The sequence below is a fragment of the Ailuropoda melanoleuca genome, chromosome 2 (assembly GCF_002007445.2).
Source record: "Ailuropoda melanoleuca isolate Jingjing chromosome 2, ASM200744v2, whole genome shotgun sequence".
In the NCBI taxonomy this organism is placed as follows: Eukaryota; Metazoa; Chordata; class Mammalia; order Carnivora; family Ursidae; genus Ailuropoda; species Ailuropoda melanoleuca.
This window is the reverse complement of record NC_048219.1, coordinates 131623387-131692557: the sequence shown is the minus strand read 5'-3', so window position 1 is coordinate 131692557 and position 69171 is coordinate 131623387. Positions and strand designations below refer to the sequence as shown.

The 69171-nt window shown below is 42.0% G+C and overlaps 1 protein-coding gene and 2 long non-coding RNA genes across 5 annotated transcripts in view; 2 read left to right on the top strand and 1 right to left on the bottom strand.

The window, feature by feature from the left end:
- Nucleotides 1-26766: 26766 nt before the first annotated feature.
- Nucleotides 26767-37350, top strand: LOC100465681. Its single transcript, XR_002143830.2, has 3 exons — nt 26767-27019; nt 34688-34944; nt 35427-37350. It is a non-coding gene; the product is annotated as an uncharacterized LOC100465681 (long non-coding RNA).
- An 8758-nt stretch (nt 37351-46108) lies between these two features.
- LOC117801086 lies at nt 46109-57138 on the bottom strand. Its single transcript, XR_004623477.1, has 3 exons — nt 56970-57138; nt 49061-49314; nt 46109-46225 (listed from the first exon to the last, which is right to left on the bottom strand). It is a non-coding gene; the product is annotated as an uncharacterized LOC117801086 (long non-coding RNA).
- The window catches only part of DPP4 (dipeptidyl peptidase 4), a 78989-nt gene continuing 66176 nt past the window's right edge, over nt 56359-69171 (top strand). Inside the window, exons 1-2 of one of the 3 annotated variants that reach the window (XM_034654643.1) lie at nt 56359-56700; nt 57212-57299. In XM_034654643.1, the coding sequence (XP_034510534.1) occupies nt 56695-56700; nt 57212-57299 (94 nt within the window). In that variant the 5' untranslated portion in view covers nt 56359-56694. The remainder of the gene's footprint in view (nt 56701-57211; nt 57300-69171) is intronic. The other 2 variants (XM_011231867.3, XM_034654645.1) reach the window with 2 other exon arrangements.

The following is a 69171-nucleotide window of genomic DNA, read 5'->3' as shown; positions in this document are numbered from 1 at the left end:
TGAATGAGATGGAGGTTACATGGGTGTATACATTTATAGATCTGCGCATTTCACTGTATAGAAATTATGCCTTAATAAAGAAATTCAAATATGTAAAATCTATATGAATAAAACAAAATAAAATTATACTGAGATATTTCTAATTCAAAAGACTGACAATACATTCTGTTGACAAGGATGTGGGTACAGAGTCTTCAAAACACTGCAGATGAGATTGCAAAGTGTTATTAACCTTTATGAAGGAAAACTTTTCAATATACCAAAACTACTTCCGCATTTGTCTTTGACTCAAACAGCCCTGGTTCTAGAGATTTACCCTAAAGATACACACTCAAAAATCTAAAACTACGAATGAATAAGGTTATTGCTTTTGGATAGTGATTATTCGTTGTAAAAAATCAGAAAGAATCTGAATATCTACCTATTAGCTACTGGGTGATTGAATCAACATACAGACATGAAGTAGGGAACTATATAGCTATTATTAAAAAGAAAGAGTTTTGGGGCGCCTAGGTGGCTCAGTCGTTAAGCGTCTGCCTTCTGCTCAGAGTGTGATCCCGGCGTTCTGGGATCGAGCCCCACATCGGGCTCCTCTGCTGGGATGCTGATTCTTCCTCTCCCACTCCCCCTGCTTGTGTTCCCTCTCTCGTTGGCTGTCTCTCTCTCTGTGTCAAATGAATAAATAAAATCTTAAAAATAAAAAAAAAATAAAAAGAAAGAGTTTTAGTTCATTATGATAGGCTTATTTTTAGTAGTGTTATTAGTGTGATAATTCTGAAACTGTTAGGAATTGGGTTCTCCATGCATGAGAAAGGAGAAAAAACTATGGAATCAGAACCAGGCAGACTTGAATTGGAGGTGTTAGTACGTGTATGTGTGCATGAGTATATGTGTGTTTGTGCAATTAGATATAAGTGTACATGTATGTATGTGTTTGCTGAGAGTTCAGCTAAACTACGTAATACACTAGACCCTCCCTGGAGCGCATGCCCAGGTAGCCGCTGCAGAGTTATAAGTACATGTAAATCCGTGCTACGTGTACTCCAGAAGTTCTCTTGATAAACATTCTCCCCACTGCCCAGGCCCTTCCCCCTGTGCACCACCAAAATAAGGCCCCCATGGGGATCACCAAACCCTGCTCTTTTGGTTTGAATTGGTCATTCAGCAACCCCGGAACACTCCACCTCGAACGCTAACCGAGGCTGTGTCCCAGGTTTTCATGCTCTCTGTCTGCCTGCACCTGCCTTGATTCTCCTGAGGGATGTAAAGTACAAGACAAGCTGTGCCTGAAAATAAGGAAATGCTCAAAGGCTGATGGAAGAGGGGTATGAATGTGGCAAAATGTTACCAATCAGAGCACCTAGAAAGGGAAGAGTGTATGAGTGTTCATTACACTATTGTTTCAACTCTTGTAGGTTTAATGTTGTTTCTATGTAAAAGATTTTTAAAATATTTGTTTTATTAGTGAAGACTGCTGGGTCGTCACCATTACTCCAAAAAAATGATAAATATAAGGAAAGAAGCAGGGATTTGTTATACTTTTTCTGCACAGGTCATTCTTCGGAGTAACTAAATAGTTGGTGAAAGATTTTTTTATAGAATTCTAGTTAAAAAATTTAAAAAGAAATTATAGAATTAGAAAAATCGCCATTTTGCAGTCTTTAATAAAATAACAGATCCAGACAACAATCATCATCAAAAGATACTAAAATCATTAACTGAAAATATGATGAAAATATGATGTATAACGCATGGGTCAGGCTGACAACATCTGAACCCACTAATCCTGATGTGATGTAGTAGAAAGAACCACCCTGAATTAGTCTTAACTAAAAACTAAACCTGAATCTATGAAACCTCTTAATCTAAATACCAGTTACTAAGGAATACGGGGGAAGCTGTGCATCAAAAGCAAAATGTGAAACATTCTATAGGACAAATTATTCGGTGTCTCTATCAGATAATTGTGTGTTTTTTTTTTTAAAAAGGTAGAGATCTGTTACAAAATTTTAAAAAGACCTACCTAATAAAGGCATGTGTCCCCCAAGATAAAACAATCAAATGCAGTTGTGGTCCTCCTTTGGATCTTGATTCAAATGATAGAAATACATTTTGATAAAATTGGGAAAATTTAAAAATAATTTGGGTGTTAAATAATGTTAAGGAATAGTTGTTAATATGGGGGAAGTGATAATGGCAATATGTGTGTGTATGTATATAAAATATATATATAATTTTGATATACACATCGAGACCTTATGGGTGAATAAGATGGGATTTGATCAAATTACTCTAGCCTTTCCTCACTGAAAACAAATGAGCAAAAACAGGGAGAAGGATAGATACCACAACACTGGCAAAATATTGATCATTCTTGAGGTTGTGTGACAAGTGTATAGGAGTTTCTTACGCCATTTTTTTTTACTTTTCTTGTGTTTGAAAATTCTTATAATAAAAAGAAGAAGAAACATAAAAGAGATTTGGCTAGGGAGGTAGTAATGGATCTGGGATCTACTGGCAGATCTGAAACACAGTCTAAAGGGAGAACTAATAGAAGTAATTGAATGTGGGAGATAAGCAGTAGCATCTTTGTAAATGTTTGAGGACCTGTTCTCTAGGGGACTGGGTTGGAGGTTGGGGGAAGACCCTCAATTGGTAGTTATTGCCAATATTCATGGTATGAGCACTTCCCCCATGACCAATCTCACAATGAACACGAATTTGGGAAGAAATGTGCACTATAGCCTCTCCCCAGTATGCAAACGCACAGCACACCATCATTCCACAGCACAGGGAAACGTGATGAATCGAGCGTCACTGCGAAGTTTCTGTCTTCAGCAATTGGGCAATGCTGCATAGACACTATGTTAGGTGAGTGACAGCTATTGTAATTTTGTCATTAAAACTAAATACACAGGGGAATGAAAGAACCCCGACTTCAGAGAAGTGGGTTGCCTCCGGTTGGGAGTCAAGAGGAGAAGAAGGGGACGTTGGACTAGTGCTTCGATTTCTATGGTGTTTGGAAGTTTATGTTTTAAGATGGGTGGTGAGTTAATGGGTGTTCATTTAATTGTTCTTTATATCTTTTTGAATTTCTTAAATGTCTTAAATTTATTCATAATAAATTATAAATGAAATGAAGATAAGAAAAGAGAATGAGAATGAAAAGCTGGTGTGTTCCAAATTCCCAATAAAATACTTATGAAGACAAAGTGGTGATAATAATGATTTATTATTTATTATTATTATTATTATTTTGTAGCCATGGCTGGTGATTCTGGTTACGTTTCTACCAACTCAGCTCCTCTTGTCACCTCACCAACTCTCATTGTGTTCATTTACTCCTGCTCAATTATTCCAGAATGTTCTGAGAGATGGAAAGTGTTTAGGAGGATGCTAGGCCACAAGTGTTTTAGAGCAGTCTCTGTGACCCTCACATTTTAGCCCCTTTCTTCTTTTTAGTTCTAGTTTCTCTTATCATTCTCTTCAAGACTCCCTTCGGCCATCTTACTGCTCTGGATGTCTTCTGCTTTGGACACAGATGCCTATGTCCCCTTCACCTAAGCATTCTCCTCTCTTTTCTCCTTTTATCTGGACTTAACTGTTAATCTCATAAAGCAATTTTAAAGATTGGAGGGAAGTTGCAGTTTGGAAGGACATTTTAGTTGAAAAATGAGAAGTTTGACTTGAGAAACTGAGAATGAACAGAAAGGAGAAGATAAGCCACGTACAATGGAAGTGGCATGGCTAGAAGGTGGCATGGAGCTTGTGTCCTAGAGTTCTGGTTCGGCCACTAGATGGTATCATCCACTGAAGAGTAAATACTGGATGAGAAGCAGGTTTTAAGGGCTGGAGGGAAAATGGTAGGTTTGGGTTAGGACATAGGAAAGATATCCAGTTGCTTCTGCACCCATCCCTACTCCAGAAGAACCCACTAAAACTTGTCCCGCAAAGGAAGGACGGAGCAGATCAAATTATAGGGCATTAAGAAGAGACAAGAAAATGAGGAATACAGATAACAAACATAGACCACTGTGGTCTCTCAAGTTCTGCCCAAAAGAAAAGCAATAGAAGCAGATGTAAGGCTTCTGCAGAAGGACATAGGAGCAGGGTGGTTGGAAGAGGAATGGGGTTGATGCTATATTTACCTATAATGTTCTAGATAAAATTGAGAAGATTTATTAATTGTTCAGGTGGGGGACAAAAGGGGGAGGGAGGGAGATGATTCATAGGAGCAAGAGGTGGTTGTCAGTTGATTGAATATTTGTTGGTCGCTTTGTTAAGATGAGATGACTTGAGAACAAATTGGTATCTCCTCCCAGCCATGGCAGACCACGTGCAAAGCAGAGTGGGGAAAGGCTGTCACTGAGATGGACTTGCGCTTTCTTCTCTTCCCCAGGGAGGGAGCCAGAGGAGGAAAAGACCACAAGATTGACGGCCTCAGTCCTTACCAAGCATGTCAAGTCACACAAGTAACAAAAAGCAGCTAAGGAACAACACAGTTTCAGAAACTTCAGAAGGCAGAATATGAGCTTCAACCAGAATCTTGCTGGAAAGTAATTCTGAAGTTTTGCTCTTTAGAAATGATATTTCCCCCAGGGAAATTACAGGATCCTGCCAAGACAGAGAGAGTTCTTGCTTTTTCCCCAATGTTTTTGAGTGATCCCTCTCACTTTTCCAACAATTATAATTTCATTTTTGATGTTTGAAATCATTTCCATCTGACATCTGGAACAAATACATGGCATTTCGAGGAAACTAGCTTCTTTTTTCCCCCCAAGAAACTTGTATTTATAGTAACACATCTTCCTTGAAAATTCATGGTGCTTCAGATTCTTAACAACTGTATACCCCAGCTAGAGAAACGGGGCATAAACAGCGGCAGGTGAACGAGGTAGAGTAGAAAGAAGACGGGCTTTGAGATCAAGCAGAGTGGGGCTGACACGTCAGCTCTATCAGAGACTAGCCATACTGTTTTGCTTCTCCAAGCCCCAGTAGCATAAGGATAATGATCCCTACCTCATGGTTTTGTTGTGGTATGTAAGTGAGATAGCATCTTCCAGGCTCACGGAGCAGTTCCTGGCACATAGAACACTTTCGATAAATGGATTCTTCTATTACATAAATTATTTTTAAAACCAATTATGAGTAGTTAGTGTTACCAATAGTCTAGTAAATACACACTGGTGTTGTTGTGGCTTTGATGATGGGGACATAAGACTTTATCATCGTTATAAATCCAAAAATGGTCTGTTAAATAAAGCCACGAAGTTCAAGACGAGCACAGATATTTTCATGAATAAGCCTCTAGTGGTTCCTGCGACAAATCACAACAAACTTAGCTGCCTAAAACAACACAAATGTATTACCTTGCCATTCTGCAGGTCAGAAACCCAAAAAGAGTTTTAATGGGCTGAAATGAAATGTGTTGGCAGGGTCACCCTCTCTCTAGGGCACTGGGAAAGAATTTGTCCTCTGCATTTTCCAACTTCTTAGAGGCGGCCTGCATTCCTCCGCTTGTGGCCTCTTCCCCTATTTTCCCAGTGTGCCTCTCCAGTCTCAGTTCCCAGCCTCAAATCCCTTTTCTCTCTCACCCTAATCCCCCCATCTCCCGCCAAGGACACTAGCGACAACATTGGGTCCACCTGGCTAGCCCAAGAGAATCTCCGCATCTCAAAATCTTTAACTTAACCACATCTGCAAAGCCCCTTTTTTTTCCACATAAGGTAACATCCTCATATGTTCTGGGGACCCCGTTGTGGGCATTTCTGAGGCACTGTACCTAATCCGGCAAGAAACCCAAGACATAGTACACAGATATGAGAGGTAGAAAGTATCAGTTTTACAGTAAAAGTCTTGAGATTTATTGTGGGACATCATCTATGCCAGAAACAAAAATGAAATGCTATAATTTAAGCAATAAATATGCTACCTGGGTAAGATAAGAAGAAAATATTGCTGTTTATTGGTGGCTGGTTAGGACTTGAGTGGAAATGCTATTACCAGTGTTATATAGTGAGCTATGGAATCGACTCCAAAGAGAAACATTTTAAATTACAAAAATTATTGTAGAGGGGGAAAAAAAGTCTTCTGAAAAATAAAGGAATTGCAACACTGTAGCGTGGGGTGGGGGAGGGGAATAGCATAGTCTTAATAATTAATTGCAAGAGTGTGGAGCGTGGGCCAGAGATAATTAGCGGGAGAGGTTGATCTTGTCCTTTCCATAGTCACAGAGAGCTGTAAAAAGAGGAAATGGGCCAAACTGCAGCGAGAAGCTGGGTTTTTAAAAAAGGAAGTTCTTGACCATGAAGATCAGACAACCAAGGGAAGCTGTGTAATCTCCATCCTTAAAGAGCTTTAAAAATAGTATAAACAGCCATCTGCACAAGATGATTTATGCATTGACCTTCAGGAGGCGGGCCCAGATCATCTCATGAAGTCCCTTCCAAGTGTGGGATTCTATGATTTAATCAGTATGTGATTTTTCTCAGCTCCACATTTTGTGAGATAACCAGCAGATGGAAGCCACAAATTCCCCAACATCATACCAAAATCATGGTTCCTCACACTGGTAGGGCCCGGTCAAGCTTGCCAAATTGGCATCGGTTGTAAAAATCATTGAAGGACCCACCTCAAACATTTATTTATCTCCTTGTGGGTGTCTGGACCACCCATGTCCACAAAATACAGATAATCCTTATCCTGATTCATGTGCATTTAGCTTTGATTTAGCATAGGAGAAAGTTGCACGCGTTAGAAATATTTGTCTGGTTTTGAAATCCCAGGCAGTACCTCTCAAAAATGTTATTAGAAATTTCCAGACCCTAGTCTAAGTAGAAATGAGGCCAATTGGGCATTTTGTTTTGAGAAGATTTACAGCTCACTTGGGCCTTTGAGCTTCTCACTTAGATGACAGATACAGTTCTCCGTGTACATTCATTTGTTCACTGAACAAATATTTGAGTGCTGACTGCATTCGAGATTATGTACAAAGCATCGGGATGCAACCGTGAGTCAGACTCTGCCCTTCTCTCATGCAGCTTAGAGTCAACTGGGAAAGACAAACAAATAAACAGGGCATTTTGACGCAGAGCAGTAAAAGCTGCAGTCAAGTGAGGGACACGATGCTAACTTCAAGGAGCAACCAACCCAGCTCTGGGGGACCCTAGAGGATTTCCGGAGGGAGTGATGCTTAAGATCGGGTCTCAAGGATGAATGGACGCTGCCGGGGAGGGAGGGTGGTAGAAAGAGTATTTCATGGGGAGGGAACGGCCTGGTTGAGAGGCTGGTGGAAGGCATGGTATGGGAAATGACAGTCTGCGAGTACAGAGGGAGCGTGCGTGCACAGCAGGCAGAGAAGGGTGAAAGGTGGGTAGGAGGGAGAAGAGACCATGGAACAGTTAGCAATGAGAATTGAGAGATCATCAGAGGCCTCGTAGGCTTGCTGAAGAATTTGGGCTTCGTGTGAGGATAGCGGGCGACCACTGAAAGATAGGATCAGGTTTGTCCTTTCAAAGGATATAGTAGTCCAATTTTGAATTCAAGGGAAAGGAAAACATTTGCGTTTGTTTCAGCAAGAGGAGGAGTTTATCAGGAGGATATTAAAAATATAAAGAATCAGAGTAAGACCTGAACGTCCAAGCTGAATGAAGGGCGGCGATACGTGTTGGAAGCTACGGAGCCAGGCATGGGCACATCGTGGGGCCTCATCCATCTTCCATTGCTACTCCTTTGTGCTTCAGCCCTTCCTTGCTCTTTCTGTTGCTCCAGTTATATTCATGGTCACCAAAAGCTTCTGCATTTTAAGCTCTCAGTCCTGACAACTCCGAAACAGACTCGGTTCAGTTCTCTCGGTCCTAAATCCAAAATGCCAGTGGAAGGGACGTCTAGGTCCTGCTTCAGTCTAGGAGCTCGTTTCTGGACTGAAGAGCCGTGCCAGGGAGCAGAGGTACCTAACAGTAGGCCAGCCGTGCGGCAGCAACTCGGATGGGGAAGGACGGCTCCTTCCCCAAAATGGAAGGGCTGCTTTGCAGATTTTTCTGTGTGTCCTTGCTGCAGCTCAAATTGATGGAAAGCCTGGAAGCAGAGCCACTGTGGAGATGGTTGTATGTGTGGGGCTTATACCTGGGCCCAGCGAGGAGAGGTGAAGCCTCCATTAGGCCATTACTTCTCCAAATTTGCCACATGCCCAGGGCAAGCTCTGGACCTCCATTAGGTTCCACAATCCAGAGAACAGGTTTCTGGGAATGTGTTCTTATTCAAAACTGTAACTACTGGCAAGTTCTATCTCATATATGAATTTCCAATCAGCATGCTTTTACTCAAATTGTTCTTTTGTTTCAACGTGTTACTAAAAAAAGTATGACAGGTTGGCACGCTTGTTTATGTGAATGTCTGCAACGGTAATTTCTTACATGTTAATTTGGGATCATTATATAGGCTACCATTTATAATATTCTCTGAAACAACAAAATCATCTTATCAGTATTGATAAAATCTTCCTTAAATTTGTGAAGTGTGAGGTATAAATCTTTTTATTAATGAATAATTTACCTCCCTCGAGTCCCCATCCTTTTTACATTTTGGCCCGCAGATACTACATTAAGCAATTTGTATGCAGTTACCCATTTCACCACTAGATGGCACCATACATCTTTCCTTCTAATTTTATCACAAACTAGCTTTTTCAAAAATGGGATTTGCTTTTTTGTTTTTATTATTTTGTAAAGAGTTAATGGTATTTTTGCACCGTTTATTGAATAGCCATCAGTGTCACTACTTATTTGTGGTACTACCTTTAATCATATACTAAATTTCTATAAATGCTACACTGTGTTTCCAGGTAGTTTTATCATTTTATCTGTCAATCCTTAAGACAAACCATGCTGTTTTAATTATTTTAGTTTTACAATACACTTTAACATCATCTATCACCATCATTTCTCCTCAATTGTGTCTTCAATTTCAAAATCTTTCTTACCCCTTAATTTATCCATATGAAATTTAGGGTCATTTTATCATCTTAAAAATATCCACTGGCACTTTTATTGAAATTGTCAATAAATTTAAGAATAAATTTTCCAGTTAATTTGGGGGGAAGTTACATCTTCACAATATTCATTTCCTTCAGTAGGATTAATGCATTTGAACCAGTGACGTGGGCAAGAACACATGCAGAATTCTTGGCATGTGCATGAGTGTGTGTGCGCACATGCACAGAATAAATAAGCACATAGAGAAGGACAGTCAAATATGCCTTGTAAAAGAGCAAAAATTGGGAGAACTTCTCATGTCCAACTACAGCCGAATGGCTAAATAAAATACAATTTCAACAGGATTATAAAATATAATTTTCAACAGGATTTTATTTTATTCAAATAAAATATAATTTCAACAGGAGCTCCACAACATGTAATGATTTCAAATGATTAACAAATGAGAAAATGCTCATAATAAAAGGTCAAGTAGATTTAGTATATGTAAATATATACACAACATGATAACAGTTTTGTTTAAAAATAGAGACAGAAGGAAATAGGTAATGTGCTAACTCATTCTCACTAGGAGCAGCATTACAACTAATTCATGTTTTCTTAACAATTTTTAGAAGTTTCTATATTTTCTACAGTGAACATGTATTGCTTTCATAATCAGAGAAGCAAAACTTCTAAACCTTTAAAACAAACAAGCTTCATGAAGATTGCAAAGATAAAACATTCTCTTAGATAGGTATACCTATGCATATAGTTAGTGCTTAATTTTTTAGAAAAATTATTTATTATATAAATACTTTTGTAATATTCAAAACCAAAAAGTCTCCCATAGCTCAAAAAGTGCCTTTCTGATACTTTTTCTACATATGTATCCTGCTATTCCCTCAGAATGATGCTGTGACCTATCTCAAGTTGTAAGTCACAGTCTCCAGGAACCTTATTGTGTTAAGACCCTCCATCTTGACTTCTTCTGTACATGTCTAACCTCTCAAATTTTCCTGAGACCAAGTCTTCATCTTCCAGTAAGTAATAAAAATCAGTGGGTCTCAAACTTTTTGGTCTCGGGCCTTTTATCCTCTTAAAACTTATTGACTACCCCAAAGACCTTTATTAATTTAGGTTATACTTATTAATATTTAGTAACATTACATATTAATATTTATTAATACTCATTAATGTTTATTAATATTAAAATATTAGTATTAATATTTAAAATTAAAACAGACATTACTAAATATCTATTTAATTCATTTAAAATAAAAGGATAAGGAGGGACTGACCAAAATGGATTTCTGAACTCCCTTCCTTCCATGGGCACAGAGAATGTACAGTTACCTACAGAGAAGTTACCCCCGAAGGAAATCCAGAAAGTAGCTGAGCAACTCTTACACATCAGGTGAACAAGAAAATCCCTACACTGAAACAGATAGAAATGTCTGAGATACACCCTTGCTGTTAGCCCACCCTTGGTACAGTGCATACATACAATCAGGAGGGTACACCCAACTCTTAGCTTCTCCCTGAGGAGTGAAAGGTTTATACCCCATGTTGAGTGCTCCAACTTTTAGACTCCCGGTTGAGAGATAGGTCTCTAAACACCTAGTTCTGAAAGCCAATGAGGTTTGCATCCATGAGACTCTCAAAAGTACAGCAAACAAAGTAACAGTTGTTAAGAGGAGTGCAAGCATTCACTGCAGCTATCTCCATAGGGCTCAGCACAGAGGGAGCAAGGAAAACTGCCCATCTCCCAGTCTTTCCCTAAATGGGTCCATCTGTAAACTTTGAAAGCTGTGGATCAGTCTTCTAATTTAATATACATTTAAGGGCCGACTGTGTTCTTCTCCAGAGGATGCCCACTCTCACCACTTTTATTCAACATAGTACTGGAAGTCCTAGCCAGAGCAATTATGCAAGAAAAAGAAATAAAAGTCATCCAAAATGGATAGGAAGAAGTAAAATTGTCTCTATTTGCAGATGACATGATATTATATATAGAAAATCCTAAAGACTCCACCAAAAAAAAAAAAAAAACCTGTTAGAACTAGTAAGGAAATTCAGTAAAATTGCAATATACAGAAATCAATATATGAAAATTGGTCACTTTTCTATACACTAACAACAAACCCCCAGAAAGAGAAATTAAGACAACAACCCCATTTACAATAGCATCAAAAGGAATAGGATACTTAGGAATAAATCTAACCAAGGAGGTAAAAATGTATACACTAAAGCTATAAGATACTGATGAAAGAGATCGAAGAAAACACAAACAAATGGAGGAAAGATACATTGTGCTTGTGGACTGAAAGAATTGATAGTGTTAAAATGTCTATACTATCCAAAGTAATCCATGGACTTAATGCAATACCATAAAATGACAATGGTATTTTTCACAGATATTTAAGAAAATCAATCCTACATTTCATATAAAACCCCAAAAGACCTTGAATAGTTAAAGCGATCTTGAGAAAGAACAAAGCTGGAGGTATCATGCTTCCTGATCTCAACGTGTATTACAAAGCTATTGTAAGCAAAACGGTAGGATATTGACAACAGCAGATACATAGGTCAATGGAACAGAATAGAGAGCCCAGAAATAAACCCATGCATATATGGCCAATTAATTTTTGAAAAAGGAGTCAAGAATATAAAATAGAGAAAGAATTTTCTCTTCAATAAATGGTGTTGGGAAAACTGTATTGTCACATGCCAAGAGTGAAACTGGGCCCTTATCTTGTACTATACACCAAAATCAACTCAAAATGGATTAAAAACTTTAATGTAAGACCTGAAACAGTAAAATTCCTAGAAGAAAACTCAAAATGCTCTTTGACATCAGTCTTGGCAATGATTTTTTTGGATTTGATACCACAAGCAAAGGTAACTTAAACAAAAATAAAGTGGAGCGGCTACATCAAACTAAAAGGCTTCTGCTCAGAAGGAGGAACCATCAACAAAATGAAAAAAAGCAGTCTATGGAATGGGAAAAAATATTTGCAAGCCACATATCCAATAAGGGGTTAATATCTGAAAAATACAGGAAACTCATACAATCTAACAGCAAAAAAACAAATACCCAGTTAAAAATTGGGCAAAGGAACTGAATAGACATTTTTCCAAAGAAGACATACAACGGCCAACAGGTACATGAAGAGATGCTAAATATCATTAATCATCAGGGAAATGCAAATCAAAATCACAATGAGATATCACCTCACACCTGTTAGGATGGCTATTAAATAGAAAAGAGATCACAAATGTTGGCAAGGGTGTGGAGGAACAGGAACCCCTTTACGCTGTTCATGGGAATGTGAACTACCATGGAAAATACTATGGAGGTTCCCCTAAAAATTATAAGTGGAATTTCCATGTGATCCACAAATTCCACTTCAGGTTATATGTCCAAAGTAAACAAAACCATACCTCAAAGAGGTATCCATAGTCCCATGCTCATTCAAGCTTTGATCACAATAGCTAAGTTATGGATACAATCTAAGTGTCCATCAAGGGATGAATGGATCAAGAATATCTATAAATGCTATTCAGACTTTTAAAAAAGGAATTTCTGTCATTTGCAACATGGATGAACCTGGAGAACATCATGCTAAGTGAAATAAGCCAGACACAGAAAGACTAATACTGCATACTATCACTTTTATGTGGAATTAAAAAATTTTAAGAAAGGTCAAATTCTTAGAAATGGATAGAGAAGTGGTTGCCAGGTGCTGGGGAGTGGGCAAAACAGGGAGAGACTGGTAAACGGAGTTTCAGTTATAACATGAATAAGGTCTGATTATCTAATGTATATATAATATGGCGACTACAGCTGACAGCACTGGGTTGGATAATTGAAATTTGCTAGGGGAAGAGAACTTAAATATTCTAACACACACAAAAAGTCATATGTGTGGTTGTGTATATGTTAATTAACTTCATGCAGTGCATACAGATACCAAATCATAAGTTGTAGACTTACCATTTTGTCATTTACGCCTCAACAAAGCTGAAAAAGAAAGATTTTGTCTGACACTTCGGCCTTACTTGAGGTTCTTCGGGGAAGGATGCACTCCCAATCTCATTGGGGCTGTTGGCAGAACTCAGTTTCTTGCTGTGGTAGGACTGAGGAATTTGGTTCCCTGAGGCTGCCTGTAGTTCTTTGCCACATAGGGTTCCCCAACATGGCTACTTACCTCCTCAGAGCCAGGAAAAGATATAGCAAGCAACTCCAGGAAATTGAGCACTACATTCTTTTGTAAGAGAATTACTAATCACATATATCCCATCACATTTGCCATATTCTATTGGGCAGTGTCTTCAGATGTGTATATGGAAGGGATTGGCTATAGAAAACCTCAGGTAATTTGTCTGATACAATGAGAAAAAGCCTTCCTGAGGAGGAAGTATTTTAGCTGAGACCTCAAATGAGAAGGAACCAGCTGTGTGAAGATGGGGAATGGAGGTGAGGAGCATTCTGGGAAAAAGGAACAGAAAGTGGGAAATGTAGCTTTACCCATAGACAGAAAATATTAACATACCATTATTAACTTGTGTCTTATTTATTTCTGTGTCTGTTTTCACCATCATCCAGTGAACGGTATAAATTATGTCAGATTCTTCCACATCTATTACATAGTAGACACTCAGTAAATTTAATAAATGGGTGGATTTGAAAACAAACAAACAAACCCATTACAAGTCAACATAAATAACATTTTTTATGGGGAAAATGGTATTTTCCAAAACAGAAAAAAGAAACAGCAAAAACTTGGCATTGTCTTACCATCTTTTTGAAAGCTCCTTAATTTCTAGCTTAATAGAAGACAGCTGGATTTTCATATCTGCTTCTGCACTCAATCTGTTGTGCTATCATATGTCACGTAGCCTCTGGAAAAAGCCACTGTACATTCACGAGACAAAAATCAAAAATGGGAAAATGACATCTTATTTTTATTATGCAAATAGTTGTGACCTGAAAAAGGTCTTGGGGAATTCCAGGGGACCCCAAGGCACATTTTGAGATTAATTACATAGCTGGCTTAAACTATTATCAATGACTAACTAATTATCATAAACTAATTATCATTACTCCACACTCTTTCTATTTTAATACTCATGTACTCAACTGAAACTGAAAAATAATGATAACGAGAATAAGAACACTAGCATAAAACAATGGTCCCTCATCATCCACTTGCCTCCATGGAACAACTGGGAGAACCATGTAAGCCACCGGTATGCCATTCTAGAGATTACTGGGTTTGTTGAAGTCATCTAACACCCCCACCTCACCACTGCCCCACCACTTGTTTACTCGTTATACAGTCTGCTTTCTGGCCAATAACTACCTTTCTTTCCAGCTCACTTCCTAAACCCCATTTCCAACAATCCCCAAACCCACAAACACCTCCAATCCACTGATCCTACATTTTCACTGGTTCTCCTTATATCCTCACACACTTCTCCCATTACCCAGCTTAAATTCCATGGTCACTTATAATCACTCCCTCAAATTTGTCCCCAACTTCTTTGCTTTGCTCTTCCTTCATCAAATTCCCTTGGATAAAACCCAATCCTGGTTAAATTCAACATTCTGCCTACTCTGTGCCTACACCCACACAGATGAACATATCTAGAGAAAAATCCACTGATGACATCAATGTAGATTCATGATCGCCAACATTATGTGGGTGATTAACCCTGTCCAGCAATTACATTGTATTTCCCTAGATCATTTACTCTTCTAAGTGACTGTGTCTTACTTTCTTTCTCTTCAAACTCCAACGCCTCCTCCATCCTCATTCTCAGATGATAATTCTGCCTCCTATGCAACTAAGAAAACGAATGCGATCAGAGGAGCCCCTCCACATCTACCCGCCCACCTGCACGTGTGCTCATGCTCTGCTTCCTTTCTTGCACTAAGGTTGAGTCATCCATATTCCTAAAGACCAACTCCTCCAACGGTGCCCTGGATCTCATCGCCTCGAACTTACTCAAGCCATTGCTCCAGAAACTTTCCCTAATTTATTCCCCTCTACTGGGTCTTGCCTATCAGAATACCGACATGCTTTCATTTCTGTGTTCATTGGTCAAAACTCTCCATCCTATATCTCTCTTAAGCTATTTCCCATTCTTCTCCTTCCCTTAACAACAACAAACTCCTTGAAAGAGCTGCCTATACCTGCTGCTTCAATTTAGCTCTTTTTGCTCTCTGTTGAACCTACTCTAATCAAACCCTTATTGCCATTACTTCTCCAAATTTGCTATCAAGCTCATTGGTAACTTACACATTGGTAAATCCAATGATCATTTTTCAGGCCTCATCTTCCTTGACTATTAGCATTTGACAGACTTGTATGATTCTTCCTTTTTACAACACTTTTTCAGCTGGCTTCCAGACCACTTTGCTTGCCTGGTTTTCCTCCATAGGATTGCTATGAGGACAGAAGGGAGTGTTGTTTGAACTGAATTGTACAAGCCTCTGTAGTCATTAGGAGATCTGGTTAGAGAGAATAATCAAATAGGGAAAGCTCAGGAGCCTCACCTGGATTTGAAGGCAGAAGAGTAACTGACCCTCTCATGATGCAATAGGAGGACACTCATGCTAGAAGGATGGTTCAGGTGGGCAGGTAGATATTGGCATTCAGGATATCAGGTCAACAGAGATCTAGGCAAACAGCCAACAGATGCAGTAATGAGAGGTAAGGGTAAAGATAAGGTAATAATTTTGGAAACCCCAACTCCAGCCTGGTAACCAGATTTACTGATAATAATACCGTTCATACCTTTACTACCTAATTCATACAAAGTGCTTTCATGGCTATTGTTCCTGCACATTATTTCTTTCATGGCTATTGTTATTTCTGAGCAATACAGCTATTTTTTATCCCAACTGTATGGAGGAAGAAACCAAGGTTAAACTGAGATTTCATACAGGTTAAAACAACTGCATAAAATTATACTAAGAGTTATTAACAGAGCTGAGACTAGAGTTCAGATCCAAGAAAACCAAGCAACAGTGCCAATGTGCCAGGAATCAGTGCCCTAAACACAGAAATTATGGGCTAGAGAGTCAGAAGCTTCCGAGGTTGTGGTCCAGCAAGACCAGGAAATCGACATCAGATCTTGAGACTGGGTGCCAGATATGGGTGGGTGTAGGGATGAGTTGGGAATAGGTAGCAATACTGACAAGCCAGCAGGAAGGGGAAATTCCCTATGCCAGAACTCAAGTACAAGCCGACAAAGTGGGCTGAGCACAGGTAAAAGGAGCAGGTGTGTTTACCTCACTAAGGGAGTGGGGTGGAGGTGTACAAAGCTGAGTCATTTCTAACGATCATCCCAGAGAATAAATAAACCCACGGTTCTCTGTGGAAGATCTCATGTTTATTTCCTGGAATCCTTTGGTGTCTGGCCTAAGGAGAAGCAAATATTTGGCATCTAGTCGGAGGGCCATTGGGTGCTACTAAGGGTTGAGCAAGGGATGGAAAGGGTGGAATTTTTCCCTATATTTAACTAGATCATCATCCAAAGGATTTTAAACAGTTCATGGAAAATGCATAATCCTTAAAAAGTGGAATAAGAGAATTGGCAAATTATTTTTCTGGCAGGCAATTTGTTACTTCTTAGAGCAGGGGTTTTGAAATTTCAGGTGTAACAGCGTATTGAACAAGTATGACCCATGATGAAATCACAGCACCCGTTTTTATGATCCATAACCACTACACGTGGGTTGGGTGGGATTAACTTGCCCTTGCCCTTGGACAAACATTCAGACATATCCTGTGACTTTTGCAGACACTCAGATATCTATGACAAAACAAGGATATCCTACAGTCACTTTAGTAACAAATAGACTTAAATCCACTAATTAGGATATCTTACATAATCTGAAACTGGATCTGATTTAACGCCAAACCTCCTGCCCCCTTGCCTGGGCTGCTTCTCTGTGGAAGGTTATTCACGATTTCTTCACCTTGTGCTTTTCCTCTTCTTTCCCGATGTTCTTTCTGCAGCTTACTAGCCAGTTTCTAGGTTGGAGCTAGAACCAGGACAAGAAAGAGAAACGGTAAGGGGATAGGCAATGTCCTTCATGAACTGGCTTTGCTTAAATGTTTTAAATGTTTACAAATGAGTCTTTCTTTTATGAACACTGCCGTAAGTGTCCTGTAGGGTCTTTCCTGGACCCCTCTATTGCAGTTCCCTTGTCCTGGACAGATGCATCCTATTATGGGTTGTCAAGGGTCAGGTAAACAACCATTCCTGTTCGTCAGGGTGTATCCCTGCTCTAGCATTGAAAGTCCCATGTCCTAGGAAACCCCTCCATTCTGGGTAAACCAGAAGAGTGGATCACCCTAGTCATGCTTCTATCACCCTTATTTAATCTGTTATCAACTCCAACTTCTGGCTTCTGGTCCTTCATCCCTCTAGGGCGCTATTAGACAAAGTCAATGATAAATTCACATTGACTCATTTAAGTGACCCTCAGGCCTAGTCCACAGAGAATATTCCTTTGCTCCTTTGGAATCTGGAGCTATAAACCCTACATCTTGACTGAATTCAAGTATTTGCAGCAGTCATCTCCAAAGCACAGGGGAAGAGGCTCCCTGCACCTCCCTTCCCCTTTCATGGAGAAAATCAAGTGTACCTTGGTCCCATTTGAATAGACTCCTTTCCATCACCTCCGAGAGGGTTTGGTAACACCCAACAGACTTCAAGGGATGTCCAGTGTGGTCTTCTCCTTGGAAAGATACATGTTCCTCGTGGGTGTGGTCAAGTCTGTTGTAATCCCTGTGATGTGAATGGTGAGCCCATAAATAACCCTTACTTGGAGGCACTTACCTTGTCTACTCTGTGAGGTAGGATAATAAAGACATTATTAATTAAGTCACCTTTTTAAAAAAAGAATAGGGGTGCCTGGGTGGCACAGCGGTTAAGCGTCTGCCTTTGGCTCAGGGCATGATCCCGGCGTTATGGGATCGAGCCCCACATCAGGCTCCTCCGCTATGAGCCTGCTTCTTCCTCTCCCACTCCCCCTGCTTGTGTTCCCTCTCTCGCTGGCTGTCTCTATCTCTGTCAAATAAATAAAATCTTAAAAAAAAATAAAATAAAATAAGAATAAAATACTTTAATAAAATAAATAAAATAAAACTTATCTGAGATAAAATAACAGTAATAAGTAATAAACTTTACTAAAATTAGATTAAAAAAATAAAGATACCACTTATGTTGCCATTGGCCTGTTAGGACTTGTTTCTTTCTTTTTTAACGAAGTATAGTTGACACACAGAGTTACATTAGTTACAGGTGTACAACACAGTGATTCAACAAATCTGTACGTTATGCTGTGCTCACAAGTATAGGTACCATCTGTCTCCATATAATGTTATTACAATACCATTGACTATATTCCCTAGTGCCTTTTATTCCTAAGACACTCATTTCATAACTGGAAGTCCATTCCCCTGTTTGGCTTTCTAAGATTTAAGCCGGGTACTAATCCTCTGAGAATCCCAACTGCAAGAAACACAGTTCAAAACACTCCAAATGAACCCATGGAGGTCTCCTCTTACTAAAGTTGGAGCAAAGGAGGTAATACCCACACCACACCCTAGGATGCAGTAACTTCTTTTTCCAAAGGTATCACTACAAAATTCTCTGTAGCAACTCTTGGAATTTGAAAGTGGTTGAGGGGATTCAAGTCATGGAATGTAAATGGTGCATATTATGAACTGGCTGTAGAGTATCAGATCAAGTCTATCTTGGTGTCTCAATCTCTAACTTTAATTTTAACACTTTTTTGCACAAGACTATAAACACACACACACACATACACACACACAAACCACCTCTACCAGTAGGTGGCAACTGCAGAAATACATGCAGAGAATTTGTAGCAGATTGTATTTTCCAAAAATTGCCAGAGCTATGTTTATGTTCCCACATACTCTCCCAGAACCTTGACATCTTTCCATCACACAGTGGAACCTATTCTTTCCTGTCCAATATGGGACACTCCAGGGACTTGCTTCTAACAAATACAATGTAGTAAAAGTCTGACTTCCTAGATTAGATCCAAAAGGGTAATATAGCTTCTAGCTAGTTTTCTCTTTCCTTCTCAACAACCCCCCCCCCAACTCCCCGCTCTGTTCTCTCTCTCAAGCAGGACTAGCTACGTAATTTGTGGGATGCAGTGCAAAATGAAAGGGAGAGGCCTTGTTCCAAAATTTAAAATTTCAAGACAATAGTGTCAGAACAATAAACTAAGCATGGGGTCCTTTTGAGTGTGGGGGGCTTAGTGTGATGGCAGAGATCACAAGCCAGGAAGCTAGCCCTGCTGAAGATGCTTACCCTTGAATGCCAGCCACCATATTGAGAGGAAGCCCAGGCTACATGGAAAAGCCACATGTAACTCTTCCAGTTGACAGCCCTAGGAAGACCCCCCAGCCAACAGCCAAATCAACCAGCAGACATGTGTGTGAGCAAGCATTCAGATCATTCCAGCACTCAGCTTTCTAGTCTTCTGGATGAGGCCCCAGACTTGTAGAAATAAACTGCTATCATTGTGCCCCGTTCAAACAGCCCATGTACATAATAAAAGGTTCCTTTATGCCATTATGTTTTGGAGTCATTTGTTACACAGCCATCATAACAATGAAAGTATGGGTTACAGACACAACTTACAACAGTCATGCAGCCCAGGCTTACCTGCCCACCACTTTACCCTCAGACACCAGTTTTCCTCCCCAGTGTTGCTGAAAAAGTTCCAATGCTCTCGGCTGCAACCGATGCAACCCCCTAGTGACAGAAACCCACCCCCCACTCCTCACCCCCGCACCCTAGTGCTGCCTGAAGCAGCCCCAGCCTTAGGCACCCTGGCCAGCATAAACCTGAACCACAGAAGGCTCTGGAGCTCCTTCCAGGGCTTCAGCCTCAGGACCTTTGAGACCGCAGCTCTGATACCACGGGCAACCCACTAGAGACACTGACCAATGAGGCCAACACCCCCCGCAAGCAGAATTCAGATTTAGAGTTACTCTTCCAGCAACGTTGTACATTAAATTTATCTGATGGAGTGGCCTCAGAAATTCTGCATCATTTACATCAGGATTTCTATGAAAATGAGGGTCTGAGACCCAAACCTCAAAGTTTTGAAACCCAACCTTCTCATTAGTTAAGAACCACAATCAAGTCTGTAATCACATACAATCCATTTGACTGAAATAGCTGCTAGAGGCCGATGGCTCTGTGATGCCTGCTGATTGGAGTGGCTTTGGGAGCCATATCCCTTGGAATTTAAAGCACTCAGCCCAAAGCAATTTAATATGCCATAGCAATCTAGAAAAGAAATACAAAAACAAAACTCTAAGCTAGAAGGTTAGACATTTTTTAGGTTTTACAAATTATGAAACCATGACCACTGAAAGAAACTCATCCATTATACAAAACGATGTTATGAGTTATTTTGAAAAATATAAGAATGTTCTCAAAGTAAATGGGGTTTTTTACTGTAGTAAATTTATTCCATCCAACAACTCACTAAATTATCTATCTGCTCTACTCTTGTTAGTTCCCAAATTTAGCTGTTCCTAAGCAAAGATGCTTTTTTTTTCTGACTCTTCCTTTCAGTCATATATGAATGCATGTACCATTTCAAAACCATGTAAACAACTAACTTATATAATACACACTTCTTAAAAACCTAAATTTTTTCCTGGGGCCCCTGGGTGGCTCAGTGAGTTGAGCATCCAACTCTCGGTTTGGGCTCAGGTCGTGATCTTGAGGTAGTGGCCCCCACGTTGGGCTTCGGGCTCAGCACGGAGCCTGCTTCAGAGTCCCTCTCCCTCTTCTTCTCCCTGCCTCTCTGTCCCTGCATGCACACATGCTCATGTGCCTGCTTGCTCTGTCTAAAATAAAAATTTGAAAAAAATTTTAAAAGATCTAAACATTCTCAGATCTTGAAAATATTTCTTACATTTATTTTTGGTATCCAGTTACCACCAGACTTAAATTCAGATATTTATCAAACTTGTTTTCCATACCCAAACTGCATTCTGACTATTTGGAACTCGGCAAGCATAACAAAAATTAAAGAAAAAAATCAAAATAAAATGGCATTGTATCCTTAAGGGATCACATTTAATTATTAAGAAACAAATCTGTGAAGTATTTTTTTTTTCTGTTTTCTTTTCTTTTTCCTGAACTACATCCAAATTAAACCAAACCTGATCATAAAGAAAGGTTATCAAAATACGCAGTTCAGGTTTCCTCCGGGACTGTTCATATCGCTATAGTACTACAAAGTTGTAATAGCAGTAAACTAGGAGGAAATGTGAATTCCTAGCTGAAAATCCAAAAACAGGATGTTAGAGAACAATGGAAAGCGGCCCTGCCTAGCAGTGGATGTACAGTGAGCGCAGTCGGCCAACCAAATTCTGTTCTGAAATAGGTGGGAACAATATCATTTTTAAGCACTTTGGAATGTTTTCACAGTATTTAACTCTGAGTAGACATTCAACGATAAGCTTGTTAAATAATATAGTTTATCTCGTTTGTCTCTCGTCAACAACCGTGCAAGATGGGTAAGACTATCTCCGTGACGCAGGGCACCTCCAGGGAGTATACAGCGCCTCTTTGCATGCAGGGCTCTTCCAATATCACACATCTGACGTTGCGCTCGGCCATTCAACTTCTCATTTGTTGGTTCTTTTACTCTTCAGCCAAACTTGTGGTTAATACGTTTGAAGAGTACCCAGTCCAGGGGGGATGGAGACCCATGATTCAGACACCATGTTATGGAGTAAGTGGTGCGACAGGGGTAAACTGTTTTGGGGTCAGGCAGGACTCACCAGAGGAGGTAATACTAAGTAGCATCCTAAAGTGGAGGTGATCTAATGAAACTGTCTTAATGCACATGGTCTAACTCAGCGCTTCACAAACTGTGCTTGAAGGAACACTAGTACTTGGCTGAATATCAATAGATATTCTGTGGATGACTGAATATCCCAATTACCAAGAGTTGTTCCGTGCTTTGACCCAGCATTTCATTCCCTGTAAATCATTTCAGCTGGTCCACTGCTTTACCAATGAGCCCGCTGAGTGTGAGCAGTCAGAATTAGTCTGACATAATCGGGCTCATTTAGGCAACAAGACCCTCGTGGTGGTCTCACAGCTGAATCTTCTGACCCGGTAGGGTGAAGGCACAGAACCCCAGAACAGAGAGGACAACTGTTAAACATGGCATCATACAGCACTTCTCAGCCTTCCTGTAGCTCATACTTTTCTTACTTGCTTAAGAAGACATTGGACATTCTTTGGATGAATTTAGTGGGTGTGATTTAAAAAAAAATTCATTTAAAAAACAAACTAGAAGTGATAATAAGCTGGATTGTTCAATATTTAAGCAAGAAGCCAAAATCAAGTTATCAAAGGAGCTTTTTGAAGTCTCACAAGGCAAAACATCTCTGCACCAGAGTGAGACCAAGTAGCTCGTACCATGGCTAGTCAGCCAGCACCCACATTTCCCGGGAGAACAGAGAAGAGAGCCAGGAGGTTGACTGTTTAAAGTGGGTAATCTGAGCAGCACAATGTTGAAAGCTGAAATTGGAATTAGGTTAGCCAGAAAAAATTCAAAGTGGGAAGGAGCCTCTCCACATCTCTTCGACTGTGCACAGCAAGCAGCCAGGCCTCAGTAACAACCTTGAGAAAAGCACGCCCCTTTGTGAGTTAGAAACTTGGCAGCAACCTAAGTAGTCCCACCTTTCTGTGTGTGTTTCATGTCATTTTTATGGAAGTCTCAAATGTGTGCTGGTAATCTCTACTGCAGTTCTCCTGCAGGATGTAACCTGCACTCCTGGAATACTTTGTAGGAGTTCTGAGGTTTGTTTCTGCTTGCCGTGGTTCGACGTGTTTGGGGCAAGACAGCGCGCATTCAGGGTGGAAGGGATGCCCTCTGCAACGTAGCCGGGCCCATCTCAGGGCTCTCGGCTTTAACATCAGAGGGGTTTTGATTTTCAGTAGCACAGGAGGGTCCTTAGCGTGGCTGATACTTCCCCCTGGTGCCCCCTGAACCCTGTGCAGCTTGGCGATGTTAGCGCCGGGGCTCCTGTGTGCTGCTGTTAGAGCAGCTGGGCAAACAGTTCACTCTGTGCCAGCCTCTTGGCATTAAATTTTTCCTATCTTAGCAGGGAATGGGGACTCTCTGATTGTGAAGGACCCAAACCTCGATGGCCAGGCCTGTAAAGTTGTCCCCACAGCACCTGGCTCAAGACACAGAAGACACACATATCTGTCCCTCAGCCAAGGTCCCAGTTCTTTCCACAGCTCGTGGGAGGGCTGCTGTCCTCTCTTATTCTGCCAAATTTCACATGATATATGTTTTGTACTTTGGTTACAGAAGGAGGGAGGGAGTGGCAGAAAAGAGGAACAGAGAAAACAGTGCTCTGCTTCTCATGTAAGAGCTCTAATTCTCTCTTTCCTGGAGGAAGTACAAACTGCATGAGAGTGTCCTCTTTCTCCTCTTTCTACATAGATTCCCCCTCCACCCTTATTTTCTTGGCTCTTCTGAGACCAGTCTTTTGCAATAAGAGGGCAAAGAAGAGGGTGAGGCAAAGAATGTGTGAAAACAATTCTAGTTCTTCTCATTTCGAGTTCCAGAAACCAGGTAAAACCATCCTTTCCTCCATATGCAACGTACCCACCTGAGCGCCTGCCACAGTCATGCTGGCTCCATGACACTTCCCCTGTCACCTCTCACCTGTCCTCTCCGTCCCATGATGGAAACACGAAGAAAGATGCAACACTACTTCCACAACCTTGTGGAGGCTTAATTCTTTTTTTTTTTTTTAATTTTGGAGTTTCAGAGCAAAACCGAATTGTACTTATTAAAAAACAAGGTTCCCAAACCAAATAATAAATAATTTTGAAAGGAAATTTTCTAATCAGCCATTTAGGATATTTGGCTTTACTCCATTTTACAAATACCAAATTGGTCTTCACTGATCTAGTCCAGGGAGAAATGAGACTGAAAAAAAACACAAAATAACAAAATTAAAAGTCACTCTTTTTTTAGCATTGTAATTGTAAGGAAATTTCACAATTACATACATACGTGTGTATATGAGAGTAATCTTGTATGTTTATATACTCGTCTAACGAATGTTTTCCAATCATCTACAATACTAAGCATGCCAGCTCTTGCCGGGTGCTGAAGATATCAGAGTTAATACAACAGTGCTTTGATTACCTATCACTATATAACAAACAACCCCAAAGCTTTATGCCTTAACATTATAAGCAGGTAGTGGTGACAACTGTGTAATAATGTGAATGTACTTAATGTCAGTGAACTGTATACTTACAAATGGTCAAAATGATAAATTTTATGTTATACAAAAAAGTTGAAAAAGTAACGCTATAATTCATTATGTTCTATCATAGTTCAGTGGGTTGACTGGGCTCAGCTGGGCAGTCCTCACTCAGGGTCACTCATGTAATTACAATCAGATGGTGGCTGGGGCTGGAGTCGTTTGAAGGCTTGACTGGTCAGGACATCCAGTTGGCTTGTTTCACAACTGGGATGGCTGGAACAACTGGGGCTTGCTGGCCCTCCCTCCCTCGCAACCTCCCTCCTGCTCTCTCTGTCAATCTCATTCTCCCTCTGTCTCTCTCACCATGTAGTCTCTGCACAAAGCCAAATTACTCTTCCTTAGAGCCAGGCGGGCCACAGCAGTCACACTTATGAATTCCTCCAGAGCACAAAGAGACCAAGGCAGACATTGCAAGGCTCTCCATGGCCTAGCTTCAGAAGTCATCAGCTTCACTTCCACTGAATTCTATCGGCTACACAAGAAAAGCCTAGATTCACTGTGGGAAAAAATTACCCAAGGCATGAATGCAGGGAGGTGTGATTTGGTGGGGCGGCCATCTTTAGCAACCAGCCAAGATAAGCAAGCATGGTCCCTAACCGCAAGGAGCTAATACTAACTAAATAAACACTGAACTAAGAATTTTAAGCCCTGAGTACTAATTTTGGCTTTGCCATGTGGTTGTCAAAGTCATTCAAACTTTAACAATGAAACAACAGAAAACAATCCCTACTGAAATGGATTTTTAATGGCGTACAGAACTAGGTCCTATGCAGCAATAACAATAATGCTGAGGTTCTTAAGAGAGAAGTGCTTTTGACCATGATATTTGTGTGATGCCATTTGACCTGGTTTCCAAGCTTCCAAAAAAGAGAATAAAAAACAAATCATGCTTCCAAAGAGTATTTGTGGATATTGCTCACTTGGAAAGCAGAACACATAAAGAGTGTATATTTGTAGACTATTCCTAATTTTGCTTAAAACACACATGTACACACATACACATATAAACTCGCAGAGATAAGACTAGAGAGAATCCCATGAACATGTTTTTTTAGAGATTTTTAATTTTGAAGTTTATCATGTAATTTATTTATTTATTTTAAAGATTTTATTTATATATATATATAGAGAGAGAGAGAATGCGTGTGCGTGAGTTAGCATGGGAAGGGCCAGAAGGAGAGGGAGAAGCAGACTCCCTGCTGAGCAGAGAGCCGGACTTGGGGTTCGATCCTAGGACCACAGGATCATGACCTGAGCCGAGGCAGACACTTGACCTACTGAGCCATCCAGGGGCCCCTCCTGTGAACATGTTTAAGATGGTTAGGATGTAAGTGTTTGTTTTTTCTTTCTTTATACTTTTCTAAATTTCCGCAATGAACATCTATTGCTTTCTAAAACAAAAACTATGTTATAATATAGTATATTTATAACTAACATCCTGAAGAGAAAGGAAAGTGAACAATTAGTTTTTATGCTTATATCTGGAACCTGGGCTTCCCAAAATAACCATCCGAAGATGGCAAATTAGCACTGAATCTTAATATGATACTTGGTAAAAGTGAAGCAAAGACTTCAGGGTCTGGGGTGAGGTTCACAGGACTTCAACATTAACAACTTTATATAAGAGGAGTCAGGCAACAGAGAATTTCCTAAATCTCCTATGAGCAGAAAACACTTCTTGACATAGGAAAGAGTCTGAGGTCCCTGGGTTCTGTCCTTGAACGCTGAGGTTCTTAAGAGAGAAGTGCTTTTGACCATGCTATTTGTGTGATGCCATTTGACCTGGTTTCCAAGCTTCCAAAAAAGAGAATAAGAATTTTTTAAAAAGGTGAAATGTTAAATATAATTAAATATGTATGTATGTCTCCACAGTGTATGAAGCCTTCCATCAAGGCCATCCATTGGGGAATCCAATACATTGGAATGACGGTGGGAAGAAAGTCCTTTCTTATCTCACAGGAAGGTTATAGTGTTATATGGAAGGGAGCAGGAAGACGTTTCAGCGGGAGGACCCCATGAGTGGTAAGCGGAAATGAGACCTTAGTGGTGATACAGTGGCTAGCTGAGCACGAAGCCATAACTCCCATGGCTCGGCCTCAAATCTATGTCACAGACAATGAAATATAGTGCAGAAACCAAGGTTTTATTTAAAAGTAACTCAAGTTCTTCATTTCTCAAGGACTGTTAAAAATACTGAAGAACATAGTTTACAATACCACCCTAAAATTTTCTTTCTCCTCTATGGGTTGTCTGCTAGTCATCTGCCCCAATGTCCATTTTCCTTCTCTTCCTTAGACGTAGAACCTGGGATTTTACTGGACCCCTCGAATAAAATAGAAACCTCTCCCAGATGCTGCTACATGACTAAATTCTGGGCAACGAGTTTAAGTGCAAGCGTTGAAGGCAGCTCCTGAAAAATCTCCTCAGAGGGTGTCAGCAGGCCTTGTCTCTTCCTTCCTCCTTTATGCTGGCAACAGTACAGATGATCTGACTGGAACGGAAACTCCTATTTTGCACCATGGGAGAGCATGCTAAAGACAATGGAACGAGAGAAGAGAAAGACCCTGAGTCCTTGATGTTCATGGAACTCCCATGATGGTGATGAATTACCTACATTCGGACTTTTTAAAATGATTAAGGAAGAGGAACAATCTTCTGTCCTAGGTAAGCTACTATTCTTCAGAGAATTTTCTGTTGCTTGCAGCTAACTGTAATCTTAACTGATTCAAAGTCAAATCCCTTAGATTTCATATTTCTAAATGCACCTTTTCTAAAATTCCCTAGAAAAACTGTTCCCTACTTGCCGTCTCCAGGATCCCAGTCCCAAGAGGCTTTTCTCTCCTTTCCCATGAAAGAACATCTCACCTCCTCAGCGACTGGGCCCTTCCTTCTGCTCATTTATCCTCCTGACTCTGAGGCTCCAGCCACCTGTCCTCATTCTCAAATCCTGCACCCCATACCACCACACGACTGGTGGCAATGGCAGGGCCTCTTTGGAAGTTGAGGGGAAGAAAATAAGCAAGCAGAGGCTAATCTTTCTTTCTTTCTTTCTTTCTTTCTTTCTTTCTTTCTTTCTTTCTTTCTTATATGATCTTTCTTATGAGGAAGGGGACAGGGAGTTGTGGGGAGATTCACACATCAGTAACTTTAACTGTATCACACAACTTTTGGGGAAGTGAAATAATTAAGGGAAAATTTCAATGTTGAAAAGATGCCTTTTCACATGTGCAAATAGCTTTATAGAAAATGTGTATTTTTCTTATGATTATTTCTTATATTGAACAAAAAAATTGCAAAGAGAAAAATTACACAGCTCTTTGAGATGATAATATTTGAGGAAGGACAATTCTGGAGCAGCATTTTAATTATTTTCACTCTCACACTTACATGGCATTTAAACGCATCACTTCATTTCACCTTCTGAACAACCCTGAAGGGTAAATACTATTACCGTCCTCTATACATAGGAGAAAGCGGAGGCTCAGAGAGGTCAAATGCCTTGTTCAAGTTCACATAATATGTCAAGCTGTATCACTGTTCTCAAATATTGCGTGTCCCACACCATGGTGAGACTAGACCCTGTCGCATCTTTGACAGCAGGCTTGGCAATGTGACTTGCTTGGGCCAATGAAATGTGAGTGGAGGTCCAACATGGGTTCCAAACACAGGCTTTAAGACTGATTCTTCTACCTTCTTTTCCTTGCCATGAGACCTGCCTACCTGGGTCGAAGCTGGGTCATTGGAAAACTATGTAGAGTTGAGCCACAGCTGGAGGACACTTTATCTGACCAAGAAATACCACCGTGTTTATTTATTCCTGTCACAGAATTTAGACTAAGGGGACTGATGCATGGAATCAGTGACTGGAAAGCCTGCGCCTGAAAGCCCAGCGCACCCCAGGCAGCATTGGCTTGGTACTCCCTGGCATTTCCGCACCATCTAAACAGCTTTTGGGAGCGGCAGCAACTCTCCACTCCCTACTGCATCCTCTGTCTCTCATGGTGGGAGTTTCTTCAATATACTCGAATCAGGCAATCTACTACCGTAGTCCCGTATGGATGTTTCTCAAAGGGTCTGCCATCAGGCCATTCTAGTACAGTTCAACACACAGCCTTGCTCTTGATTGGCATCCCGTGCCCCTGGGGCCCAGCTGCCGCAGGCCTCAGCTGGACAGTGGCTTTTCTGCCCACCAGAGGACTCTCACTCTGACTGTCACCAAACCCCGGCTTCTGACTTCACAGATGGCCAAATGCGCTAGGAGAGTTTCCCCAGACACTTCCCTCCTTCCCCTCTTCGCCTGTTCGAACCCCTCCACTTTGTAAGAGAAAAAAAACTTTGAAATTAGGGGTGTCACTGTAGTTCTAAGCCAGAAGGCTTTTAACAAGCCACCAGAAACAGGCTACTTGTATCTCAGCTGCATTAAAAAAAGGAGATCAACAGTGATCTGGTCAAGGTCCAAGCAGGACGGCAACCATCAGAGAGAAAGCTAGTAGGTAGGCCAGAGCTGTACCAGGACACCAGCAGTGACTGCCATGGCTGCCAAGGAGACCCAGAGTTCCCCAGATTTCACGACAAGATTAGGAATCAACTTGGACACTATATGACAGGAACGTGGATGTCCCAGAAATCCACTGGGTGGAACACAATTTGCTCATCCTCTCTAAGGCTGGTGTGGCCTGAGAAATTTGCATAATACTCTGATTGTGTTTGTCATAGCAGGTGCTTTTTTTGCCAAAAGTATTTTTCCACCACCAGCAAATACATGGGTACAATGACTTGTGATGACTTGAAACTGTGTGAGTTTTCCCATATCTTGTGATCAATAGTAGCATTGTTAGTTGTTTTAAGAGAATAATGGGGAAGTTTTAAACATCTACCAGGAAACAAAACTATACCGGTTATAGTCCTTTTTAAGGAAAATTACTTATCCTTCGGGTTGTTTTTTTTTTTTTGAGCCAATATGGTTTTAGTAACCATGTTTAAAGTTTATTTAAAATCTCATTTCCTCTAAGGCTTATAATGAACTGAGTGGAAAAAATCTCTTTACCACAGGGCAGATGACTCGAGGAAATGTGAGGAAGTGTGGAGATACATTTCTGATGTATTTTGTGGGCAAGAATACCTTCTCCAGAAAAGGTATTTGTAGACTCACTAAGTACCTGTGCACCTAAGCGGAAGGCCCAGCGTTTTATTTGCCACAGTCCTACTTCAGAAGGACGGTGAAGCTTGAGAGAAAATGAGGAAGAACAGAAATCAGAACAGGGGATTACCCAAAGATTCAAAGGAGGAACCTTCAAATATGCTTTGCCAGATAGGTTTGACTCACAGTACAGAAGTGATGCCAAGGTCAATTAAGGCTGTATTTTACTGAATTTAGAACAAACCAAATGTGTCTTGTAAATGGATCCACTTCTATGTGCAAATATTCTGGGAAAGTCCTATGTATGTGTGTGTGTGTGTGTGTGTGTGTGTGTGTGTGTGTGTTTCCCAAAAGCTAAGAGGAAAGGGGATTTTCCTCACTCTGGTGAAGCTAACGGAAGAGATCTGTTTCTAGGGGCCATAAATCCCACTGGCAACAGCTGTTCCAACTGGACAGAGGGGGAGCTCAAAAGGAAGAATGGGAACAGCTGTTATAACTGATACTATGCCCCTCACCTCTCCCCGCAGATTCCTTTTACTAACTGTTCTTCAAGTCTTCTTTTTCACTTGTTTACATGACATCTGTATTTTAATACTCTTTCCCCACACCTCCTCATGGCCACTCCCTCGTCTCCCTGAGGTCTTGCCCAAAGGCCACCTTCTCATTGAGCCTTCTCTGCCCCCCATCTAAGAGTGCAGCACTTTCCTCTCTAAACCAACATCCCCTAGTCTCCCTTTCCACTTTTCTTGGTAGCACTATTTTATTCTTTTAAAGTGTAATATATCATGCATACAAAAGAATATATATATTTGTAAATTACAAATCACACTAATAGACTAAATACCCACGGAGTTTACCACAACATAAGAATTTAAAACATTTTAAACACACCGTTGTCTTCCTCGTCATATTCCTGATATGTGCACTAGAAGAATGTCCTTAGTAGTATGCATAATTTTAACACAAAACTGAAAACAGCACAAATACCCATCAAAGAATGGATAAATGAACTCTGATATATTCACCCAGTAGAACATTCCTCAGTGGAAATCAATGAACTACAGTTATACACAACTGGGTGTAGATAAATCTTAGAAACATAATGAATAGAATAATTAAGTCCCAGAAGACCAAACAGAATATAATACCGTTTACATAAGGCTCTAAAACAAGCAAAAACAGTGTTAGTAGCATGAATCTTAACAACTGTTAACACACTGAGACATACTCATCATCTTTATCTCAGCTTACTACTCAGATAGGACCCTTCCACTTCAACGTATGTGTAAAACAATGTCTTCTAAATTCACGCCAGTTTTAAACAATCTTAATTCCCCAAATACAAAACTATATTTAACCTTCCAAGTTGGAAAATAGGAGTCAATCGTGACATCTTTTGCTTCTTGCCCACCATATAAAACTGATCACTCAGTCAGGTAACTTCACCTCTTACATCTGGCCCCAATCTCCTCCCAGTTTCCCATCTCCCACCTCCTTAGATCAGCTCTTCAACTTTGAATTCTAGATATTTGACAGTTTCCTAACCCACTCCCCCATTTCAGTCTATTCACAGTTTTTCCGTGAGTTGTCCGGAAGATTAATTTTTTTCATTTTTATTTCAATAAATTTCAACTTAATTTAATACGAGCATAGCCATGGCCTGAAACCTGTAGGGTACAAGAGGTGGGGTCCTCATCTTTCTTTGGACATCTCCACTACTTGGGTGAGAACGAGCGGGTGGGGGAATTGGGTCCTACTTAAAGGGTGCTGTCATGGTTTTCACTTGACCATCCTAATTATCCACTCCTCCAACATGGCAGCAGTCCAGTCATTGCTTCTTTTGGGGGGCACAGTGTATGTTCATGTCAGCGCACACTGTGTTCTTGAGGGAGGGCTCATCTCACCATTTAGTTCTGGGTGTAGGAAATCTGATCCAGCTCAATGTATCCCAATCTCTTCATTCAGTTAGATTCTCAAGCCAGCTCAAACTGGCCAATCATTAAATTTTCTGAAATTTTGTGAGCTGCTTATTAATCCATTGGTAGCCTGAAATCAGCCCTGGTGGGAGAATTCAAACAAATTGGCAAAAACTACAAATCAGTTCCAGTTTTTTCTTATGAAAAGCCAGTTGTTAAACATTTACTAGTATTTACTAGAATGTCCACAGCTTTCTTCTCTCCCCAGTAATCTACTCCACTGACCCTTGCTGCTGGAACCTCTTCATCCCAGTCCTCTTGGGCAGGGGACCGACAAAATGGTTGAAGCCTGGTACTGCACGCTGTTCAGGTCACTCAGAGGAAAACCATTAATCTCTCTTCAAATCTCTGCTCTTTCTGCTCAAACTAGGACAGTAGCAGTCTGAGTAAGCAACTGCCTAAGCAGGCATACAGTTCAGGAAAGACATACCCATCTTCCCCTCTTGGAGTATTCACAATGTCTGGAAGCAATTCTGTTGGAGTCTCCTTCCCATTGGAGAGGGAGAAGGACTAACATCTCATATAAACAGTACTCCCTGATGATTTTCCTGGGGCAGCAGCCCTCAAACTTTCTACCTTAGGACTCTTTTATCTTCTTAAAAAATATTTAGGATCCCAAAGAGCTTTTTTGTGGGTTATGTCTATTGAAGTGACTGTATTAGAAATTAAAATGAAGGAATTTTTAAAACATATAAATACAGAAACATACATTCTCTTAGCTACTAGAGTGATGACATCATGTCATTTCATGTAGCCTCTAGAAATCTCCACTGTATATTCGTGAAAGAATAAGAATGGAAAAGGCAAATAATGTCTTAATATAGCTATAAATGTTTTGGCTCTTGACCCTCCCATGAAAAGTCTCAAGGACCTTTAGAGTTCCCCCTCCACTGTTGGGAGACAATTCTCCATGAGCCTCTCATGTTTCTGCATGCCTCACTAGCACAGACACCCACTACTTTTGATCACTACCTTTTCAAAGATGTTTGTGTTGTGAACAACTTTGGAAAACTAAAGACATCGTCTCCCTCCCAGTGTTTGCTCAGAGAAAAGGGCAAGTTTATTGCTGTCAAATATAATAAGGATAATGTCTCTTTATGGAATGTATATTGCTCTAGACTGTGTATTTATGAATTATGCAACTATAACCACAATCTAATTTTAGAACATCTGCATCAACCCACAAAGAATTAGCATTACCCTCTATTCTTCCTCATTCCTCTTCAGTCCTGAATAAGATTTTTAAATGATTATCTCTTCACATCTTTAGAATTTGACATCAACAAAAACTTCCCTCACTTAAGTAGATGATAAGAAATTTAAAATCATTTATTAGCAACTAATAAAGTCTTCCCAACAGCTGAAATTATAAAAAAATCTAAAAGGCATTTTTTTCTTTAACAAAGCTATTAATATTTCCTATGCAAATGTGAATGGATTTCTAAATACTATTGAACTTTTTCATTTTATGTTAATTATCTATTGCTTAGTAACAAATTACCCCCAAAATTTGGTAGCTTACAACAATAATAAAATGTATAATCTCACATGTCTGCAGATCAGGAATTTAGGGATGGCTTGGCTGGGCATTTCTGCCTCAGGTCTTCCATGAGGTTGTGGTCAAGTTGTGAGTAGAGGTTACAATCATCTGAAGACTTGACTAGGGATGGAAGATCTGCTTCCCAGGTGGCTCACTGATATAGCTGGTAGGTTGAAAAACCTCCCCAAAAGATGTCTGTGTCCTAATACCCAGGATCTGTGAATATATTACTTTACATGGCAAAAAAGGACTTGGCAGATATGCTTTGGTTAAGAATCTTAACATGGGGAGATAATGCTGGATTTTCCACGTGGTCCCAATGTAATCACAGAGTCCATATAAGATGGAGTTAAAAGTATAGGATGAATAGTAGAGGGGCACCTGGCTGGCTCAGTTGGTAGAGCATGCAGCTCTTGATCTCAGGTTGTGAGTTTGTGAGTTCGAGCCCCACGTTGGTATAGAGATTATCTAAAAATTTTTTTTTTAATTTTTAAAAAAAGGATAAATGGTAGAAGATGTGAAAACAGAAGCAAGAGGTTGGAGTGATACAAGAAAGGACACATGAGCCAAGGAATGTGGGTGGTCTTGAGAAGCCAAAGGAAACAGATTTTCCCCTTTGCACCTCAGGAAAGAGCCAGTCCTGCCAACACCTTGACTTTAGTCCAGAGAGACTGATTTGGGATTTATGACCTCTGTAACTATAAGATAATAAATTTGTATTGTTTTAAGCCACTACATTTGTAGTAATTTGTTATAGTAGCAATAGGAATAGTAGTAGTTGGGAAGTTGAGGCTGGCTATTCACAGAAGGCCTCATTTTCTTGCCACAGGGACATCTCCATAGAGCTTCTTAAATGCCTTCATGACATGGTAACTTGTTTCCCCCAGAGCAAGTGATACAAGAAAGAACAAAGTGGAAGTCACAATGTCTTTCACCATCTAGCCTCAAATATCACACTCGATCATTTCTACAGTATCTTATTGGTTACACAGGTGAGCCCTATCCAAGATGGGAGAGGACTATGTGGGGCATGAATTTGAGAAAGCAGGAGTCATTAGGGTTCACTTTGGAAGCTGACTAGCACACACAAGTATTTTAGATGGTGATGAAACTCTAATTTAGAGAACACATACATGCCTTAAAAGAGCAGTCACCTTTGTCTAGTTTCTATGCCACTGAAGAGTACATCAGCCAGCAATGACCGGACGACCAATACAGGTAAAGACAGATGTTGGGGCCCTTAGCTCACAGAAAACATAGCCTGATTTCTCTGACATCCCTCCTTCTCCCTCAATACAGGCCTTGGGTTGGGGCAATGTTCCTTGGACACCTGAAATATAAATTCATCCAGCAGCTCCACAGACCCTGTCATAGTGTGGGTCTCCAAAAGCAGAGCCTGAAACAAAGGCTTGCCTGCTCATAGTTTATTTGGGGAGTGAGTCCAGGTTAAAACCTGGAAGAGTGAAGCAAAAAATGAGGGAAAATCAATAAAAAGATGGGCTTACAAATTAGCCTCCATTATTGGCAACTGAAGTTCATTCCCATAGGACCTTCTGGGGACCCTTTTCAAATGCATTCAGAATGATACCAGGTGATGAACATGGCAAGCTTGATCCATCAGTTCCCACCCCTTGGTCAAAAACTGCTCCATGGGCATTCATTTTCCACACCTCCAGGTTGTGCATGTGGAGGTGTGGAACCCAAAGCCATGGCAGCTGAGAGTCCCTGGGGCCATAAGCCAGAGGCATGCTGAAGAGTCGCAAGGAAGGTGCTATCGGGTTGCACCTAGGGGAAGCTGGTAAGTCTGTGTGGAAACTGGTCACCACAACAGACAGTGAAGAAGTGGATGGAGAGGATTTGGAGTACTCCCCTAGCAGTGTTCCGTATTTGCTCTTTGCCTGGGATAGAAGTCTGCATCTGGCCAGGGAAGTAGGTAAGTACATGCCCGGATGGCAAAGAGCCACCTTGGCCATTTTTAACACGCAATATGGTGGTGGAGTAACACATGCTATATGTTTCTTCCTGGGGACCTTACGGAACTCTGTCTTCCATGGGAAAGGAGAAAGGGAAGTCTTTTTGCCATTTCCCAAGTCCCAACTGGTGTACCTAGTTCCAAATGCCTAACAAGAAGCCCTCTAAAATGGGAGAGCCTTACCATCCCATTTGTCCTCAAGTTTGGAACCTAATTACCAATTTTAGAGCCCAAGGGAAAAAAAAATCTCAATCATTATTCTATTAGTAAGCATATTCTAGGTCATCCAGATGACCACCATGTAAACAAACACACAAACAAACAAGGGTGCCTTTTTCGTGTTCGTTGTCTGCATTTGTGTTTAGTAAGGTCAATTATCATAGCCTGTGGCAGTTTTTTAAAAAGTAGCTTAAAAAAACCTCTTTGACATTCTTCTCATCAAGACCTCAAGACATGGGGTCCGTGCTCCCTCCCGCTGAATAGGAGTGGACTTGTGGCTCACTGTAACCGATAGAATACGCTGGAAATGACCTTGTGTGCCTTCTGAAGCAAGTTCAGAGAACGTGAGGCAAGTTCTACTTTGTGAGCTGGGACACTCGGGAGCTGGGAGCTGCCATGTCAGCAGCCAGCCTACCCTGAGGATCCCAAGCTGTGCGAAAGCTGACACTGCCTGCAAAGGCATTGGTTGAAACTCCAGCTGACCACGCAGCGTCAACTACCAGAGAGAAGAGCCCTTGAGTCTTCTCCGCTGAGCCCCGGCGATCACGCGGGTAAGACAAGCCATTCCCCACTGTGCTCAGTCTGAATTCCTGACTCACAAAATCCAGAAAGCATCATAAAGCGGCTGTTTAAGCAGCTAAGTTTTGAGGGAGACTTAACGTATTAAATGAAGGTCAAGTAACCGCGCAGCACGTTGTGTAGATGAGAGACGTACCGCCGTTTGAGCAGCAAAAAGAAGCGGAGGAGTGGACTCGTCATAAAGCACGAGGCGTTATAGGCCTCTGGAACTCTTTCACGACTAATGAAATTCGTGCTTTTTGTGAATCTGTTTCAGCAAAATATGATCCTTCACATTCAGTTAATGTGAATTTGAATTTTAGAACTCATATGGTTTTGTTTTTATGTATTATGTAAGTTAATTTTGGTTCTCCGGTTGTTTAAAAAACTATAAACAAAAGAAGGTGATATATAACTAGTTGAAGCTGATACATATAGGATGCATATTACAATAAGAGTAATTTAGGTCAACCCTGAAAAAGTCCTTAAAAATCATTTCCATTAAAAGGGTGCATGCAATAATCAGATTCGGGAAACACTACTTTGTAGTGTTATCAGCTACCTTCTGCTTAAAAACCCACCAAAATACTCTACTGCCTGTTGCCTTTGAATTAAGTCCAAGCACCTCTGTAAGAAAACACAAGGCCCTTCACGATCTCCCTCAGATCTTCCTTCCCTTCATCCATTTGCCCTGTGTTCCAGCCACCCTGAACTTCTCCCCCATCTCCTCAGAAACTCCTACCCTTCCTTAAAGACTCAGTTCAACTGCCACTTCCTCCGTGAAGTCTTTACGGATTCATAGGATTCCGTCCGCTGTGCTCTCACCATGTTTCCGTCCAGGCCTGGCGGAAAACAAGGGGCACATTTGAAAACATTACCTGAAAGCAGCTGTGACTTTTGGTCGCACATGCAGGCAGCCCATTGTGGAAGGAGCAGCAGATTTATACCTGACCTCGTGTTTATCCCTTCCTCTGATGTGCTGCCAGGGTCCTGTTGGCTGAACCCAACCAGAAGCCAAAGGGCAAAGAAACCCACTGACACAGTCGTCCGTACAGATCAGCCTTCCCAGGGAAAAGCAAGGTGGAGAAGGATGGAGGGAGGCTGTGGGATGAGAGGGGAGCAAACCATATCCAAGCTCTTTATTTATACGTGAATGACAGACATTCTATCGCAACCACCTATTTTCATGAGTGCCTTCCCCCTGGACTCTGACCCTGCCACCATTACCTCCACAGTCTCTGCCCTTGGAAAAGGGCGTGGACAGAGGAGTCTCTTAGGAAGCGGTTTTTGAATTAATGAATTGATAAGGGAATGGCATAGATGAGAACAGCAAGAGCATAACTGGTGCTCTTGAATGGTTTTCAATTTTTATTTTTAAATGCTGTCTCTACAGTTGTTTTATTTCTGTCTTTTGGAATACACCCTCCCCCTTTTTTTCTGTAATAGAGTTCTTGTGGGGTTTTTTTTTTCCCTAAGCAAAGCAGCTATTTGTATTGTATTTTCGTTTATTTGAATCTTGTTACTGTGATTTTAGCTCTTCAAGCCAGTTAGGATTATATCTTATAATAAAGCTCATTTTAATCTGTTTTATTTGTGTGTATACGATTGTAGAGCAATTTAATTTATAAAAGAGGACACATTTATGGCACATGGTTTAAAATTTTCCCTTCAGTTTTGTACTGATTTCCTAAATTTCTTTACACTATTTGTATGGATCCTGTCAATCAAATTTTATTCTGTATAAGAGATTAATAGAGGAATGCTACATTAGAAGCCTTCCAGTTTCCTTGAATGATTTTTAGTATTCTGTAACACTTTTTTGTAATTAAGATTTAAATACCCAATCCCTCAAGACTTGCCATACAGAGAGCTGTCAATCAGAGAATTGGCAGGCTGTATGAACCGCATGATGAAGTCTTTATCCCTACTCTCTGATGCCTTCAAGACCAGCTTTTGCGAGCTGATCCTTCATTTCACATGTCTTAGAACTCACTCACACTTCTTATGCTTGGAAATGTAACACACAAAGTGACAACGTAATCCACAGCTAATAAGTTAGCGGCTATAAAAATGAACATTCACATAAACTTGCCAAGCATGAAGGCTGGAGGTGTTACACCGTACTCGTGTATACATGTTTGCCAGGGCAATAGTACATATGCCTTTGGAGATGCTTCTAAGTTATGCAGAGAAGCCGACAATAATTCTTGAACTTTGTTGTCAGGATCCAGTTTCATTTAAGAGCCAAAGCAACAGCATCAAAACACTTGGCCGTGATCAGCCACCATCCAGCCGGCGAAGAACACATGTAAAACTAGCCTTTGCGTTGCGAATTTTGTGGAAGGAAGACTATGTCAGCTCACTTCATTGTGTCCTAGTCTAGGATCTATGCTTTCGCTGAAAAAACAATAGTAATGAAGGAGTTCTTGGATCTCTTTTCTGCTTATCTTTTAACTCGTTACAGAGTCAAGTAAAATAAATAATTGCCATTATTCTGTAGAGAAAAATTTTCATCTGGAATTTATATCATTATTACCAAGTGTAAACACATCGTTCCCATGTTTTAAAATTTACATTCAAAATTTAAAATTGTAAGTTTATTCCGTTACAATTAATACTTACAGTAGTGCACAATGAAATCTAACAGTGGCCTAAAATTTGAACCTCATACCATAAAACAGAGTTCTGCTCATTGAAATCTCATTTTAAATTTACTTATCCTGGGGGCACCTGAGTGGCCCAGATGGTTAAGTGTCTGCCTTCAGCTCAGATCATGATCATGATCCTGCCGTCCTGGGATTGAGCCCTTCATCCAGCTCCCTGCTCCGTTAGGAGCCTGCTTCTCCTTCTCCCTCTGCCTGCCGCCCCCCTGCTTGTGAGTTCTCTCTCTTCTCTCTCTCTCTCTCTCTGACAACAAATAAATTAAATCTCTAAAAAAAATCTACTTATCTTATACGATAAGATAAGGTATTTGATATACAATGCTTTAAACATTTATAAATTCTTGATACATGCATCTGTTTTTAATGTACCATATTTGTGAATATTGTTTTTAATAAATTAATAAACTCTCTTAATGTTTTCCCAATATGATTTTTTAAAATTGTGTGAGCTCGTGATCACATATGTGAGGGGAGAGCACCTGGAGTCCACTGGAAAGGTGAGCAGAGATTTGTGTTAAGTGGAAACAGAGTTGCATGTCAGTAGAGGAAGGAGGCCAATGTTACCACATGCCTGTTAGAGCACATTTAATGGATCTTATTTTGAAACTTACGAGAATCCCACAAGGTAGACATCTTTTATCCCTGTACTGATTCACACACTAAATCTCAGGTTGGATAAATCACCATAATTCACAGGGTTGGGAAATCGGAGGCTGTGAAATAAATCCAGATCTAATTAAAAGGTCTGTTCTTTTTATTATCCCACATAGTCTTCCAATGTGCAGAAAGTAAAGCAGACTACAAGCTCTTCAAAGATAGGAGCTCTGCCCAAAGCGCCATTGTGTGTATGTCTGCCTGTCTATCTGTATTCATTCATTCAACAAGCATATGTTCAGGGTCTGCTTTGAGCCAGGCTCAGTGCTAGGCCCCGAGAATACAATGGTGAACAAGACAAACAAGAGGCCCTGTCCTCGAGGAGCTTACAAACTATAGAGGGTTTCAGAAAAGCAGACACTTCAGTCATCTAGTGTGATCAGAGCTATGGGGAGAGGAAGGTGGAGATGCTCAGGGAATTCAGATTTTTGGGATCTGGGAAGGTGACTTGGAGGAAGCAGCCTCCAAGCAGAGACTTCACAAGCAAGCAGGGTTTGTTTGGGTGCAGGAAACCAGGGATGTTGCTGGAGAGAGAGGTCCTGAAGAGGGTACTGAATGTGCAAAGGCCTGGAATGAAGAACACGGACACACTGAGAAGGGGCAGGAATGGCAGGGAGGGGAGGAGATGTTACAAAGGAATTTATAGGCACTGTTCAAAGGATTGGAAACAATAGGACTACGTGTGCATTTGAAGACAATCTCTCGGAGCAGAGTCGAGACCCAATGGAGGGCGAGGAGCATAGAGGGCGCTAGGAGTTGGAAGACTGCTGGACGTGGTGGGGGCCTGCACTCCCAAGTGGTTCTGGGGACTGGGAAGTGGGAAGGCTGAGTCTGGAGACTGTTGTGAGAGAGGAAGAGCACACTGTGGACTGTTCACAAAGGTTTGTTAAGTTTCTGAAGAATACTGAGAGAAAGAGCACTAAAACAATTAATACAGGTCAAATCCCCTCACACAGAACTCCATGGGAAACTGCTATAATTTGAATGCTCCCCCTTAATGAAAATGGAGACTTCTATGAAATATTATGTAGTCATAAAAAATAATGAGATCTTTCTGTTTGCCACACATGGATGGACCTAGAGGATATAACAACTAGGTGAAAGAAGTCAACCAGAGAAGAACAAATAGCATATGATTTCACCCATAGATGGAATTTAAGAAACAAGACAAATGAACTAAGGGGAAAAAAAAGAGAGACAAAAAACCAGACTCTTTTTTTTTATTTTTAAAGATTTTATTTATTTATTTCACAGAGAGAGACAGCCAGCGAGAGAGAGGGAACACAAGCAGGGGGAGTGGGAAAGGAAGCAGCAGGCTCCCAGGGGAATAGCCCGATGCGAGGTTTGATCCCAGGACGCTGGGATCACGCCCTGAGCCAAAGGCAGACGCTTAATGACTGAGCCACCCAGGCGCCCCAAAAAACTACACTCTTAAATGTAGAGAGCAAACTAGTGGTTGCCAGAGGGGAGGTGGATAGGGGAAAATAGATTAAGATTAGAGTACGCTTACCCTGATAAGTGCTGAGAAATGTATAGAATTGTTGAATCACTATATTGTACATCTGAAATTGATATAACACTGTGTATGATTATACTTGAATAAAAAAATAAATTAAAATAAGTAGAGACTTCTTATGAGCTCTAAAGTATAACTATTCCTTTAAAAACCTTAAATTGCAGCATCCAGAGGGAAAAATCTCTGGTAATAAGGTACTTAAGCATTTGAAGGTATTTATCTCTAATGGGATTAGAGGTCTTCATCTAACTTCCTGGAATTGATAGGCGAGAAGGAATTCTTTCCCTCTAGTCAAGATGCAGTCATTCTATGATTTTGCATTTCCTTGCTAACCACAGAAAAAAATTTGCTCCATGATTAGTGAGCCTGTTCGTTTCCTCCTTGTGTTTACGCTGCACCACGCTATCAGATACTCATTAGCCTCTTTATTAAGACTGTCTATTAGATGAACACAAACTGAAAAAGAACATTAGCTCTTTTGCATAATTTAGAGTTGTGAATTATTACTGTATTCTGTATACTGGGACAAATATATGAAGGAGGGGGGTTACGTTTGGACGTAAGTCAGAATTTTTTCAACACCAAAATGTTTCATATATTTCTTGGAATTCTTATTTTAACAGTGAATTAAAATTTTTACTGATCATTTTTTATTAATTTTGTCTTAGCACTATTTATTCATACAGAGTAGTTAAAAAAATGTAAAGCAGTTCTAACTGAAATACATAGCCTTCAGTGAGATAAAGGGAGATTTCCTACATCCCTTCAACACGATTCACCTCTGACTCAAAGAACACAATAAAGAGTAATTTCATAAAATGTTATTGACATTAGTGTTGATAGTAAATTAATGTATTTTTTATAAATTATAAGACTGCTATTTAATTACAGGGTACAAAATAAAATACGGTCTTCTCTCATCAAATACTGGTTTATTATAGCAGGGAACATGGTATTATGTTTCTATTTTGCTGCTGTATTTAAAACAATATTTGAACTTAAGTTTTTCTTAATAACACTGTTACTATTCTAATATCAATCTTATATTTGACACAGTATAGGATGTACTGTTCTATGGGTAAACCTTAGACACATTGGGTTGAACTATATTAAATTGTCATACTGTCAATCACAAATAGTCAAGGATCAGCAATAGCACATGGTTCAAGTCTGACCTTTACATACCTGTTTTCTTATCCCTTTGCATTATCAGGAAGGGTCAGCAGTGGTCACCCAATCATTATGTGAATGCTTAAGAGAAAGAACATCTATATGGCATGTACTCCATTAACCACTAAAAGTACTTCACCCATACGTAAGCATTAACTTCCTACAGGGATGACTGGGTAGAAAAGAGGTCCAGAAAACTGATCCTCCATATGTTTGAGTTTGGTTCATGACTTCCACTAAAATAATAAAAGAGTCATTTGTTTTTTAGTAAATTCTGTGCTTGAATAAAACTTCAAAGGGAAATTGCTAAACATAAATGACCTACTTACTAAGCAACGCCTTTAAAGACAATAGGGAGGATAGTTACTGAAAATTGTCTAACAGCAATGCTTTCAATAGAGTATAGGAAAAAACAGAGGCTCTTCTTGGGAAAACAGGAAGATCCGTGGACTTTAATTGGAAAACCTGGTTTGTCTGGGCGGTTTGATTTCACTCCCCTCAAAAGTGAGAATGCCTTGGTCACTCCTCTTTCAAAGCAGCTGTCTGGCCTAGAGAGGACAGCAGGACATAAGGGGCAGAGATACAGACGTGGTGCATTCTTGAGCCTCTGCGATCCAGGAAGGAGCTTACAGCTGTCAGGTGGCAGTCTCTGGAGGGCCGAGGGCTGTCGTAGTTTGCCACCAGAGCTAGCATATCAGGAGTTGCACAAAATCATTGGGTAGAAAGAAACTCTAGCCACTTATACCTTTTATGAATTGTAGTTATCTAAAATTCTACATGTGTTTAGCAATACAAGTATCTTGAATTTTTGCATATGTTTTGTCCATATGTGCATTCTTAGTTCCTGAAAACGCTGAGAAAGAAAAAGGTTATAAATAGGAATGAGAAGATCTGGTCCCTGCCCACAAAGTGTGTGCATTCTTGGGCAGAAAAGATGAACCTACAAGAAAGAGTTAGAGATTACATCTCTGTTCACCATCGGCCTCCTGCCGCAGGGCATTCATTGGTCACTACAACATGCTTCCATGGCACCTGCCTTCCGAGGGCCCAAGCACTGCCTGCAGGACAAACTGCTGAAGAGGACACCTCACAGACCCTCCTAGCCAGTGACTCCAGCTGAGAAACCAATCCTGTCCCTTCTTCCTAATCATAAGCTCCTCTGTCTTCAGGACCTACCTTAACCTTTGTCATGGTGGGGCGATACCTCAGAAATCGTAGCAGGAAAATTAAAATAATGCTAGTGAAAACTTATTTTTTTTTAAGATTCATTTATTTATTTGTCAGAGAGAGAGAGAGCACAAGTAGGGGGAGCAACAGGCAGGTAGAGGGAGAAGCAGGCTCCCTGCTGAGCAAGGAGCAGGATGTGGAACTCGATCCCAAGACCCTGGGATCAAGACTGGAGCTGAAGGCAAACACTTAACCAAAGAGTCACTCAGGCATCCTGTGAAAAATAATTCTAATGACAAGTCCACTCCCATTTGTGGAGACTACCACGTGCTCTTTGGAAATGTTTTACTTATTTCCCCTCCCTCTTTAATCCTTAAATCCTACTTTTCAAGTGCTGCTCCAAAAAGACGATCAGGCAGAGCCTGGGTGGGCAACCCGCTCTCTCTACTGCACCAACGTGTGTCCGTCCAGTGTTAGCTGCCACATAACCCAGAGGCTGGAACAGAGAATGTTTGTTTGCACAAAATTCTGAACTGACCCCGCCCCCACCCTACTCAAAGTTTTCAAAGTTTCTAGAGAAATTCTGCAATGCATTTTAGTAAAAATCTATTGGGACTTTAAATCTATGGAAAAAGAAAACTGCCAAATATACTGACTACCCTTGAAACTCCATCATTACCCTTGGACCCTTTCCCCCTCTTCCTGGGTCATGTGCCTCTTGAGGATATTCTTTTATAAGGGTTTGCTGAAGCCCAGGCTGTCTAGAAAAGTTGTCCTCTCCTCTCTGCCTCAGCTCCTCAAAGGGCGGTTTGAGATTATTGCCTGTACATTCCTTTCTTCCTGGGAACATCTGTTCAACATCCTTCAGACTGAAACCTGTTCGTGCACGGACCTTCAGGGCTCTAGAATAGTGACCCACAGCTTTTTCCTCTCACAACTATTTTTAGCCTTGGAGATTTTTTAACATTTTAGTCATTTTCATGTCTCTGCTTATTCTCCTCATTTCTCCATGTTGTGTAATATTCCTTTGAGTTATCTTTTTCCAAGGAACTCAAAGAACTCGATGATTCAGCCCTCTGCCCACATACCCACATGAGGCAGGAGGCTCTCCTCCCTGCTTATCTGAGGCACAAAATCGTTTGGCTCCAGTTCAGCTCTGTTTTTCCAGCTGTCTAGCAGCAGCTGACCGGATTTTTTTATACACACTGAAAACTGACATGAAGCAAAGTGTGCTAGGGAGTGTAGGGTGGATGCAGGGTCTCAAAAAAGCACAGAGGCAAAATAGCATCTTAGAACTCAGAGAGGCAGTGAACCTACGCAGACAGACAAGCTTGACGATTTTATTATATGCCAGGTACCAGGCCAGCTGCTGGAAACAGAGTAAAACCCAGTCCTTGGCCCTTCCGAATGGAGGGACACAAATGAATTAGCATTTATTCATTCAGTGAGTCTGTAAACACATTACGAGCTGCTATTACATGCCAGAATTTATTCTAGGCCCTGAGAGTACATCAGTGAACAACATAGACAAAATCCTTGGAGATCACTGGATACAAAAATGCATAGTAGATAATGCTGGCTGTGTAATACCGGGAGGAATGTTTGCCTCTCCGTGTATCATCTGTAAAGTAGGGGCGTTAACAGTACTTACGGCAGAAGGTTGTTGGGAAGATTACGTGAGCTGATACAAGTAAAGAACTTAGAAGAACCTCTAATACGTAACATGGGGTCCATAGTCTTAGCTGTTATTACATGAGATAATGTGAAAATTAATTAAAGGAAGTCTTGTTTAGATCAGAGCTGGAAGGCTGGCGGGGGGAGCATGCACGACCTCCGCTCCTCATCACTGGCAGACGAAGAGGAAGAGACGTACCTTGCACTTCCGTTGACACTACTTTACCAGCCCAGCTGGAGGAAGAAGGGCTCCCATCACCCCCTCAACAGCCCAACCATCGAGAGACTGTGCGACTCAGCCAATGAAGGGCCACTATAGTTCGAACTCCCAGTTTACTCCAACAGATTTTTCTGTTTATTAAGCCCCTCGCAAGAGCCCCCTTTCCTCTATAAAAGTGTTTCTCTCCTTTGTTCTGAGGACTTGCCTATGGTTTTGCCATAGCTAGCGGTCTCCAATGGCAATTCTGTACTAGGCCCAAATAAACCCATTCTTGCTTGTAAAGTAACCGACAGGGTTTGGTGTGTGTGTGTATGTGTGTGTTTTTAAGATGAACAATACTTACATTACAGAGTGAGAGCGTTTTGTTAAAAGAAAGGAGGCATGAGGCTCCCTGAGAGCACAGAGGCAAAGCACCTCCCTCGGAGGGATGGTGAACAGAGCTTCTCAGAGGAGCTTGACACCCAGTCCAGAAGGTTGGCTAGGATTTTGCCAGATAAAAAATGAAAGCATTGTGTTTGAAGATTTGGAAGCAAAGGAGAGAGCAGCAATGCTTGGAAGTGCACCTAACTTAGCGTGGGTGGGGGAGGTTGGCAGAAGCGGTAAGAAGGAAGGTGAAGCAGAGATCAGAGCATGTAAAGGAACTCCGGCTTTATCCTTCAGCAGGAGAAGCCATTAACTGTAAACAGGAAAGTGACAGAGGCTGCACTGGAGTGAAAGCACACAAGGAGAAGCCAGTCAGAGGAGGGAGGCTGCTGCAGTACTAGGATGGGAAGAGAGGAAGGCCTGAACGTACCGGATGGTCTTGAGCTTAGAGCTCAAGTGGACAAATAAAAGAGATATTAAAGAGACTGATGTGTAAGGTCAGGCATGAGTAGACACCTGGGTTTCTGGCTTGGGCGATGTGGCAGGTGTTACCTCTCCCTGAGGTGGGGCCGGATGGAGAAGGATCAAACTTGGTGTTTGGGGGCCGTTGGGGAGTGAGCATGCGCGGTGCCAGCAGTAATGAATGATTCACTTACTGTTGGCTACATTGCCCCTGATAGGCTTCCGAGTGAGCCAGGTTGGGACATCCGGGAGCTCAGCATCCAGCAGAGAGAACCCAACTAAAGAGATAGGCGCAGAAATCATGAACATGGAAAGCTTCTGGGAGTAGCTGAAATTACTCATTTATTATCTCATTAAATCTCCACAACTCTGTGAAGTAGGTTAAGAAAAAGACCCATGGGCATATAATAATTGGATGGCAGACCCAGGCTTGTCTGACTTTCCAATCTTCACTCTTTCCTCTTCTCCACGCTGCCTTCTGGGTGGTAAGTCGAGTGGCTGGAAGAAGCAGTTGTTTCTGTGTTCATGGTTTTGGTACATTGCTGAGTTCACTCCAGATGAACCCTGCTGGAGTTTCTGGAAATACAAATAATAACAAAACATGTCTGCCACCGTCAAAGCAGGGTAAGAGAGACAGAAAGACAACAGTCCTTTTGACATCATAGGGTAGAGGCAGTGACAGAGGTAGGCAGAGGGTATATTTGCCACCACTTTTGAGAGTCAGGAAGGGGTTTGGCCTCAAAAGTCTCAATAAAAGTGTAGGTGCAATCATAGCTCCTCATCAGAATAAATGGAGTTTGAGACTGGAGAAACGGGTGGAGAGGTGGGGCCTCTGCCTGAGGGAACTTGTTTGGAGGAGAGATTACGCAAGGGGATATTTGGCATAGAAGGGACAATGAAAAGAGAAGATAGTAGGCGGTGGGAGGGAAATAGAAAGAAGGGCTCCTAGGGCACTGTCACACTCGAAACATCAGTTCCATAGCTCAACATTCACGTGGCCTCTGGGAATTCCAATATTCTTCCCCAGGCTCCCTGCAAAAAAATACTTTTGGGGGGTCAGTAAAGCCCAGTCATCTCTGGAATTTGGTCTTGGATTTTGCTAGCAAGCTTGGATGGATTAGCAATTGTAAACTCATTTGTAAACACTCTGATCTCCGTTTGGGGCCTGACTTGTTCACTGTGAGATTCCCAGTACACTGCCTGGCAAAGTAGCATTTCAATATTATGAACCTTGATTGAGTTAAAGCTAAATGTAAATAAACAGTTGTAGTCAGAATATCAAAAAGTTTTTCTAAAATATATATTGTAAATCTATATAATAGATTTACCATGTTGAAGTTTTTTGGTCTTGCTAGTAGAAGCCAGAGCCCTGAGTTGCCCATTGAGGAAACTCTGATGGCATTATTCATGGCCATCGTCTAGTTTCTATCCAAAAGACTTTGGGTGGTCTTTGCAATGTTACTCATAACCACGTGACCTGATTTAGAATCAATCTTCCTTTAAAAAGAATGCCACAGACCCAAAATGGAACCACATAAACCAAGTTACCAAACCAAGACTTAATATCTAATTGCAGTTCCAACGTCCTCCAGAAATACAGTCTTCATGGGACAGTCGGGAATTTTCTGATCAGCACCAATCAGGTAAACTGTCACATGGGCTCACCATCCCCGAAAGGGAAATGAGGTGATCCACTTCAAAAGATCCCCTGCCCTTCCCCCTAAGAGGTGGTTACCTCCCCTGGAATAATCCTCTTTTTCTTTTGTTAATAACTTCCTCGTTCCACCCTCCTTCTTCTAAAGACATTCCACTACGTACAACTTCTTGGAGCTTTCTTCTACCTGCTAGATGGGATGCTGCGGGATTGATGCATTGTTTAATAAAGCCAATTAGATCTTCCACTTTACTCAGTTGAATTTTGTTTTTAACACTTCTAATCAAATTCATAATCCATTGTTTCTTGTGAAATAGTTTATAGTTTGCCTGCCAACATATTAAGGGTAACACACTGCTGGATGTGAAGAAAAGTCTTAGCTAGAAAGAGATAAACATTTGGGTTTTTTGTTTTTGTTTTTGTTTTAAGAGAGAGAGAAACATTTGTAATGAAATCTTCAAGAAACAGTCACTTGAGCACTGAACCTTTTCCTAGGCACCATCAGAGTCAAAGTTAATATTTAAGTATCTAACAAACTCCGTAGTCATGTATTTTTCTATAGAAGACTCCTATTGAGTGACTTAGCTAAGTTTTCTAGCACTCGTCTCTACTTCCAAACATCTTTGAATATTATAGCTGCTACAGTCAAATGGCCACAAAATGTGGACATGTCGTTCAAATTATTAAGATACTGTGGCTGATAAAGGACTAGACAAATGATGTGATAACAGCCTTTGGGGTACTCAAAGAAAACAAAGACCAAGGAATAAGGTATGCTCGCTGCTGAAATTACTGCAACAGAAAATGAAAGAATTATTATTTATGGTGTCTTTTTAAACATGTAAGGTCTTCGATGGCTACACCTTCATTCCATATTATGGAAATAAACAAAGACCACCCAAATAAGAACAATCAAAGGTTGTTTTTTCAGAACCTAATATAGTGAGGGAGTCATCCACCATCACTTGGCATTTGGATTCAAAGGCAGGCAGGGGAGTGGGAGTGCTTTATGGGTTTAAAAAAAAATTCAGGGGGACTTCAGGTATGCTCTGATTGGAAATTATTGGCATGGGAAAACAGGAGGCAGGCTAGAAGTGTAATATCTTGCAAGATCGGATTGGGGAGCATAGTAATCTTTTTTTTTTTTTTTTTTTTTGTTTTTTTCCAAGTTAGAAACCTGACCACTCTGGGCAGGTTGCTGTAGAGACTAGGAGTCAGAATCCAATTGTCATATATGGTCTGGCCATTATCTGTGTGCATATGCAGCGTCTCAGCATTCAGATTTCAGAGATTAGCTTTCCCAGAAGGAGCTCAGTGTAGCTATCACATGCTGGAACCAGCGCTCTAAAGGAGGAATGACAGCCTGCGGATCCCTGGTAATTGCCACATTCGTGTCGGAACCGTGCATTAACTACACGGCAAGCACTCTCAATGAGGCGATATCAACACAAAAGAGTGGTTCTTGGGGCAAAAAAAATTATTTTGCTCTTATATATAAAGCACAGATATATAGAGAACATATAGTACATAAGGAAACATACAGTGTATTTGTGGTCTTTAAGTTTCATAGGGAGTTGGTTAGAAAAAAAAAATACCTAAGATAGTAAAACCAGTCTGGAGTGGGGAAGGGTGGAGAATTAAAAAAAAAAAAATCGAGAAACACGTTATAGAGCCTTTGTAAATACTTCTACCTAAAACTATTCTTTCCTGCCCACAGAGCCAAATAGCATCGACCATTCTTCTTAGACTACATTTACCTTGAAGTTTCCGGCTCTTCAAATTTTTTCCCAGTTGGTTTAGTTTCTGTTTGAAATATTACAACTCCTGTTCTTTCTTTTCTCAAAGCATGGGGAATACCACCAGAATAAACTCTCTGCATACACCCATAGCAAAGACTCCCGTGTGGTATCATCAAGAAGATCCAATTTTCCACGGAGTGTTCTTTTCCATGCCGTATCTCCTTTATGAAGAGCAGCGCAAGCAGCAGAAACCAGATGCCAGTCCAGAAAGTCTATGATGAGAGAATGAAATTGAACTCCACCATCTTGGCAAGAAAAAGGAGAGTCATAAATGAAGAATTTTAAACTGTAGGCTTACGCCGCTAAAATTACATGATAAATTGGGGCGCCTAGGTGGCTCAATTGGTTAAGCCTCCAGCTCTTGATTTCAGATGGGGTCATGATCTCGGGGTCCTGGGATCCAACCCCGTGCTGGGCCCCCTCTCAGCGGGGAGGCTACTTCTACCTCTGCCCCGTTCCCCGCTCACTCATGCACAGGAACTCTCTCTCAATAAATAAACAAAATCTTTAAAATAAATAAACAAAATTGCATAGTGAACTTTGAACTACTCTGAATAAAAAGAAATGACTGTCCACTTAAAAATGGTTAAGATGATAAATTTTGTGTTATATATCTTTTACCACAATTAAAAAAAAAAAAGAAATGATGGACTTATTTTTCATGATTGTCCAATACAAGCATGAACTCTTTTCTCCCCCTTTACTATTGTGAGCCAGAAAACAGTAAACAACAAAATCAGGAAGTCCTCTGACAGGATTTTCTGATTATGTGATTTACCACTCAGAAGAGAATAGGTGGTCCCGCCCATGGCCAATGACATCTCTCCTTTTAGTTTAGTTCAGGGCCCTTAGCCATGATCTACTGATCCTTGCTCCTTCTTCCCTTCCATTGTAGCAACCATGGCCTCCCCTGGTCCCTCCACTCTACCGCTGACTCCAGCCTCACAAACGTGCATCACCAGCAGCACACCCACCACGTGGTTAAAGTTTGGAAATATTGAGGAGGAGAGGTCCTCATAGCCACAGCCACTTTGTGAGAATGTGGGTCTAAGGATCTTAAGCACATTTACTCGTGAAGTCCTAGAATTATTTCTTACGTCAGGGACTAAAATAAGCACATTCTCCAAATTAAAACAACAAAAACAAAAACACAAAACACAGACTAGCCAAAGGACACCAACAACAGAAGAGCACAGAAGTCTTCCCCTGCTTTGGCTGGTGTCTGGTCTAACAGGTCGTGGAAGGCCTCTCCTGACCACCAAGTGTGACCAGAACCCCTTCTTTAGTATGACTGATAACTGGGGTAAGGAAAACACCCCAAACCACAGCTGAGAAACAGTTTTTAGAGAGTTACAGTGAAGTGCAAATCAACATGATGAAATTCTCTTACCACAAGCTTCACAATTAATTTTACAACATGGAGCTTATTGACCTTCGTCCCCGCTCTAGATGTTCTTCTCTCACCCACCCAGCGTATACTACTGCCTGCTTCTCACAGCTGAAGTTCAAGGATGACCTGGTTCCTTTCCCTGGCAAAAACTTGGAGTGGCTCCCTAGGACGTACTGATTATTGAATTTGAGCCTGAAGAATATTCCACAACTGACCTTTATTTCCCAACACTCTCAAACACCCTACATCCTGGTAAAACTAAACCAGGTAGATATTCCCTGAACATCCTCCAACTTTCTCATTCAGCCCTGGTGTGCAGTTATTCTTTTGGCCCCAAATTTCTTCCTTTCGTATATCTAAGTCTATAGAATCACTCAGCTAGCTGTCTATCTTTTATATATCTCTTGGTAGAACTGAATTTTGTTGTAAATACCTTCCATCTAGAACACAAGCGGAACAATCTTCCAAACTACGATTGGTAGGGAAAGCAGAAAATAGAACAGAAACAGATGGCGTCAATGTTGAAGGTAACCTGTAAAGCGAGTTTTAATCTGAATTTTAAAGGAGGTGAGATGTGAGATTTGGCTTGGGCAGCAGGAATTCATTCCCAGATAAGTGGGGCAGATTAAGTGGAGGGTCAGTGTCCACTGAGCAAAAGAACAAATAAAAACCTTTGTACTTACTTAACTTATCCTCCAGAGCCTAGGCCAAGGAAGAAAATCTCTTCAGTTCCCTCACCACACCCTCTGCCCTCACCAAGCTCCCTTTCTCCCTCCTTTCTACATGTTGAGATCTCAGTTCTTCCATGACTCTGGTACCAACCACCAAGAACACAGACAGAGATTTGAGATATTTTTTCTTCGTTTATCATTTCATGTTTTAATTTTTTCAACACATTGTCTACTGCTGTGTTCTGAGCATTTCCCTAGGCCCGGGAAGAAGGAAAGATGGAGGAAAATGATAAAAGAATAAATGGCACATTTCCAGGCTTTATGAGGAGATGATTTAGCAAATAATACACACTTAACGGTGTTGGGCTGTTTATTTGGTTATTTTTCATTTGGACCCTCCCATTCATTCCTCAATCTTATCTGCCCTGCCCAGTACCTTATGTGGCTGACCCTACAGAGAGCACGCCCCATTATCCAGGCTCCTTCGCCCTCTGCCGTTAGTAGGGTTCAGCCAATATCAGCAAGCTATTGAAGAGAAGTAGGAGAAAGGGACCAAAGTATTTACTCCTTCTGCTTTTATCTAGTCTGTGCTGCAGTCTGACATTGGCTCCATCTTTGCAGGCCAATAGCTCTCTCTAGGTGACCCCCCCCCACCACTCAAGTTTCTTAAAAAGGGTTAGTCCCAGGGGCTAATAAATAAATAAAATCTTTAAAAAAAAAGGGGGGGGGGTTAGTCCCATATCCCCTGCAGGGAAAACATGGTAACCAGGGTGTTTCACCTACAATGATGGTGGTTCACTCATCATGAGGTACTTAAGATTGAAGGAGATGGGCAGCATTCTAAACTAGGGCTGGATTTAAGCAGTCAGAAAAAATCTAGGTGTGGGGCAGAAATCTCCCTTAAGTTCCACAATAGAAATTCATGACCTCTCATCACGTTTGAGACTCAAACCAGTGCATTATCAAACCAGAACACCATGTTTAAAATGAAGGTCAGATCTTTTGGAGGAAGGAGCCTGCAGTTTCACCGCACTGAATATCTCAAGTCTTCTTCCAAGTCTTCCTTGGAGGACACGTGATGTACAGTTGACTTTGCAAATGAAGGGACATGCTCAGACCTCCCAGGAGTTATTAAACACTGGCCCTAGGTTTATACTCATTTCTATGGAGTTAAAACACCACTATGGTCCAGTAGTGTCTCGGGTTCCTCTTGCTGCTATAATAAATTGCTACAAACCTGGGGGATTGAGCCAACACAAATGTGTCATCTTACAGTTCTGGAGGCCAGGAGTCTGAAAAAGGTCCTACTGGGCTAAAGTCGAGGTGCCAATCAGAGGGGCATTCCTTCTAGAGGCTCCAGGGGAGAATTCCTTTCCTGGCTTTTTTCAGCTTCTAGAGTCTGCATTCCTTGGTTCATGAAGAGACATTAGAGTAAGGAAGGCCAAGTGGAACTGTCCTGGAACTGTCCCTCCTCCACATCCACATGGTAAAATCAAAAGTAATACCACATGCCTGGGCGAGTACAGAGATTAGTGTCACTACCTAAGAAACCAAAAAATGCAAGAATGCTCGTTCTCTATCATATACTCAATGAATTTCCCTGTTCAGCCAGTGCAAAAGAAAGATGCATTCTGGAAAATGATGAACAGTCCCAGCTACCCTTTCCAGCGTGGTAAGTTTACTGGGTCCAACAATACAGTCCTAGGATCTGGGTGCTATTAACCTAATGAATACTTTTTTTCTGGATCTAATTAATAGGACCGTCCAAAAGAGTTTGTCTTCACTTAGAAGGGTAAGCAGTGTAGTTTTACCATCTTACTTCAGAGCTATGTCAACTCTCTTGCTCTCTGTCATAGTATGGCCTCCTGGGATCTTGATCATCCTGAAATTCCATGGAACATCACACTGGTCCACCATATGGGTAACGTTATGCTAATTGGACCTCAAGTATAATAAGTAGCGATTTCCTTATGTCCTATAGTAAGACAAATATGGTCACAGGGTAGAGGGTAAATTCCATGAAAATTGTGCAGTTTCAAGGAATTCAGTAGTTTAGAGTGTGTCAGCCTATCCCCTCTAAAGTGAAAGATAAGTCACTATCCCTTGTATACCTACCACGAAAAGGAACAATGTTTGCCAGAACTCTTCAGATTTTGGAGAAACAATATACCACAACTGGATGGGCTTCTCTTAACCCTTTGCTCAGTAGCCTCTAAGCCTGTATGTTTTGAATGGAGCCTGGAGCAAGAGAGGGCTCCCAAGTTGAGGCTGCCATGATGGTTGGATCTTAATGACTCACAGACACAATAGTTATTAGACATGCCTGTGGCAGCCAGAGATACTGTACAAAGCCTCCGACAAGCCCCAAGAAGAGAATCACAGAGTATATGCCTGGGATTTTTAGAACAAAGTCATGCCCTCTTTGCCAATTTATTAGTTATCTATTCATGCGTAAAAAAAAATACTCCCAAAACTTTGGGGCCCATCTTAGACTTTGGCTACGGTAGTCAACAATTATTCACCATATGAAAATCAACTCCTCTCTTTCTAGAGGGCCCTAGTAGAGAAAGAAAGCACGATCATGGAACGCCAAGCTTATTAGTCGGCTTGGGCTGCTATCTGTACCAAGGTACCACTAACTGGCTGCTTACACAACAGAAACGTATTGTCTCACAGTTCTGGAGGCTGGAAGTCCCGTACCGAGGGATCAGCAGGGTTGGCCCCTTCTGAGCCTATGAGAGAAGGACCTGCTCCGAGTTTCTCTCCTTGGCTTGGGGATGGTCATCAATTTGTGTCTTTCTACTTCATCTTCTTTCTGTGCATGTCTGCCTCTGTGTCCAAATTTCCCCTTCTTATAACCAGTCATGTTAGATTGGAGCCCACCCTAAGTACTTCTTTTTAACCCAATTACTTTGTAAAGACCCTATTTACAAATAAGGTCACTTTCTGAAATACTGGGTATTAGGACTCCACCATGTCTTTTCTGGAAGAGCAGCATCCCATTATTAAGTGAAAATAGTATTTATAATATAGGGCAGAAGAGCCTAACTGGTCCAGCAGGCACAAGAAAAGCACATGAGCAGAGAGCTTAGGCTTCAGGATGGCTTCCTCAATGCTTCCCTGTCTCTCCTTCAGTACACACCTGTAGCTTCACGGGGAGTTCTAGATAGCCAGGCAACAGGAAGGAAGAGCCGGCCTTGTGCAAAAATGAGCTGGCACCCATCCTAAGTGGATGGCTGCTGCATCACAGCCCCGCTCAAGGATGTCCTAAAATACGGTAGGAAGAGAAATCTTCCTAAGGGACAGAACTTTTATTACAGCTGTTTTTCCATTTTGTCTGGAAAGAGAGATGGCCTGATACAAGATCACACTGACTCATCGGTGGTGGCTAATGTGTTGGCCAGCTGGTTCCTTGGGGACTTGGAAAAAACAAGACTGAAAGACTGGTGATAAAGAAGTTGGGGTAGGGGAGATTTGGGAAAGAATATCTTGAAGTGGAAAGAGTGGGAAGGTATTTGTGTCTCATAGAATACCCTCCAGAGACCAAGATTATCTGTCCCATGGATGTCCGCCAACCTCCCTCCAGATTCCCCCTGCTGAATGTCCAGTGCCCTGGTACAGACATGGAAGTTAAGCATGGGCTCAGCTGCATTGCCTTCCCTACTCAAAGCTAATGTGACTTGCGGCTTCCCTCCCCCATTGCTTTGTGTACGAACCGGTGAGAGCAGAGGCGAACACTGAGTCCCCAACCTGGCCCCATTCCCTGTAGTCCTTGGATGGCTCTTTTCACAGCCCCAGCTCACAGGCTCCAGTAGTCCTACTGACTCACCTTCTGAGCAGCTGGGAAAAGGAGGAGTGGATGGATTCAAGATATACTTGTAAAGGCAGATTTGGGAGGAATTGATGGCCAAGTGACTATAGTAGGAGAATGGAGAAGAAAGCCTGAGATGACTGAAGTTTTCAGTTTTTGTGAATGGTGAGCGGGAACACTTTGAATGAAGACCCATGATCAGAGAAGGGCAGGAAGAAACTGACAAAGGAGATGAAGAGTTCAGTTTGAGCCTCTGGAGGTGAGTGTGGGTAATCATATGTAGGTATCATGAGCAACCAGTGGTCGAGAGGAGAAACGATCGCTGAGTTTAGAAGCAAAGTCAGCACTTGAGATAAAGGATGAAAACTTGAATTTATTCATAACCATGTGTTAATGTCCACAGGACTTTGCATGTTTAATCTTTTACCTCTAACTATGGACACAGAGACTTTGCTTTTCAGCTGCAGTGAATCCAAGTTGAAGAGGCCTTTAAGGGGGTGGAAGTACTTATCCTCAAGAAAGGAAGCAAGCATAGAGAGAACTTAAAGGCAAATGTTTACCAGAGTATTTTATACTGAAAGTGCCAAATGCACAGACCTCATCTGTCTTGTCCCACTTCTCTCTCTCCAGCGACTAGAAGAAGGTCTGGCACCTTGCAGCCACTCAAATATTTGGGGAGTGGGCAGAATAAATGCGAATAAATGCCAAACTGGATGGAAGGAAGGAAGGAAGGAAGGAAGGAAGGAAGGAAGGAAGGAAGGAAGGAAGGAACCTACTAGGTAGGAAGGGAGGGAGGAAGGAAGGAACCCACAGGGCATAGTGGGGAACTGCGGAAGGGAGAAGCCACATCTAATCTTTTTCTACTCTCTAAACTCTCTTTGCAAGACTGAAAGATGAGAAGCCATGTGAAGTGATGGTTAAGAACACGGACTCTGAATTCAAGCTCCTAGCTGAGCGACTTAACCTTTCTGTGCCTAGGCTTTCTCCCTGTAAATAATAATAAATGCTTAGAGCAGCTCCCGAGAAAAAGTAAGTTCCACATAAGTATTATTGTTATTTTTGGCATCTTGATGAGAAGGTAAACCTGCAAGACAAGCTGGAAATGCCCTGCGGAGGGTGAATTCAGATACTTAGCCTTTAAGCACCATTCTCAAAGGAACAATCACCTTTTCTCTCCCTTTGCCTTCCAGAAGCTTTAAACACAACACTACTTCCCAACAGACTTTCACTAGCAAAACACAGAGGCCTGGGTTTTACTTGGCCTGCCGGCAGTGAGCCGCGAGTTAGTTTGCAGACCCCATGGGAGCCAAGCGCCAAGGTCCCTTTCCGCGAGGGCGGACCACCGCGTGCGCGCCGGATGCCAGGCGCAGGCTCACCCCAGCTCGGCTCTTGCAACCCCGCCCGCGCGTCCCGGGGGCCCTGCACCCTGCGCGCCCCGGCTGCCGCCCCGCGCCCGGCACTTGGGGGAGGCGCCTCTCGGGCGCCCTCCGGCCGGGATGCCAGTGCCCGGCGCCCGGCGCGCCTTCGCCCGCAGCCTGCCCGCGCGGCCTTTATACCCAGCGGGCTGGGCGCTCACTAATGTTTAACTCGGGGCAGAAACTTGGGAGCGCGGAGTGACTCTGCGGCCCCGAGCGGCGGAGCTGGACGCGCGTCTCTGCGGCTCGCCTGACTTCTGCCTGCGCTCCTGCTCCGAACACTCAGTTCCGGGCACACGCCGACGATGAAGGTGAGTGACGAGCGCCTTTCCCGAACCCCACGGTCTAGTCGTAGGTGCTTCTTCACCAGACTCTCCCCCCAAATTGACCCCGAAGCTCGAGGAACGGGACCAGGAGCTCCCGTTCGGCGGAAGCTCCAGGGCCACCCTCTGACAGGTGAAGGGACGTCCCAGAACCCCCGCCTGGTGCTCGGCCCCCCGGCGTTTCTGCTAGAACCCGGCGCCAAGCCTGGGAGGACGCAGAGAGCCCCCCCCCCCATAAAAAGCACGCTCGCCCTCACTTGGCTTCTGACGTGCAGGAGGCCGTAGAGAAGCAAACGCTAATGTGCTCAGATGCCACAAGTTCAAGGGCAACCGCTCTTGCTACCTCCGCACTCCTCTCAGCTCACTGTGCCCCTCTTCCGAAGTTCGCACATGGGCAAATCCCGCTGCCTAGGGTGCAGCGCGGGCCCCGACCCTCTCCCTCTACCAGACTGGGGCCAAAGGGCTCACTCTAACTGGACACGATCTGCCCGGCTTGCAGACGCCGTGGAAGGTGCTCCTGGGACTGCTGGGGCTTGCTGCGCTCGTCACTGTCATCACCGTGCCCGTGGTTCTGCTGAACAAAGGCAGTAAGTTTGAAACATTTGCAAAAGATAAGACAGCTGGAGACCAGGTCAGGTTCTATCTCAGGACACTGAGGAGAACTAAGGATTTTGCTGGGGGCTTGGACCAGTGCACTAGGTTGTAGCTGAGGCTCCCCTGATGTTGTTGCTGCTTCTACGGAATGGCTGGATGGCCTTGGTGGGGTCTCCAGTGTTCAGGCTGCAAGAGCCTTGCATCATAAATACATACTTCCGGAAATCAAGGAGAAGTCTTAGGATTTCTTTTTATTAAATTCAAGTTTAAATGTTTAAATTTAATATTTAAATTAAAAAGAAAAACCTTTGTACTTGTGATCTTCAAAGGAAAAGATGTGGTGTTTAAAGTTTTCGAACTGTAGCAAGGATGGCAAAAAAGAAGGGAAAAAATAAGAGAAGGAAAAGCCCCAAAATACAGTTTTGAGAAAAGACTACATGGGGAACCCAGGTTCTTTTCCTTCTGGGATGATGAAAATGCATTAATCAGAGAGTTAAGACGCAGAGAAATAACTAGTTGACCATTTATAGAAATATGTTGTAGTAAATTGTAAAGCTGGTGTACATGGTAATAATCAGGGGTGGGTGGGACCAGTGATGTTTGGTGGATTCTTTCATTTAAAGCCACCTTCATTTTTTTTAGCTTGCCTGAAGCAGTTCAACTCTAGCTCTTACTATAAAACGTTCCTGTAATGGGATACACATTATTGGATGCAAACAAGTGAGAACATCTAGTTTGGGTTTCTTCTGGCCTTACTTTCCTTTTAGTAAATATTTACTTTCGTTTCAGTATTACACATTCTAGTGAAGCATTCTCTGTGGATGGTCTAGTCAAGCAGGAAATGTGCAGACAGTGCTCACATACTGAGGGGTCTTCTCCAGATTTCAAGGTGACAGTTCAGAATTAGTTTGTGAAGCTGTCAAGAACTGTTTGCCTGGCAATTTCAGGGCCAGGGCAAAGGTGCCAAAGGTTAAGCACCTGAGTGTGCTGACCTATTGATAATGACTTTTAGTTAAGAAAGCAACAGTTACCACCATTTGAGGCAATTCAGTGGCAGACATCAGTTCCCTTACATTTGACTTTGTGTTAAAATACAATTGTTGTCATAAAGTGATACTTTGTATATTTAAAAAACCACACACACAAAGCCTAGTTGAAAGAATGGGTCATCCAGGACGCCTTGGTGGCTCAGTTGATTAAGTGTCTGCCTTCCACTCAGGTCGGGATCTCAGGGTCCTGCATTGGGCTCCTTGCCTAGTGGGGAGTGTGCTTCTCCCTCTACCTCCCGCCCCTGCTCATGTTCTCTCTGTCTCACTCTCTCTCTCAAATAAATAAATAAAATTTGTTGTAAGACTGGGTCATCCATACAATCAATAGTCACATGGCTGACATTATGTCCCAGGCACTGTGCTACTCGCTGCAAATACAGAGATTAAAATTTGCAAAGATCTCTGACCTCAAGAAGTTTATATCTACTGGGAGACAAATATGCAAAAAATCAAAGTAATCGGATAGCCCATTTGTCTCCAGAACATCACTGAGCCACCACAGCGTCACTGGAAAGATGGGTGTAAAACTGTAATTATCAGGACTTTCCTTAAGGAAGTTGGAAGGAACACTGAACCTTGATAAGCCACTGGAAATAGGCTGTGAAATAGCCTTGGGGCTTGGGTCATGTGACTGCCTTCTAGGGGGTCTGATCGAGTTAACTACGGGGGATTTTGCTTCGCCAGGTCAGCCACACACACTGGGGAGGAGCAGTATCTTCCCCAAGAAATTTGGACAAATATTTCAAGAACATTCTTTGGATGGGGACTTCTCCAGAGATTCATGTGTCTCCATCTAAGCATTATGATTTGATAAAGTACTTTAGAGAGGCTTGAGCAAACTTCCCTGTGAATTAGAAGGATTACTTCTGGAAATGTCAGGGAAGTCTTCTCACGAGAAGTTTCTTCTGTGGGGATGCTCGAATAGTTGATATCAGTGTCTGGAGATAAGGTTTTCCAGAAAATATAAACTCCTTATGAGTCACAGAGACACAAGATCGCATCCTCTAATTGGATTATAAAAGGACTCCCAGCAGAAGAGCAGGGCCGGCAGCAGCAAATGGTGTTGATTTTAACCTGCAGGTGATGAGAACTGCTGGAGAATTTTGCACATGCCCAGACTGTTGGGCATGACAGTGGGAATGTGGGTTGAGTGGGGCAAGGCTAGTGGGGAAACAGGGAGGTGTCCCAGAAGACTGATGGGGCAGAGCAGAATTTGGAGGCTATCAAGCTACTCAGAAATGTGAACAATTAGACTTCAGTAATTGATTAAACATAAAAGGAAGGGGAGGGTGGGTACATGGTTTCATTGTGTGCCTTACTTACACTTAAGAAATAACACCCAAGTTATTTCTCTTCTCATATTTCTTAATTGGTATGTATGTATATATATATATATTTCAGGAGAAAAGAGAAATCATCTAGTTTCAACTGCTGCTTTATCGTAGATGAAAGCTCAGGAATGTGGCATTTTCACTAAATCAACAATCTCATTCCTGGGCTGTGCCACAATGAAGGATAGCATTCTCACAAAGAATCCAGAGTCACCACCCAGAAATGTTCTCCATAGTGTCAATCTAGGTTTAGAGTAAAAGATAAAAATAAATAAATAAATAAAATAAAGTACTAGGAGGGAAAAGAGGATAGGAGGTAGGAGAGGGGAAAGATGAATGGAAAGAAAAGGAAGGAAGAAAAGAAGGGAAGGGGAGGGACGAAGATTTTGATAGAAAAACAAAGTCCTAGATCATGTGGAAAGCTAAGAAATAAACAGCCAAAAGGAAGGAGGAAGAAATGAGCAAACCCAAGTTCATCCCCCAAGAGGTTGGTTTAAGAGAAGGTTAAGTGTTTCCATATGAAATACTGGCTTTAGCAGAACTAAACACAACCAGAAGAGAGAGAGAGAGACAGAGGCAGAGAGGAATGAGCTTAATACTACTGTATTTTTTTTTTTTTTTGGAATAAAAACTCCCTGAGGTCAGGAATTATGCATTTCGTCCAGCAAAATTAAAAGTTCATCTTCTTCTGTGTGTATTATAAAAGATTGTATTTTTGTTTTAAACACTTCAGATATCCTATTATAGAAGGATTTTACATTTAAACATGCAGTTACCCAGAGTCATTACTCTTAATGAAAATATAGAAATCTTCATGGCTTAGTGGTAATAAAACCTCTGACTCAATATTTGTGATCCCTTTACTTCCCCTTTCACATTATATTATGAAGTATTTGTCAAATAGTTTTATTATTGAGTGGTTATTTGTCAAATAGTTTTATTATGGAGTTTTATTATGGGATAGAAACATATCTGTTCTTTTGTTATTTTCACTGCTTTAGCAGTAAATTTCCTCAATATCTTCTTTCAGTGCATAGGAAGTTTGACTGCTCACCCATCCATCAGTAATAAAAGGAAACCCAAATGTGAAGGAGACAGGAATAATCAGAGAAAGAAAAGATAACATCTATGAAGTTTGCCCGAGGAAGTCCAGGATCTATTCCAGGTTTAAAAGCCCTTAAATGAGGCTGAATGAAAGCTTTGTATATTTCGGAGGACAATTTCTAAACAGTGAGCCCCGTAAAAGCTTGTGTTGACCTCAGCCAGTTCAGCCAACTATGGTCAACCTTTGTCAAGTGCTCATGAGGTCAGTGGGTTGGTCTTTTTCAGGTCAGCTCTTGCGGTTCCCTAGCCACAGTATGTACCTTAAATTTCTCTCTTAGAGATTTTGCCTCTCATCCCAAAAGGGATCAGAGAGGAAAAGGGAAGACTGTTTGCCCAGTTGATGGACAGAAAAAGACAATGTAAAATGACTGACTAGAGCTGGATCAGTGTACTTAACAAAGTGCTGATCCCATGGGAAATGTGGCTGTAAACACGTGCAGGACCACCTCGCTTACGGAAGAGACGGCATGCAGACGTGTGATAATAGTTAACATGTGTTCACTCTGTGCCAGGTATGAGGCTGAGAGCTTTCAATGTACTTCTCATTTGATCCTTAAGACAACCCTTTGAGAGAGGTTCCATTATCATCTCCATTTTTACAGAAATGTAAATTTTACTTTGAGAGGGTACTTTAGTTATTTATTACTGCATAATGAATTACACCAACACTTAAAACGACAAACATTTGTTATCTCACATTCTCTGTGGGTCAGGAATTTGGCAGTGGCTTAGCTGGGAGGTTCTAGCTCCAGGTCCCTCATGAGGTTTTAATCAAGATGTCATCTGAAAGCTTGACTGGGGCTGGTGGACCCACTTCCAAGCTCTGTCACATGGCTGTTAGCTAGACATCTCGGTTCCCCACCCTGTGGGCCTTTCTATGGGGTGCAATGAAGGATCCAAGAGAGCAACCAAACAGGAAGCCACAGGGCCTCTTTTGTGACCTAGCTTCAGAAGCGATACGCTGCCACTTCTGCTGTATTCTGTTGCTCACCCAAGCCAGCCCTGACACAATGTGAGAGGGCATGACACAAGGGCGTGAGTACTAGCAGTGGAGATCACCGGGGTTCATCATAGAAGCTAGTTACTGAAGAAGCTAAGGAACTTGCTCCAAGCTCCACAGAGTTGGAATTCACACTCAGACAATGTGACTCTAGAGCTGGTGCTCTTAAACTGCAAATCATTCCGCTGGGTTTGATCAAGTATAAATTCATGTAGCCTTATTAGCATAAAGTTACAATTTCCCTATATTATAATTTCATGGCTGCTAATCCCTGGATGCCAAGTGTTCCGAAGAAAAGTACCCGCTGGGGACGCCTGGGTGGCTCAGTCAGTTAAGTGTCTGCCTTCGGCTCAGGTCATGATCCCAGGGTCCTGGGATCGAGTCCCGCATTGGGCTCTGTGCTTGGCACAGAGCCTGCTTAAAGAAAAAAAGACAAGAAAAGAAAAATACCTGCAGCTTTTGCCTCCATTCCTATGTAAGACAGGCAGTGACTTCCAGCTCCGGGCTGACATCCCGCCCTTTGGATTGGTCTTATTACATGTTTTTCATAGGTAGTAAATCCAGATTTGCTCCTTGCACTTAATTACACCTACTTGGTTTCTGATGCATGTTATATTATTTTATTTGATCTTCACAGAACAATCCATTAAGTCAAGATATTAACTTGTTATACTGAAGAAACTGAGGCATCAAGTTTAGGGCTTTGTTTTTTTTAAAGATTTTAGTTATTTATTTATCTGACAGAGACAGAGACAGCCAGCGAGAGAGGGAACACAAGCAGGGGGAGTGGGAGAGGAAGAAGCAGGCTCATAGCGGAAGAGCCTGATGTGGGGCTGGATCCCATAACGCCGGGATCACGCCCTGAGCTGAAGGCAGACGCTTAACCGCTGTGCCACCCAGGCGCCCCCAAGTTTAGGGCTTTGAGAGTAAGTCCTAGAACTGGGAAATCCAAACCTTTTGACTTTGAGCCTTTCCTGAGTCTGATGATTTCTGTCCATAGCTGTTTTTAAGAAATGCTTTGGTGGAAATTTTTGTAAGTGAATGATTAATCAGGGCCTTATGGTTTGACACTAACCCTTTCATTGTTGTAAATCAATTATCTTGTAAATATTTTTACCTTTAGTCTTCATAGCTCCATTATGACCTCCAAAGGAGGGTGTGTCTCTCAATCTGAGAGTAAACTAAAGCTACAAAATCAAAACTTCTGAGTTAGCTGTTTTATTTTTGCCAAGTACTGTACTTTCAGCTTTGCATTTTACTTCAAAATTATAACTTCCTAGGAAGTTTTTTAAACTTAATAATAAACCATTGGCTTTAGTTACCCATATACATTTATGTGCACATTTCTTCATTATTTGGGTCACTGGGGAAGCAAGTAGACTCATGAGCTTGGGACACATATTTCAGCATCTCAGGCCCAAGAAGCTTGGTAATTCCATTCAGAGCCAAAGCCAGTGGGGACTTTGTTCCTGGCACCCTAAGGTCTACAGTGGCTCAGGCTGTATAATGCAGGAAGAGGGAGCAGGAAGGGTATCAAATGGGGACTACCACTTACCTCTTCCCCAGCTTCACACTGGGTCCTCCAGAATTGGTTGGGTGGTTCCAGTGGCCTTAACGCCATCTCTGTGGGGCTGAGACCTCTTCCTCTTATTTTCCTCAGTTTTTTTTTTTAAACCTGACCTGCTCAAGCTCAGGTCCACGAGTTTCATGGTGTCTCTATTCCCCTGTTATTTTCCTTTTATCTTATATTTTGGCAGGAAACTTGTACTATAAGACTTAAAAGCTCTTCAGGGCTGAGGTCCCATGCTGGCCAGAGTCGGGATTTGTGAACTCACCAGCATGTATGGAACACTCACCGCATGTCAGGGGTTATTGTGGGTCTAGGGGAGCTGGCCCTAAACAGTAGAGAGGAGGCACCTGCTCCCATAGACCTTTGCCATCCATGAGGCAGGCAGGGAGGAGGCAAGCACATGAGTCATTTCAGACAAGAATAGCCTTAGGACAAAAATTAAGTGTGATAGAGAAGGCAGAGGGAGATGGAAAGGAGTTTCTTTTTATTTCAAACATGAATGTAGATGATTTTAATTCCATTTTTTAAAAATGTCCCTGACTCCCTCATACATAATAGAGGAAGGAGGGTGGGGGGCATTTGTGAGAGATGATGGCAGATTGGACAGGGTGGTAGTATTGGAGATGTAAAAAAAAAAAAAAGAGAGAGAGAGAGAGAGAAAGAGAGAGAAAACGGGATGTACTTTGGAAGTAAACGGTGTGAGGTGGAGAGCAAAGAAATGAAGAGTGAGGGAAGGAGCACAGATAAGGATGACTTCTTGAACAGCTGTCTGCATAGTCCAAGTGGAGAACTTTCTCACGTTCTCAGGGCTCTGTCTGTCCCACGAGAGCTAATCGACAGTGGTTCCTCTGTACTAATTCCTTTGTCCTGCTGAGTCTGCCTCAGGGATCAGGAGGCAGGACTCAGGGAGGCGCTCTCCATTGTGCAGTTAGCTCATAATTGTCGACAGGCAGTCATCTCAACTCAGCAAATATTTATGGAACATTTTCTACATGCCAGGCACTTTGTTACCCATGAGAGATATAAAAATAATAGATACTGCCCTTATCCTCAAACAATTACCAATATTAAAGGAAACATAAACATTGACTATAGTAAAAAGGGCTAAATATCCTTCTGGTAAATGATCAAAGTACTATGGAAGCACTAACTGGCAGCGATAAACGCTGTCCAGGGAAGTCTGTACAGAAACCAACCAGGCATAAAGGGTTAATAATTAATGAGCCTGAATACAATCCTTCCAGTCCTGGAGTCACCAGACTGCCTCCCAGGCATACACTTCACCTCCATGTTTTGCCCTCAACAATTACGGCCCCTGGTTAGGAGGACTGTGTCAAACAGAATGTTTCTGGCTGCAAGTAACAGAGTACCTGACCAAAAGCTTTTTAAACTATGAAGTGTTATGGGGGCGCCTGGGCGGCTCCGTCAGTTAAGCACCTGCCTTCAGCTCAGGTCAGGTACCCAGGGTCCTGGAATGAAGCCGTGCCTCCAGCTGGCTCCCTGCTCAGTGAGGAGTCTGCTTCTCCCACTCCATCTTCTCCCCTTGTCCCCCGCCCCCACCCATTCTGGCTCTCTCTCAAATAAATAAAATCTTTTTAAAAAAATGTAAACTAGAGAGTGTTACTATTGTCCTATTATTAGCATCTTACATAACTGGAAGTGTAGAAGTGAGGCAGTTCTAGAGTTTGCTGATGCAGTGGTCCAACAACAACCTCATGAGCCTGGCACCTTTCTGTCTTTTCAGCTGCTCCCTTCCTCTGACTGTCGGCCTGTGTTCTCAAGCCTGTCCTCTCAGGTCGAGCATGGGTGCCACAGAAGCAAATCATTTGCTCACACAGCTCTTTCACAAGGCAGAAGATGGTGCTGTTCCTCATTCGTAGTCTGTTCTCTCAGGGAGGGAAAGCTTTTCCAGAAGGCCCTCGGCCCAAGGCAGACTTTCCCTCACATCTCATTGGCCAGATTTGTGTCACTCGTCCACTCTAATCTGATCACTCGCAAGGGTAATGAATGTTGGGTTCTGGATTTTCTTTTGAATTAGATTAATCAGACTCATCTTTCTGGGACAAGGAAGAAGCTCCTTCCTTAGCACATGGAAGGGGAAGGGGAATTACCTAAGTTGAATTGGGAATTCCAAAAGAAAGAAATGGTGGGGGGGTCTATGTAGGCATACCATATATTTTAATGATTTAATTTGCTAACAAAAGAAAACAGATGTCAAACCAGCTCTGATCTCTGAAGAACCTGGTCAGGTAACGCTCCTTCCCCTCTTCTCACTTGCTTTCCTAACCACCTGAGTTTTTGCAGAGCAGGGTGTTTCAATGCTGTGTTTTTTATCTGAAAGGCACCTGTTTTGGCTTGGCATCTAACGTGATTCAGAATGGGGAGGAATTGAATTTGAATTTGAAATGTTTAAGATACAAATCTGAGACAGGAGAGCGGGTCAGACACATTTGAGGAGAATTACTCTCAATTTTTTAATTAAAAGCCCTTATAAATTGTCATATTTCACCCAATTAACAGTGCAAAAATGTAGGAGAAACAGTCAATAGAAAACAAAAAGAGCAAAATTTTCAAATAATGATAAACATTAGGCCTGCAAAAGTTGACCCTGGAAGGTAGGATTTGAAATAACTAATGACCATAAAAACAAAATATAATCAGTAAATAAAAGCAAACAAAAAAACTTCATGGTATCTGGATTTGATACCAGATTTGACTCAAATCTTTGTTGCTAAATCTCCGGGGGGGGGGGAATTAATCTACATGGTAATGATTTTCTAAAGATGAAAGTGGTTTGACTGTACTGGAAAGAAAATCTAGAACCCAGTGTCAGTGGCTTCTTGTAAGGCCTGGCAGTCCCATGCTCCCCACCTGCTCCCTTACGCTGCTGGTGGACTCTGTCATGTGTCTCCCCTCCCCAGGGCCCCAGCATCCCCTCTCCAGGCTCATTCTCAGCTGACAACCTGGCCTCCTATTTTAATGAGAAAACAGAGGCCCTCAGAAGAGGCTATCCTCCGTTCCTACCAGCCCCTCTGAGCACTCACCTGCATCGGCCCCTCCCAGGGCTCTAGGTGAACTTTTCTGGCACCTTCTGGAGGCCAGATCCTCCTTTGGACACTAATTCCACACCTTTTGCTTTGCATAGAAATAGGGCTCCAGCTATTTCTCCTGTCCTCTGCATCATTATTTTCTCCTCTCTATCTAATTGTGCTGTAACCTCTCAGGAAAGAAAAGGAAAGGAGAGGAAAGGAAAGGAGGGGAGAGGGGAGGGGAGGGGAGGGGATCTTGTGGATCCCACATCCCTACCAACCTCCCAGTTCCTTTCCCTGCTCTCTTTACCACAAACTCCTCAAAGAGCTTTGTCTTATCTCTGTCTACAGTTCCCCTCCCATCCTCTCTTAAACCCACTGGAATAAGGCTTACCCCCACCTGGCCACTGAAACAGCTCAGTTCACCTCAAGGTCCCTAACCTCTGTGTTGCGAAATCCGAAGCCCAGGTCTCCATCTCTGTCTCACTGTCCTGCCAGTTGATCTTTCTTCTTTTCCCCTCCTTCTGGGTTTCTGTCTTCTCCTGGTGTTCCTTCTACCTCACCGCATGTCCTCTCCATTCTCCGTAGAAGTTTCTCTTCATGTCTGACTTCTAACCTTGAACCCATCAGGGCTCCATCCTGGAACTTCTTCCGTCCTTCCACTGGGCGATCTCACGCACTCCCATGTCCTCAAACACTATCTTTAACCTGACAATGTCCCAACCGTCTGACCAGACCTCCTTCTGAAACTCTACATGCATGTATGAGCAAGCATCTCCATTTTGATGTTACTGGCATCTCAGAGCAACATCTCGCCAAAGTCCTGCCAAACCTATTCCTCCCTTAGTGCACCTTGTCTCAGCCCAGAGCAATTCCATTTCTCTAGTCTTTGAGCCCAAGATCCATGCAGCTCTTCTCAACTCCACAGACTCATTTATACTCAACATCCAGTTGGTCAGCAAAGTCCCATTGCTTCTACTTTCACGTTCTTTCAAAATTTGACCATATCTCACCACTTCCACTGCCACCCCCCAGTCCCAGACGCCCATCACCTTTCACCTGAATTCTTGCAAAAAATCTTCCTATTTCTTTTTTTTTTAAGATTTATTTATTTATTTATTTATTTATTTATTTATTTATTTATTTATTTAACAGAGAGAGAGAGACAGCCAGCGAGAGAGGGAACACAAGCAGGGGGAGTGGGAGAGGAAGAAGCAGGCTCTCGGTGGAGCAGGGAACTTGGGAGCCCAATGTGGGGATCGATCCCAGGGCCCTGGGATCAGGCCCTGAGCTGAAGGCAGACACTGAACAACTGAGCCACCCAGACACCCCTCCTTATTTCTTTAGCTTTTCTACAGTGCATTCTCATCACAACAGGCAAGGTGACCAAGGGAATAAGAATTCTAAAATGACTCCCCAGGGACGCCTGGGTGGTTCAGTTGATTAAGTGGTTAAGCATCTCACTTCAGCTCAGGTCATGATCTCAGGGTCCTGGGATCAAGCCCCACACTGGACTTCACAGGGAGTCTGCTTGTCCCTCTCCCTCTGCCCCTCCCCGCTCATGCTCGCACTCTCTCCCTCTCTCTCAGATAAATAAAGAAAATCTTTAAAGTAAAATAAGACAAAACAAAATAAAATGATTCCCCAAATTTCCTCCCTTCCCCCGCATACAATCTCTGAGATTGTGATACGCTGGATTTCATTCTGATGGTTAGGTTGCATTCTGCGGCACAGTCCACTTCAAGAAAGGGAGATTACCTTTCAGGTGGGCCTGATCTGATCATATGAGCCCTTCAAAACAACAACAACAAAAAAAGCAGGATTTTTCTGGCTGCTCACAGAAGGGGTAGTCAGAGATTTGAGGCACAAAAAAGATTTTTCACACCGTTGCTGATTTGGAGGGGCCCACGTGACAAGGGATGTGAGAGGCCCTGGGAAGTGAGAGCCGTCCTTGGCTGGTAGCCAGCAAGGAAGCAGTGACATCACTCCCACAACGGTGCAAAACTGAATTCTGCCAACAACCAGCATGAGCTGGGAAGCAGCTTCCACCCCTACCACACCCTCCCCACCACCACCACCCCCAGAGGTTGAGGGCTCAGTGTGGCCAATGCCTGGATGTCTGCCTTGTGAGACCCTGGGTAGGGAATCCAGCCTTGCACGGCTGGAATTCCCACCCACAGAACCCTGAGCTAATGTGAGGGGTTGTATTAAACCACGGTGCTTGTGTCATTTGTTAGGTAGCAGCAGAAAACTTATACAGTGACCATTTTGAAACAGAGGTCTGACCACATTCTTCTCTGCTCAGAAGCATTCGATGACTCCCCATCTTTCAGAGTGAACACCACAATCCTCACAATGGCCCACAAGACCTATGTGACCTGACCCTCACTGCCCCTCTGAGCTCCTCCCCTGCTCCCTCCTCTTCATCGCTTACCCATCCTGCCTCAGAGGTTTTATACCTGCACATCTTTTTGCCAAGCTTCCTCTTCCCTGGAACTGTCTGTTGCTTATCCCCTTACCTCCTTCAGGTCTCTGCTAAAATACCTCCTTATCTTTGGGGCCTCCCCTCCCCGAATTACTGAACACAGCACTCTCCCCAAACCTGACACTCCTTTTCCCCTTCCCAACTTTATTTTCTCCGCAGCCCCTATGGCTACCTAACATATGGCATTATGTACTTGCTGTTCGTTCCTCTGTCTCCCCCCATTTGAATGTAAGCTTCCTGGGAGTAAAGTTTTTCCTGTTTTTTTCCTGTTTTATGTCTCTAGGGCCCAAGAATATT